The 72,089-nt window shown below is 40.6% G+C and overlaps 3 protein-coding genes across 3 annotated transcripts; 2 read left to right on the top strand and 1 right to left on the bottom strand.

Moving 5' to 3' along the window:
- Positions 1–35,304: 35,304 nt before the first annotated feature.
- On the top strand, positions 35,305–38,276 carry LOC145072496 (ERAD-associated E3 ubiquitin-protein ligase component HRD3A-like). Its single transcript, XM_079018932.1, has 6 exons — positions 35,305–35,933; positions 36,052–36,543; positions 36,627–36,842; positions 36,922–37,245; positions 37,328–37,570; positions 37,820–38,276. The coding sequence occupies exons 1-6, from the start codon at positions 35,370–35,372 to the stop codon at positions 38,057–38,059; spliced, it is 2,079 nt and encodes a 692-aa protein (XP_078875058.1). The 5' UTR covers positions 35,305–35,369; the 3' UTR covers positions 38,060–38,276.
- A 1,056-nt stretch (positions 38,277–39,332) lies between these two features.
- On the bottom strand, positions 39,333–45,942 carry LOC145076618 (putative serine/threonine protein kinase IREH1). Its single transcript, XM_079022431.1, has 13 exons — positions 45,035–45,942; positions 43,555–43,622; positions 42,050–43,468; positions 41,313–41,963; positions 41,143–41,235; positions 40,834–41,053; positions 40,661–40,746; positions 40,490–40,578; positions 40,301–40,409; positions 40,067–40,240; positions 39,921–39,998; positions 39,672–39,821; positions 39,333–39,588 (listed from the first exon to the last, which is right to left on the bottom strand). Exons 1-12 carry the CDS (start codon positions 45,765–45,767, stop codon positions 39,738–39,740), a joined length of 3,804 nt encoding a protein of 1,267 aa, XP_078878557.1. The 5' UTR covers positions 45,768–45,942; the 3' UTR covers positions 39,333–39,588; positions 39,672–39,737.
- Positions 45,943–47,008: 1,066 nt separating this feature from the next.
- LOC145075745 (uncharacterized) lies at positions 47,009–48,033 on the top strand. The gene is made up of 2 exons (XM_079021874.1): positions 47,009–47,017; positions 47,257–48,033. Exons 1-2 carry the CDS (start codon positions 47,009–47,011, stop codon positions 48,031–48,033), a joined length of 786 nt encoding a protein of 261 aa, XP_078878000.1.
- The last annotated feature ends 24,056 nt before the right edge of the window (positions 48,034–72,089 follow it).

Raw genomic sequence — 72,089 nt, 5'->3', positions numbered from 1 at the left:
ATAATCAACTAGTTTTTCATTAAAACGTATGTTTTTTTTTCATTTATATTTCAATTGGTTTTTTAAAATTTTTAATCGGTGGGGCGTGATCGGTTTTAATAGGCTGAAATGATCGATCCGGTTTTTTAAAGGTACACGATCCGACCCGACCCAACCCCACATAAGTGTTGTTGATTTTTTTAGTGGCTTTACTTAATTTGGGAACCATGTGATTTTTTCGTCTAGATTCACCACTGATCCCATTCAACCCTTCCATTAAACTCACAATTGTGGATGCTCTAAAGTTAATTGGTATTATTCCCATACCGTCCATTCTCATTAATTAAAACAATATATATGACAAATACATGGACCAGGCCACCTATAACATATACATGGGCCAGATAAATACAAGACAATACATACATAATATTCTAGACTAATAACTCCACACAATTGGAACGGGAGGCAATTACCGAACATTCAAACTGGATCTAAAATCTAAAAACAAAGATGATGGAAGGCCTTTGGTGAAGATATTTGTGTACTGCGAAGAGGAAGGAACATGCAAAACCCGAATCTCACCGAGAGCCACTTTGTCACAAATAAAATGAATATCAATTTCAATATTTTTCGTGAGTTGGTGTTGAACTGGATTAGTTGACAAATAGATGACATTGACATTGTCACAATAGACTATAGTGGCGCAAGTAGTAGGACTGTGTATTTCCAGCAATAAATTATGAATCCATGAAACTTCTGCAACATTAGCAACACCTTTATATTTAACCTCAACACTGAATGAGAAATAGTACCTTGAGAGATAGGTGGACCGGAGTCATCCGGTTTTGCTAATGTATCGAAAGGAGTTTTAGTTGGTTTGCAATTGATCATGTTTGCTTAATATAGAATCTTGATGGCATACTTGCGTTGAGATAAGAACATGCATTTATTATCTCTGACCACACACACTCTAAAAAAATAGTAGAGATCCCCAAGATCCGCCATAGCAAACTCTATCCCAAGAGCTGAAGCAAAAACTGAGAAAACCGATGAAACCAAGCACGCAGGGCTTGTTTAAGACCATATAGAGAGAGTTGCAAAAGACAAATGTGGCTAGGAAAACATGGGTCACGAAACCCCGAAGGCTAATGCATGTAATACGTCTTCTGTAAATGCTCGTGTAAAAAGCAAGGTTGTAAAAATCGTTCGACAGTCGACTGGTGTTAAGAGATTAATTGGTCTTGGCGGAGATTAATCGGGGACCATAGATTATTAATAAAATATTAAATTAATCAAATATTAATATATTTTTAGAAAAATAAGTACTTTAAAATTAGAAAATAAGATAACTTGTAGTTTGAAAGTTTGAAAATACGAAAATATGAACATTTTGGTATAATCTTTGAAATTATGAAAATTTGGAAAATTTTGGATTAAAAAAAAATTAATGTTTTGATTTATTTTTTTTTTACTTTTTTGATTTTATTTTTTTTTACTTTTGTTGACCGATTAATCCCGCCAAACCCGATTAATCTCTAAATTCCATCAAACACACTAATCCTAGTCGGTTGGAGAATGCCAAACGATTAATCCCAATTTCTACCACCATGGTAAAAAGGCATTTTTATATTAATTTGACGAATCGGCCAATGTTGATGTAACGTCCCAAATTCCAAAACACAATTTTTATTTTTAAAATAGAATAAACATCCATTTTTATAAGGTTGCATTTAAGTCAAATCAATTGTTCATAAACCATAATTCAAAATCATAGTTATAAGGAAGACAATATGGAATCTCGAACTATAAAACTATTGATGTGTTTGTACAGTCCCGCATTCACAATCCGATAAATACTATAACACCGTAAAAATTCAAACAATTTTTTTCATTTTAAAAATCATATATTTTCATTCACGTCCACATTTTAAAACATTGTATCATCATTATCTCAATACAAAACCCCAAGGTCAAAACATATGAACTCCAGTGTGCGTGTGTACGAGTCATGTTAGCGCCTTCCCGCGATAATCACTGGTACCTGAAACACCACACATAAGACTGTAAGCATAAATGCTTAATGAGTTCCCCAAAATACCACATAAACACATATCATCCACTCAAGGATGTAATTCTGTTGACCCTCTGGTCGAATATCTATGTGGGACCCTTATGGTCCCATAACTCTGTGGACCCACTGGTCTTAACTCTGTAAACTCTGAATCATGCATATCACATATCACAATAAATCACCACACATAATATCATGCAAATACATTGGCATATAACACTAGAATACTCTGTCACATAACTCTGTTACCACACTAGGTAAAGTATAGTGAGAAGACTCACCTCAGGTGTCTCGGTATATCTCTGACTCGGTAGAAATATGATCTAGCCTCCGCCTAATCACACAAAGTAAATATTCTCATAAATACAACTCTTGGGACTAGACTCAACCCTCTATAGGTGAAAGACCATTTTACCCCTCTATCAGCTCAAAGGACACATTGTTGACCAAACCCTAAAAGTCAACAAAAGTCAACGGTCAAACTTTAACCCGACTCGTCGAGTGCACTTGGGCGACTTGGCGAGTCTACACGTGTCTACTAACTCTTTTAGTCCCGCTTGGCACGTCGAGTTTCTCCCCTTACTCGACGAGTCACACCTGGCATGAATCGCGGGGCCATCCCGACTCAACTCGCCGAGTCTCAAGAACAACTCGGTGAGTTCCGCCTTGAACTCCAGTCCCCTGACTCTCTCTGACTCACTGAGTTATTTCCCAACTCGGCAAGTCCAATCACTGAGTGATTTACGGGAAACCCTCACCCTACTCGCCGAGTCTGATCTTTGGACTCGGCGAGTTCATGCCATGCACAAACTCTATAGACCTCTTGAGGTCAGATCTGTTTCATCAATCCATAGATCTGAACTTCCCAAGCATGATAATCACGTAAAGTTCAAATCTTGACACTCATATAACATCTAAATGGTCTAACTTGGTGATTTAGCCCCAAAAATAACATCCTAAGCTCATGGCTACCAAAATAACTCATAAAGCTCCAAGGGTTAAGGTCTCTGGACCTCTTTGGGTCCAGATCCAAAGCATAAACTCGAGAAGGGACCAATTACTCCACATATCCATCCTCTAAGGGGGTTAGAAAACCCTAACTCTAAGAATCAACACCAAATCTGAAGATGGTCCGAATAAATACCTCAATATGAAGTCTATGAACTTTGAAGTCACCAAAATCGCACCTCCTTCAGCCTCCTCTTACCTTGGTCACCTCTTTCTTGCAAATACACCAACAAAAGATCAAGAATGGCCTCTCCTTCCTCACAAACGCTCTATATATCTTAGGGTTTCTCTTTGGGGTTTGGTAGCCACAAATGACGGCCCTAAGGGCCTTTAAATAGGTCCCAAACCCAGGAAATTAGGGTTTCATTAAACAGCATGGACTCGCCGAGTCCAGCTGTGAACCCGGATAAGAATCTGCAACCATACTCGGCGAGTCTAATCACCAACTCGCCGAGCCCCCTCTCAACCTCCAAAAATAAAAGTAATAATTAATATACCTGAGAATCTGGGTGTTACAATTCTCCCCCAATAGAATTAGACTTCGCCCTCGAATTCTCACCCTACAAACAACTCTGGATGCTGCTCCCGCATCTCACGCTCCGGCTACCAACTCAAATCCGACCCTTTCTGATGCTGCCACTGGACCTGCACCAGAGGCACCTCTTTGTTCCTCAAAACGTTGATCTTCCGATCCCTAATCGCCACCGGTCTCTCAATATAGTTTAGGATCGCATCCACCTGAATATCTTCTAATGGCACCGCTGCCGACTCAACGACTATACACTTTCTCAGTCGCGACATGTGGAAAGTGTCATGGATCTGACCCAACTCTGCAGGTAACTCCAAACGGTAGGCTACCCTGCCTACCCTCGCGATCACCCTGAAAGGACCGATATATCGGGGTCCCAACTTTCCCCTCTTCCTAAATCGAATCACTCCTTTCCAAGGAGAGACCTTCAGGAGCACGAAGTCGCCAACCTAAAACTCGAGTTCGGACCGGTGCCTGTCCGCATAACTCTTCTGACGACTCTGAGCGGTCAACAACTGATGGGGTTTGGCTAAAAGAACATCCTATGTACTCATACAAACCCTAATGCTTGGATCTAGGTTTCTCTATTGTACATGCAATTTATCCAAGACTATAAACCCTAGATCTAGAATATGATAATCAATATAACATATAATTAGGGTTTAGATCATACCTTGATTGTTATGTAGCAATAACAATCTCAAATCCTTCTTGTATTGACTTTAGAAAGCTTAGAGTCACAAATATCACTCCTCTAATGGTTCACAAACACCAAGAGCAAGAGGATGAAGAAGAAAAGAGAAGGAGGTTCTCAAAAACGTGTGGAAACCCTAGAGAACTAGTTCACCACGTTTTTGGAGCATAAGGGTTCTATATATAGTGAGGCTATTAGGGTTATCTAACAAGGAAACCCTAATTTGGATGCTTAAGCCCTAAGCAACCCATGGACCCCTTTCCTTAAAGGCCTTGGACGATTTCTAATGGTTTCCCCATAGAATTCGTCCAGCCTTATAATATAAGGCAATCCATGGCCCAATTGCAATTATCTTATAATTATAATTCTAGTCCCTTAAGTTTAATTAATCTCTTTTAGTCACAAACTTAATTCTTATGAATTCTAGACTAATATTAATTTAAACAATATGATTTCTCCTTTAATATATTATTCTCATAATATATTAATAAATCATATTTAATCCTTTCTCTCCATAACTCATCCTATCAAGTTGCTTTGGTGAAGGCAACCTAAAAGGACCATGCACCATCGGGTCAAGTACATACCAAAATAGTTATGGACTTGGACACTAATCCAACAGTCTCCCACTTGGATAAGTCTAATAAATATTATGCATATGAATTCAGATCCTGATCTACAATCGTAGCTTTCCAAAGCCGCTGTCAACTCTGATCCTATCAGATACGCGTGTCCTTTAGATAAGGGATCATATATTCCTCCATTCTAGATATCGTATGAGACATGATTTCTAATCATTCTCTCTGTACTATTTCTCGACTTCCGATTTATGACAACTGACTAATTGAACAAATCAAATTATCCCTAGCCCGGTCGAGCATTTACGTTTGTCATCACTAAATCACCGAGGGGCCCAAAGATATCGCTTTTATCCTACTTTGGATAAAAGGAACGGATAAACTTTGATTCAATGCTCGCTTGCACTCATTCACCGAATCACACACAACAATATGTTTTATAACACCAAGTTACTAGTGCGTTTACATATTATCAATGTGCAACCGATTTGCAAGATACAACTCACACATCTCGGTTTCAAGAATATAAGATGTTATCGTCTCACCAATCACTCGTGATACAATTCATGGAGTGATCCAAGTGAGCGTGGGTTTAATCCAATGCTCAAATCATATTCATAAGCAACTCATGAACATTGAAGCAAACATTTGCTTATGTCTAATACTCTTTAGACAATCCACACACCAATTCATGACAGTCTTTATTCATACCTACTTCCAACATATGAACGACTGTGGCTCGTTCGAATAATTTGACTGTTCTAAACCAATTAAATTATTCAGGAAGTCAAAACATGCAAAGTGAAACACAAGAATAATACTAATCCCATATGGCCTCAAACCTTTGAGCATAAATAAAACACCTTTTATTTATCACCATATTGATTACTCATTATTTGTTGTTTCGGGTAATCAACTTCTTACTTGAATTATTACTACACTTATCCCATGCTCCTAGCATGCACACAATGTTTACCAATGGTTCTTTCTTTGTGAAATAGATCAAACGAACACATTTCCAATCATACTCATTTCACAACTCCTAATCCTTTTTTTCAAGTGAAAGAATATCAAATTCTTGCTACTTATGGAATATGTTGGATTCTAACATTTTATGCAATGATCCTTCTTAATGTCATGGCACAAAAGTCACAATGACTTTTGCCAATGATATTACAAAGTCCTCTATCGGAGATTGTTACAAGACAATTCCTTAGATGTGATGTCTCTTACTCAAGGTACATTCCTTTGAACATCCTTTTGCATAAAAGTTTCTAATCTAGACATGGATTTTCAATATTCAATTCCCAATATGGACACGTTTCCATATTTTTTCCATATGACAACTCATTCTTAATAGAATCTTTTCTATTCATAATAATGTCGATATGGTCCGTCCAATATCATGCTTTCAACTACTCACAAGCGACCAATCCTCGACGAACTTGTAGCACCTGGTTTCCGGTATGTGAATTTTATTTGAGCATTGCCCTAATTTAGCCTTAGACTCGGCGAGTCATAGGGTCCGACTCGCCGAGTAGGGACGAGACTCAGGACGCGTTTTAAGTAGGCGACTCGACGAGTCCATATCCTGGACTCGGCGAGTCACCGCTGCGGGATGAAACCCTAAGTTTCAAGGGTTTGCCCCCTATTTAAACTCTCATTCCGCCCCAACTCGTCCCCATTCACCCCCAGAACTCCCCCTACATCGTTTTCCCTTGTTTTCTTGAGAGTTTGAGGTGCTTGGTGTGTTCTTGAAGGTTTTGAAGAGTAAGAGGAGTAGATCAAGAAGAGGAGAAGGAGATCAGCCATCCTTGTGTCATTTCAACATTTCCTTTGAGGTATAACCCGTTTTCCCCTTGATTCTATGCTTAAAACTTCATTTGGGTCCTTCTTGGTCAATTCCCCAAGTTTGCATGGTCATTATATGTTGTAATAAGGCGTTTGGCCTTTGGATCTATGTAAGATTGAGCTCCAGGAGCTCAGATCTGTTAGCTTTTTGGCCTCATGAGGCTTGTTAGCCCTAGATCTACCATTTTGAGACATTTTGAGCCTTATAATCCATATTGGTGAATATCCACACGTAAAGTTGGAAACTTTACGTGTGATTCGTGTCCTAGAAGTCCAGATCTATGAATGGCATGGTCTGGAACCGAGCAAATCGGTATATTTAAGGAGTGCATGGCGACGACTCGGCGAGTCGCATAGGTGACTCGGCGAGTCTGGTCGCGAGTCACCGAATTGGTCCCTTCTTCATGTGTCGAGTTGAGCCTTGAGTCACAGGGGGTGACTCGGTGAGTTGGGAGCTGAACTCACCCATGTTAGGACTCGGCGAGTCAATGCCCTGACTCGGCGAGTCCAAGGCAATCTTCATAGCTCAAGAACAGACTCGGCGAGTTGTTCATACAACTCGGCGAGTCTTAGCATAAAGTGTTCATCGGATGAAGATGAACTCGACGAGTTGTTCATACAACTCGGCGAGTAGGATGAAGGTGTTGAATGGCAGTTAGAAGGCGAACTCGTCGAGTCATAGCCCGACTCGACGAGTAGAACCAGGGACCCAGGACATTGGTTTGCTAGGGACTCGGCGAGTGGTGATCCACTCGGCGAGTCGGGTCAACTGAAAGTTGACTCCAGCTTTGGCTTAGAGTTAATCCAGGGGTAAAATGGTCATTTTACCTAAAGGACAGTTAGCAGTGTTTGATTGAGTATGTCGTGGAAATTGCAGCCGGAGGACTCCCGGAGCAGCAGCAGTCAGTTAGTTCCCGATCAGTTCAGCAGCTACTTTGAGGTGAGTTACCTTCCAGTAGCGATGGGTCTAAGGCCACAATGCCGACCCACCAGTAGGAGTTGTATGATAGATGATTGTCTTTGTGATATCATCTAAGTTCGCTAGTACCTGACATGTTATATGCTAGCATGATATGCTGTATGTGATAGTAGTAGAGTTTGGTTGTTCGGACCGAAGGGTAGTCAGACACCCCAGATACGTCTGACAGTATGTGACGATATGTATGCATGCTGGCTTGTTATGTTATATGTGATCGTGGTAGTAGGGGTGAAATAGTCCCCGAGGATCGGTTGTTAGGACTGATGGGTAGTCAGCACCCCAGAATGGCTTGACACGGGTAAGACGGCACCCCAGAATGGCCGTATGGGTAGGTCGGCACCCCAGAATAGCCTGGCAGTATATATGTTATGTGTTTGTATGGTATGCGGTACGTTGGGGGAACTCACTAAGCTTTGTGCTTACGTTTACAGTTTTGTTTTCAGGTACCTCTGCATCGAAGGGGAAGGAGCCGGCGCGGTAGCGGCACGTCATACACACACTCTTCGGTTTCCGCATTTATGAGATTTACTGGGATTGTACTCTGATATTTGATGGGATGTACGGTTTGGCTTTTGAGAACATGGTTGCAATGTGTTATGGTGTGAACAAACAATGTTTCTTTTTATTTAGACAATGTTTTTATTTATTAATGTTTTCTAAAGTAATATCAAAAAAAAAAAAAAATTTTGGGTCGTTACAAGTTGGTATCAGAGCCCTGGTTTGAGGGATTCGGACACGCCTTCGGGAGTGTTTGGACTCAAACCGAGGGATTGAAAGATTTTTCCAAAAGAAATTATTCTTTAAAACCCGGAAAAGAGTCACGAGAAAGAGTAAAGTGTGTGACGTGCGCGACCGGCCGAGCTCAAGTAAGTATTCCCCATAGTACCCATACAAGTTTATGTTATGTTTATCAGCTTTATGAATATTGCATGCTAGAATAGGCTAAGGATCTAGGAGTGATGCCTTATGTGCCTGTTTATTTGTTACAGCTTATTGAATATTGCATGCTAGAATTGAGTAGACAGCAGTAGGGTAGCCTGTTTAGGTTATGCCTGATAGTATGAGCTTAGCATCCTATGTTAAGTGTCGTTTCTTGTTCTAAGAACAGTTTTGGCTTGAGTCTGTTTTTTTTTCCTTATCCGAATGCTGCTTGCTTCGTGCTCGGTGGGATTCTGAGTAATGGGAGTGAGCCACTAGGTAAACACGTCACACCACATGTAATCGGGGTTGAATAATCCCAAAGTGTTGGAACTTGCCCTATTGCGCAGCTCTTGTTTGAGTCCAACCGTTGTAGGGACGGGCCTTTTACTTGAAGGATGATCTAATCCTCATCACAGGTGGTGGTGTTTAGGTGGTGGCTACTGGCATTATGAGGAGACCTACAGCAGCTGAGGACCAGTTGTGATGAACTTGAGTTCTCCCTAGGGCAAGCCTAGGGTGAGAATATCGGAGAGTAGCAGTAGTAGAGGGGAGTTGGTGGAGTCGAGGAATTCCTCGGAGAAGGTACGGATAGATGTGGAAGGTAGTATGGGCCCGTACTACTGAAAGCAGAGGATCCGTACCCGAGCCGAGGAAGGCCAAGACGAGACCAAGGAACCTGTAAGTAGTTGAGATCCCTCAGAAAGTAGCAGTACCACTAATGATTATTATTGATGTTTTGCAGAATGGTGGTACTTCGACCGAGACCGACAGATGGCGGGTCAGGAGAGGGGTCAGGTTCGGGATCTGGCACCGAGCCGATTGAGGAGAGGCTACGTGAGTTCATCACGTTGGAGATCACTAGGGGCATCCTTGAGTCGACCCCCATCATCTTTGGGTCGATCAAGGAAGGGATCGTGGAGATGATGGAGGATCGCCTACGGACATTCAGGAGCGACTTGGCCTCTAGCCAGTCAGGATCTCGCACACTGTCCTTCAAGGACTTCAGGAGCAGTGGTGCGCCGGATTTCCATGGGGTGAAGGACCCCATTGTCGCCAGGCGGTGGATTGCGGATATCGAGTCCGCCCAGTTGATCAGCTTCTGCCCCGAGGGGTCGAAGGTGAGGTACGCAGCAGGGTGTTTACGGGACCGGGCCCGAGATTGGTGGGAGTCAGTGGGTGACTCGATGGGAGCCTCGGCTATCGAGGCAATGACCTGGTCGGACTTTGTGGCTAGGTTCAGGGCAGAGTTTGCGCCAGCGGTCGAGCTTCAGCAGCTGGCCAGGGAGCTCTTAGACATGAGGCAGACGACAGAGACCGTGGCGGAGATCACCGCCAAGTTTCAGGAGAGGGCTTTATTGGTGCCCCAATATGCAGGTGACGAGGATATGAGGAGGACTCGTTACCACGATATGCTACGAGCTGACATTCGGGAGCATGTTAGTTTTTCGGCTTGCCCTACCCTGGACTCCATGATTGCCAGGGCTAGGGAGAGAGAGATAGATTTGGAGCACATCCGGAAACGGAAACTTGAGGATGGTTAGTCATCGGGGGCTTCGGGGAAGAAGCCCAAGGGATCAGATGGGAGGCCGAAAGGCCAGTCGGGACCGAGCCACTGCAGGAGGTGCGGCAGGCCGCACGAGGGGGCGTGCAGGATGGGATCGTCAGGCTGCTACAAGTGCGGCAAGTTTGGGCATATCAGCAGGGATTGCACTGCTCCTGCGACCGTTATTCAGACATCGGAGTTGCTGTGTTTCCACTGCAACCAGAGGGGCCACAAGAAGGCCAATTGCCCCATGTTGACAGCTTCAGCGCCAGTGAAGGCGCCAGCTCCAGCGACCCTGCGGATCACGGATGGCCGTCAGGGCAAGGCAGAGGCTCCAGTGGTGAGGAGTCGGGCATTTCAGTTGACTGCCGAGGAGGCACGCGCCGCGCCCGATGTGGTGACGGGTATGATTCCTTCCTTCTATCTTTTATTTTACGTTGTTATGATATTGATATGTGCTCCGTGTGTATACATGTGTATTAGGATCGTTCCATGTGAACGGCATCCCGGTTCAGGTATTGTTCGACTCGGGTGCATCCCGATCGTTCGTTTCTCTTGCTCTTAGCAAGAGATTTCATGAGACTTCAGGCGAGTTAGATTGCCCGTTAGAGGTAGAGATTGCCGATGATCGATCGGTGCGAGCATCGATGGTGTTTCGAGATTGTGTCCTGCGACTGTTTGAGGAGTGTTACCTGGTAGACTTGGTTCCCATTCCATTGCGTGGGAACAAGGTGATTATTGGTATGGATTGGTTGAGCCCTAATGGGGCAGTGATAGATTGCGCACAGCAGCTAGTGCGAGTCAAGACCCCAAGCGGGGGAGAGTTAGTGATTCATGGAGAGCGGCCGCAGTGTGGACCCACTGTATGTTCAGCAGCGAGGGCTAGGCGCTACCTTCAGCAGGGATGCGCGGGTTATGTCGCGTACGTGATGGACACCCGGGAGGCGGGTAAGGCGACCGTGAGCGAGGTCCCGGTGGTTCGAGATTTTGCTGATGTTTTTCCGGAGGAACTACCTGGGATACCTCCGGAGCGACAGGTGGAGTTCAGGATTGACCTCGTTCCCGGTGCGGCTCCGATAGCCAAAGCACCGTATCGGTTGGCTCCTCCCGAGATGCAGGAGTTGTCTACGCAGCTGCAGGAGCTGCTGGACAAGGGATTTATTCGGCCGAGCAGTTCGCCCTGGGGAGCCCCGATTCTGTTTGTGAAGAAGAAGGATGGGTCGCATCGGATGTGTATAGATTATCGGGAGCTGAACAAGGTAACGGTGAAGAACCGTTACCCGCTTCCGAGGATTGATGACCTCTTTGACCAGCTTCAGGGCGCATCTTGGTTCTCCAAGATTGATTTGCGTTCGGGTTATCATCAGATGAGGGTCAGGGAGGAGGATATGCAGAAGACCGCGTTTCGGACGCGCTATGGCCATTACGAGTTTGTGGTGATGCCGTTTGGGCTCACCAATGCTCCTGCCGCGTTCATGGACCTCATGAACCGTGTATGCAGACCGATGCTGGACCGGTCTGTGATAGTCTTTATCGATGATATCTTGGTTTATTCCAAGACCCGGGAGGAACATGAGGAGCATTTGAGAGAGGTGTTAGAGACCCTGAGGAGGGAGAGCTTGTATGCCAAGTTCTCCAAGTGTGAGTTTTGGTTGCGCGAGGTGCAATTTCTGGGGCACCTCGTCAACCAGAACGGGATTCTGGTCGATCCGGCCAAGGTCGAGGCCGTGATGAGATGGGAAGTTCCGAAGTCCCCATCTGAGATTCGGAGCTTCCTAGGATTGGCAGGCTACTATCGGAGATTTATCCAGGATTTCTCCAAGATAGCCGTGCCCCTGACGCGGTTGACGAAGAAAGCCGTGGTCTTTCGGTGGGGACCCGAGCAGCAGGCTGCATTTGAGACGCTGAGACAGAGATTGTGTGAGGCGTCGATCTTAGCCCTGCCAGAGGGCGTAGAGGATTTCGTGGTTTATTGCGATGCGTCCATTTCTGGGTTGGGCGCGGTGCTGATGCAAAGGGGGCATGTCATTGCTTACGCCTCGAGGCAGCTCAAGCCTCACGAGGCGAACTACCCGACGCACGATTTGGAGTTGGGGGCGGTGGTATTTGCCCTCAAGATTTGGCGACATTACCTCTATGGGGTTCGGTGTACCATCTACACGGACCACAAGAGCTTGAGGTACCTCATGGACCAGCCGAATCTGAACATGAGGCAGCGTCGGTGGTTGGATGTGGTGAAGGATTATGATTGCGAGATCCTTTACCACCCGGGAAAGGCCAATGTGGTGGCCGATGCGCTTAGCCGCAAGACGGCGCCGATCAGGGACGCCTGTTTGAGGATGACTGTGGTGACTCCCCTGTTGGAGCAGATTCGGGAAGCTCAACAGGAGGCTATCAAGGAGGAGCATCGGAAGAACGAGCGCGTAGTAGGTCAGGTTTCCTCCTTCGATTATGATAGCCAAGGGTTATTGACACTACACCATAGGGTGTGGGTGCCGTATCACGGGGGCGTGCGCCAGATTTTGATGGAGGAGGCGCACAAGTCCCGATTCTCTATTCATCCCGGGGCGACGAAGATGTATAGGGATCTTCGTCTAGACTATTGGTGGCCCTGCATGAAGCGGGATGTGGCATGGTACGTCGAGCGGTGCTTGACCTGCAGGAAGGTCAAGGCCGAACATCAGAGGCCGCATGGCAAGATGCAGCCGTTGGACATTCCACTGTGGAAGTGGGAAGATATCACGATGGATTTTATCACGAAGCTTCCCAGGACCGCGCGTGGAGTGGATTCGATTTGGGTCATCGTGGATTGATTGACCAAGAGTGCTCACTTTATTCCGATTCCGGAGAGCATATCGGCCGAGAAATTGGCCGACATCTATATCAGGGAGATTGTGGCACGGCATGGGGTGCCAGTATCGGTGATCTCGGACAGGGATGTGCGTTTTACTACCAGGTTTTGGAAGAGATTCCATGACGAGTTGGGCACTCGTCTGCATTTCAGCACCGCCTTTCACCCGCAGACAGATGGACAGAGTGAGCGGACCATCCAGACTTTGGAGGACATGTTGCGGGCGTGTGTTCTGGATTTCGGTGGTAGCTGGGATACCTATCTTCCTTTGGCTGAGTTCTCCTACAACAACAGCTATCACGCGAGTATCGACCGCCCTCCCTTCGAGATGTTGTACGGACGGAGGTGTAGGACCCCGATATGCTGGGGTGAGGTTGGCCAGAGAGTTATGGGAAGCACCGAAGTGGTGCTCAAGACGACTGAGAGGATACAGCAGGTCCGGAGCAGGCTTCAGACTGCTCAGAGTCGACAGAAAAGTTATGCCGACAAGCGTCGATCCGATTTAGAGTTCCAGGTCGGGGATATGGTCCTCCTGAAGGTGTCACCGTGGAAAGGCGTCATCCGATTCAGGAAGCGGGGCAAGTTGGGCCCGCGATTCATCGGACCGTTCAGGGTCTTAGCCCGGGTGGGCAAGGTAGCATATAGGCTGGATCTGCCAGCCGAGCTTAGCCAGATCCACAGCACTTTCCATGTTTCGCAGTTGCGGAAGTGCCTAGTGGACGATTCTGCAGTAGTACCTTTGGAGGATATTCAGGTTGATGACAGCCTGAACTACATCGAGCGCCCAGTCGCAATCCTCGACAGGAAGTCGAAGGATTTAAGGAACAAGAGGGTGGAGCTAGTGAAGGTGCAATGGCAGCACCGCAAGGGTTCAGAGTGGACTTGGGAGCCGGTAGACGAGATGATGGAGCACTACCCCGAGCTGTTTCAGGATCAGGCAGCAGACTTCGAGGACGAAGTCTAAAATAAGTGGGGGAGATTTGTAGCACCTGGTTTCCGGTATGTGAATTTTATTTGAGCATTGCCCTAATTTAGCCTTAGACTCGGCGAGTCATAGGGTCCGACTCGCCGAGTAGGGACGAGACTCAGGACGCGTTTTAAGTAGGCGACTCGACGAGTCCATATCCTGGACTCGGCGAGTCACCGCTGCGGGATGAAACCCTAAGTTTCAAGGGTTGCCCCCTATTTAAACTCTCATTCCGCCCCAACTCGTCCCCATTCACCCCCAGAACTCCCCCTACATCGTTTTCCCTTGTTTTCTTGAGAGTTTGAGGTGTTCTTGGTGTGTTCTTGAAGGTTTTGAAGAGTAAGAGGAGTAGATCAAGAAGAGGAGAAGGAGATCAGCCATCCTTGTGTCATTTCAACATTTCCTTTGAGGTATAACCCGTTTTCCCCTTGATTCTATGCTTAAAACTTCATTTGGGTCCTTCTTGGTCAATTCCCCAAGTTTGCATGGTCATTATATGTTGTAATAAGGCGTTTGGCCTTTGGATCTATGTAAGATTGAGCTCCAGGAGCTCAGATCTGTTAGCTTTTTGGCCTCATGAGGCTTGTTAGCCCTAGATCTACCATTTTGAGACATTTTGAGCCTTATAATCCATATTGGTGAATATCCACACGTAAAGTTGGAAACTTTACGTGTGATTCGTGTCCTAGAAGTCCAGATCTATGAATGGCATGGTCTGGAACCGAGCAAATCGGTATATTTAAGGAGTGCATGGCGACGACTCGGCGAGTCGCATAGGTGACTCGGCGAGTCTGGTCGCGAGTCACCGAATTGGTCCCTTCTTCATGTGTCGAGTTGAGCCTTGAGTCACAGGGGGTGACTCGGTGAGTTGGGAGCTGAACTCACCCATGTTAGGACTCGGCGAGTCAATGCCCTGACTCGGCGAGTCCAAGGCAATCTTCATAGCTCAAGAACAGACTCGGCGAGTTGTTCATACAACTCGGCGAGTCTTAGCATAAAGTGTTCATCGGATGAAGATGAACTCGACGAGTTGTTCATACAACTCGGCGAGTAGGATGAAGGTGTTGAATGGCAGTTAGAAGGCGAACTCGTCGAGTCATAGCCCGACTCGACGAGTAGAACCAGGGACCCAGGACATTGGTTTGCTAGGGACTCGGCGAGTGGTGATCCACTCGGCGAGTCGGGTCAACTGAAAGTTGACTCCAGCTTTGGCTTAGAGTTAATCCAGGGGTAAAATGGTCATTTTACCTAAAGGACAGTTAGCAGTGTTTGATTGAGTATGTCGTGGAAATTGCAGCCGGAGGACTCCCGGAGCAGCAGCAGTCAGTTAGTTCCCGATCAGTTCAGCAGCTACTTTGAGGTGAGTTACCTTCCAGTAGCGGTGGGTCTAAGGCCACAATGCCGACCCACCAGTAGGAGTTGTATGATAGATGATTGTCTTTGTGATATCATCTAAGTTCGCTAGTACCTGACATGTTATATGCTAGCATGATATGCTGTATGTGATAGTAGTAGAGTTTGGTTGTTCGGACCGAAGGGTAGTCAGACACCCCAGATACGTCTGACAGTATGTGACGATATGTATGCATGCTGGCTTGTTATGTTATATGTGATCGTGGTAGTAGGGGTGAAATAGTCCCCGAGGATCGGTTGTTAGGACCGATGGGTAGTCAGCACCCCAGAATGGCTTGACACGGGTAAGACGGCACCCCAGAATGGCCGTATGGGTAGGTCGGCACCCCAGAATAGCCTGGCAGTATATATGTTATGTGTTTGTATGGTATGCGGTACGTTGGGGGAACTCACTAAGCTTTGTGCTTACGTTTACAGTTTTGTTTTCAGGTACCTCTGCATCGAAGGGGAAGGAGCCGGCGCGGTAGCGGCACGTCATACACACACTCTTCGGTTTCCGCATTTATGAGATTTACTGGGATTGTACTCTGATATTTGATGGGATGTACGGTTTGGCTTTTGAGAACATGGTTGCAATGTGTTATGGTGTGAACAAACAATGTTTCTTTTTATTTAGACAATGTTTTTATTTATTAATGTTTTCTAAAGTAATATCAAAAAAAAAAAAAAAAATTTTGGGTCGTTACAGAACTTTTGGATTGTCCTTTGATGGTTGTTTAATTATCTTAGTCAAAACCGATTCTTGTCCTTTTTCTCTCTAAATGCGCTAGACATTTGGAAAATTTTAGAATGGTCAAATATTATAGCATTTGCAATCGATCCTATACCCGAAGCGTATGGGACACGATGCATAATGTCTTACATAAAGATTTGATACTTTATCAATCTTCTGCCATAATATTTTATGTGCTACGTTCTCAAAATTCGAACTATGAAGAGGAATGTCGTAATCATAATCGAAGTTTGAGAACACACTATGTACCTTTGACTAAATGTATTAACATTCCACAATCTAAGCCTTTAAATTTGAAATGAAGCATAATATTCTCTCCCTTAATTATAGCAAAAAAACTATTCAACCCTTACAACTTTGCAAAGTATGACTCTTGTTTTCTATAATTAATATTGCTACCTTGTAATACTTGCCTTATTAATCATACAATCATAACATTTATGCTCCCACTATCATGATGATTATTATAAACATAACACTTATGCTCCCACTAGCTTTGACATGTATTCAGAAACAACTTAACTTTCAGAAAAACAATACCTATTGAATTTCTTAAGTTCATGTTTCTAATACCTAATGCTTTGATAATCCTTTATCTAAGCTTATACACCTTTCCCTTAGATAGCTCATATGTGTGTCTAAACAATTCAGACTAATTGCCATATCTCACAATTCGAATCATGGAAAGGGATACCGTAACCATAATCGAATTCGAGAATACAATTTCACAATCACTATCTTCTTGAAATATCTATTAGTGAAAGCATTTCCTCACAATCATTTTCACGAAGGAAGGAATCTTATGACACTTAGATTTTAATGGTGTATGTGTTCATATCCATGTGAATTTGTCAAAACCAAAGTTTACAACAAATTCAAACTCATATGGACCGAACTTTCTTAATCTTGATTTCTTGCCTTATGGTAGTACAACTGCTCACCATGTCTTCCAAGTAGTTAAGCGGCTCACCCTTTCCTATCAATGTACTTTCCATTAATCAAGGTGCCTGCCTTTTATGCGTTCAAATGAGAACTCATAGAACTCACATGCATAATTAACTCAATTGGAACGGCACAGAAACAAAATAATGTCAACACGATAGGTTGTAAACCTCTACTCGTGTGCTAGTGATGATCGATAAGGTTTATTTTGATTTGTTCTTAAACCTTTTAAGACCATTAAGACTCCCACTGACTCCTTGACATATAAGATTCTCTTGTCAATAAACATTTATTGACAAATATTCAATAGTTAGTGTAGTTTTTATCAAAAGCACTTCATAAATTGGTCCTAGTTGGTCTTTATCTTATCCAAGACATCACAACTTTCCACATTTGATGAATGTTATAAACCTTCTTAATACTTGTCACTCATTGTCACAATCTTAACTCTAAGACTTGTTTTGGAACGAAGTATGATTGACTTCTTGATTTAACCATTTCTTCAATTCTTGATTCCTCTTCTTAGACATACAATTGTACTAAGACTCACTTAGAGGATCAATTGAGATATGGTTCTTAATCATTAAGACCTATCATAAAGCATAAAAGGTACTCTCCCTTCTTCTTAGAATGGAGAAACTTTTATCTTTCTGCCTACTTGATTCTTCTTATTCGTTCTGCTATTGATTTAAACATTTTTCAATCAATTCAGAATTACACTTAATCTTATAAGTATAATCATATTTACTAAACCTTTAGTAAATTATGACGAATATCTTTGTTACTCTTGTGGTGGACTTGATCAACACACAACTTTGTGTACTCGATCTCCTAGTCCTTCACTTGACACTTTGTCAATGAATTAGTCTAATTTCCAAATATGAAATTTCTCATTCATCGTGCAACCAAGTTACATGATTCCAAGTTTCTGTCCAATTGAAACTTGGGCGATGAGAAACTTTCCCTATTCGGTAAATTCTTGACATTTCCATAATTAAGAATCAAATCCATTATTGCTAATAATAGAAACACTCAAACATCAATTTTTCATACACGCCATTGCAAGGATAAATAAATAATATAAAATCAAAATTTATTTTATTGCGGAAAAAATTTGTCCTTACAATGCAATTCATTGAAAAAATATACTAATACATCTTTCTTGGCAATCTTATTCTAACTCTAAGTATTAGCTCAAGAATCTAATCTTCAAGTAATGTGATTGAAATCCAGTCCTTCACAGTTAGATTCTGCTCACTTCTTCCCTTAAGCTTCCTTTCTTTTCTTCGATCCTACAAAACATCAATTGTAATCTTATCACATTATGTATTAAGAATCTAGAATAGAAGCTTAAAAGAGTTAGTCAATGGATTTTACCTAAAGTAGAGCCATACGTTTTAACTCTCCTATCTCTTAGATCTCTTAGGTAAATAGGGCAGCTTCGTCTCCAATGCCCCTTCTCTTGGCAATAAAAGCAAATTGACTCTTTTGGAACAGGACATGGAACTACTTCAGACATTGCCTTTCTCTCATGATCAACCTTTTCGATCATAGCATGTCTTTCGTTGCCATTGTCTATATCCATAAAGGTCTTGAAGGCAGATTCACCAATTAACTTTGTTTTTCTATTACGCCAAACCATTTCTGATTCAGCAACAATAAGCATATAAGTGAGATCTATAAGGGTCACGTCGTGGTTCATCATATAATACTCTCTTACGAACTCACTATACGAGTTAGGAAGTGACTGAAGAACCCAATCAACAGTCATCTCCTCACAGACAACGGATCTCAACATTCTTAACCTATCAATGTGTGACTTCATCCCTAGGACGTGTGCACACACCGACTTTCCTTCTTTATGTTTACTTGCCAAAAGGGCTTGAGTGAGCTTGAACTTTTCAAGTCTTCGAACTTGTGGGTTAGGGAGAATAATTGGAGGAGGTGGAGGAAGTGAAGCATGATCTCTTGTTCCTCGATCGAATCGTGGAATATCATCTTCATGTGGAATGCTTGTTCCACGGGATTTGGGAAGACCATAGTTGTCGTACTTTGACATCTACAAAACGGGAGAAAACAAATTCAAGTTAGCTGATTGATTGAGTCCTTAGTAAATCACCCAAATGAGATACTAAGGCTAGGACCCAACACAATATGCTACAACCTACAAAAGGGATGCCGTAATCTAGTTGCAGAATATTTGAAGGTAAGTGAATGACGATTCACTAATTTCCACCACAAAAAAAACGAAAAAGAAATTTAAGTTTTAAATCTCTGAAAACTCCTAGATCCTTTGAGATTCATTGAACATTTCAATGGCACGTTTAAATCTCGATATGTCCCTCTTGTTTGTGACTGGGATGCCGAGGATCACAAAGCGGGTGTGAACAACCATGAAAACTACATGGTACCCCCACATGTTACAATCACCTATTCGATGTGCCGGTAAACCACACACGCTCCACCGAACTATGACAAACATTGAGTCACCCTTTGCTACCTTTGCTTAGAACCATTTAGTGTGCCGGTAAACCACACACGCTCCACTAACGTCTTTGCAAGGGCACAACGTGTAATTTAATGGAATTGCATCAATTCACTTTTGCCTAAGTAACCAAGATTGGGAATTTTATGAAAACATTTAGTTACTTTAATAATTCATTATACTTATAATGGAAGGTTTCGTCCTATCCTACCCGTTCGGCTAACGACCCTCCACTAGTCAAGAGTGCGGTAGGTAAAAGTGGATACCCATTCAATCGCCATTTTATAGGCAATTTCCTTAAACACCCCTTATAGACCAGCTTCGTGAATGAGGCCTACTAACGGTAAGACTGACTTTTACTCATACATATAAATAATGTTAGACTTTTAATGTTATATATAGTATAGGGTGTATTTTACACTTTTAAAATACTAGGTGGTCAAATTTAAAGATTATACTTTTAATTCAATTAAATGTAAACCAAAACTTTTATGGATTTATTAAATCTCTTTTAATTATACACCTTAATTAATTAACAAAACCATAAGGGTGTGATTTGAACTTTTCAAAACAATGTTAGGGTTTTAGAATTTAACATTCCTAAATTAAACCTTTTAATCAACTTTTAAATTCCAAAACTTGAGGGCAAGTTTTGAAACATTTCAAAACATTAGGTTTAGAATTTAAATATACATCAAAATTAAACTTTTAATCAAAATTTAAATTCCAAAACTTGAGGGCAAGTTTTGAAACCTTTTCAAAACATTAGGTTTTCAACTATTTAAATTTCAAAACTAAACTTTTGAGTTCAAATTTAAACTACAAAACCTAAAGGGGAAAATTGAAACTTTTCATAACACAAGGATCAAATAACAAATAATATAAATTAAACAATTAATTTCATCATTATCTATATTTGACCTAATTTCAATTTCTTGCAAAATAAGTTACCCAATTAATACAAATAATCCAATCTTTATCATATAAGGAAGTTATTATCTAATTAATTGGTAATTATCTTGTGTTTTGGCAAGGATATTCATTAAGAAACAATAAAATTCGTATTTTATAGGTTTAAAACGAATATGGTAATAATCCTTAAGCAAAACAGCAACAAAATCCGAAGATTTCTCTGTCTGACGCTCCGACTCACCGAGTCACACTTTGGAACTCGCCGAGTAGGGCTGACTCGCCGAGTCCAGGTAGTGACTCGTCGAGTCAGGTCGAACAGAAGGCCAGAAAACGATTTTCAGCTACATAATGCATCAATACAATAGAAACCAATCAAGGTTCTGATACCACTGATGGGTTTTGGCTAAGAGAACATCCTATGTGCTCATACAAACCCTAATGCTTGGATCTAGGTTTCTCTATTGTACATGCAATTTATCCAAGACTATAAACCCTAGATCTAGAATATGATAATCAATATAACATATAATTAGGGTTTAGATCATACCTTGATTGTTATGTAGCAATAACAATCTCAAATCCTTCTTGTATTGACTTTAGAAAGCTTAGAGTCACAAATATCACTCCTCTAATGGTTCACAAACACCAAGAGCAAGAGGATGAAGAAGAGAAGAGAAGGAGGTTCTAAAAAACGTGTGGAAACCCTAGAGAACTAGTTCACCACGTTTTTGGAGCATAAGGGTTCTATATATAGTGAGGCTATTAGGGTTATCTAACAAGGAAACCCTAATTTGGATGCTTAAGCCCTGAGCAACCCATGGACCCCTTTCCTTAAAGGCCTTGGGACGATTTATAATGGATTTCCCCATAGAATTCGTACCCAATTCCTCATGAAACTTCTTCAAGAATTTGGAAGTGAAACGTACATCTCGATTTGAAACAATCAAGATCGGCACTCCATGCCGCGATACCACGTCTCTCACGTACATCTCTGCCAACCTCTCCGCGGAAGAGCTCTTACTGATAGCAAGGAAATAAACACTCTTCGTCAACCTGTCCACAATCACCCAAATTGCATTGACACCTCTCGCAGTCCTTGGCAATTTGGTGATGAAATCCATGGTAATCTGTTCCCATTTCCACTCGGGAATCTCTAACGGCTGCAGCTGACCATGTGGACGTTGGTGCTCGGCCTTAACCTTGTGACAGGTCAAGCATCACTCTACGAACCATGCGACATCCCTCTTCATACTGGGCCACCAATACTCCCTCTTCAGGTCCAAATACATCTTAGTGGCCCCGGGATGGATCGAGAATTTCGATCGATGAGCCTCTTCCATCAAAATGGTACGCGTCCTGCCCACAAACGGTACCCAGATCCGACCCTGAAATGTCATAAGCCTCCGGCTATTGGTAACGAATTTCGATACCAGCCCGACAACTCGCTCTCTCTTCTGGATTTCTGGCCTCACGGCCTCAGCCTGGGCCCCACGAATAACGTCCAACACCGGAGTCATCACTGTCAATCTCAAGCAAACTTCTCGCATCGGGGCGCCCTCTACCCTACGGCTTAGTGCATCGACGACAACATTAACCTTGCCCAGGTGGTATAGGATCTCACAATCGTAATCCTTCACCACATCCAACCATCTCCTTTGGCGCATATTCAGGTTGGGCTGATCCATTAGATACTTCAGGCTCTTGTGGTCCGTGTATATGGTACACCGAACCCCATACAGATAGTGACACCAGATCTTGAGGGCGAACACCACCGCCCCCAACTCCAGATCGTGGGTGGGATACCCCGCCTCATGAGGCTTCAGTTGCCTCGATGCGTATGCTATCACATGACCCCTCTGCATAAGCACCGCTCCCATACCAGATATCGACGCGTCACAATACACCACGAAATCCTCCATCCCCTCCGGAAGGGCTAACACCGGAGCTTCGCATAATCTCTGGCGAAGTGTCTCGAAGGAGGCCTGCTGCTCTGGACCCCATGAAAAAGCAACACCCTTCCGGGTCAACTTGGTGAGTGGCACGGCGATCTTGGAGAAATCCCTGATAAATCTCTGATAATAACCAGCCAACCCTAGAAAACTCCTTATCTCGGTAGGTGACCTCGGCACCTCCCAACTCATCACTGTCTCAATCTTGGCCGGGTCGACCTATATCCCTTTCTGGTTCACGAGGTGCCCTAGGAACTGGACCTCTCGCAACCAAAAATCACACTTGGAGAATTTGGCATAAAGCCTCTCCGATCTCAGGACCCTGAGGATCTCCCTCAAATGCTCCTCATGCTGCTTTCTGGATCTCGAATACACCAATATTTCGTCGATGAACACGATCACCGAGCGATCCAACATCGGTCTGCACACTCTGTTCATGAGATCCATGAACACCGCCGGTGCGTTGGTGAGTCCGAAAGGCATCACCACGAACTCATAATGCCCATAACGAGTCCTGAATGTTGTCTTCTGGGCGTCCTCATCTCGCACCCTCACCTGATGATACCCAGACCTCAAATCGATCTTGGAGAACTAAGATGCTCCCTACAACTGATCGAACAAATCGTCGATCCTTGGCAATAGGTAACGGTTCTTGACCGTTAGCTTGTTCAACTCCCGGTAATCAATGCACATCCGGTGTGAACCATCCTTCTTCTTGACAAAAAGGATAGGCGCTCCCCATGGCGAACTGCTCGGTCGAATAAACCCCTTCCCCAGCAGCTCCTGGAGTTGCGAGGATAACTCCTGCATCTCTGGAGGCGCAAGGCGATAAGGCACCTTGGCGATAGGCGCAGCCCCTGGAACCAAATCGATACTGAACTCTACCTGCCTCTCCGGAGGCACACCCGGCAACTCCTCTGGAAATACATCCGGAAACTCACGCACTATCGGGACCTTATCTACTGACCTCGGTCTCTCTGAAACAACCCTCGTATCCATCACATATGCTACAAATCCCCTACAGCCCTGCTATAGACTCTGCCTCGCTCTTGTGGCCGAACAAAATGCTGACCCAGAACGTGTACCCTCGCCATATACCGTAAGAACTCCCCCAATAGGGTCTCGCATGGTCACCAGTTGTCTCTCACAGTCGATAACCGCTCCCACTCTGCTCAACCAGTCCATGCCCACGATGACACAGACATCCCCCATCGCAATAGGGACCAAATCAATCGGAAACTCGACGCCGAAAATCTCGAGTACACATCCTCGGATTACCTCGGTGGCATACACCGTCCTCTCGTCAGCTATGGAAATCCTCAGAGGTCGACTCAACGCCTCTCGACTAATACTAATGTGCTGACTAAAAGCCAAAGATACAAAAGACGGACTCGCACCCGAGTCAAATAACACCAAGGCAGGTACAGAATTCACAAGAAAAGTACCTACGCATAACATAAAATAAACACTATACCCCAACATCAAAATAAATACAAGAAATGATACATACCAGCCACAACGTCGGGCGTAGCGCAGACCTCCTCCGCAGTCAGCTGAAAGGCTCTCCCTCGTGCCTTCGGTACCTCGGCCTTCACTGGCCGGCTCTCAGCAGCTCTAATAGCAGCAGGGGCAGATCCCTGAGGTGCTCCGTGAGCTGTCCCTCACAACTATGGACACTCTGCCTTGCGGTGTCCGGTCTGGTTGCAGTGGAAACACACTGCAAACCCCTTGGGGCAATCCTTTGATGGGTTTTGGCCATAAGACATCCTATGTGCTCATACAAACCCTAATGCTTGGATCTAGGTTTCTCTATTGTACATGCAAGTTATCCAAGACTATAAACCCTAACTCTAGCATACAAGTAATCATATTAACATGAGAATAGGTTTAAGATGTTACCTTGATTGTTATGTAGCAATAACAATCCCAAATCTCCTTGTATTGACTTTAGAAAGCTTAGAGTCACAAATGTCACTCCTCTAATGGTTCACAAACACCATAAGCAAGAGGATGAAGAGGAGAGAGGATGGAGGCTACCCAAAAATGTCTACAAACCCTAGAGGAGTCTTAGCCACGTTTTTGGTCCTTAAGGGATCTATATATAGTGAGGCTATTAGGGTTATCTAACAAGGAAACCCTAATTTGGATGCTTAAGCCCTAAGCAACCCATAGACTCCTTTAATTAAGGCCTTGGACGATTTCCTTATGGGCTTCCCCATAGAATTCGTCCACTCCTTAATATAAGGCAATCCATGGACCAAATTGTAATTATCTTATAATTACAATTCCAGTCCCTTAAGTTTAATTAATCTCTTTTAGTCACAAAACTAGTTACCGATTAATTATTGACTAATATTAATTAAACAATATGATTTCTCCTTTAATATATTATTCCCATAATATATTAATAAATCATATTTAATCCTTTCTCTCCATAATTCATATTATCAAGTTGCTTTGGTGAAGGCAACTTAAAAGGACCATGCACCATCGGGTCAAGTACATACCAAAATAGTTATGGACTTAGACACTAATCCAACATCCTTGGACATATGCCCCTCCTTGCCACATTTGTAGCAAGATCCCGCTCTTCACACCCCCATCGTGGCTCTTGCCGCACTTACCACAAGTGCGGCCTTTCTGACCCCCAGATCTCGAATCAGCGGGCTTGGCCCGCTTGGCTGCCGGCTGAGACTGCGCCGGTCACCGATCCCTCCCCTGAGACTCAGCCTCCTCCCTAGCTTGAGTCTCCAGCTCTATCTCCCTCTTCCGGGCATTTGCCTGAAGCTCAGAAAATGTCCGGTACGTCGAGTTCACCACGAACTCACGTATATCCCTCCTTAAAATGCTCAGATATCGGCTCATACGTGCCTGCTCGGAGGTCATGTGCTCTGGGCAGAACATCGCCCGCTCATGGAACATCCTCGTAATCACTGTGACAGACTCAATACCCTACTTGGGGGTCAAAAACTCTTGGGCCAAACGCTCCCTCTCCACCTGGGGAACGTACTCGTCTCAAAACATAGCAGTGAACCTTTCCCAGGTCACTGCAGCAAGCTCAGCAGGCGTAAAGTGCGCCGTCACAAACTTCCACCAGTCCTTCGCTCTCAAGCGAAGCTGGTTCAGTGCAAACCGGAATCTCAAATGATCAGGAGATGAGCAAGTAAAGAAACACCCCTCAATGTCTGAAATCCACCTCATCGCTGCAATCGGGTCCTGGGTCCCATCAAACTCCGGTGGTTTTGTGTTGCTGAACTCCCGGAGCAGCAACGCATCACCACCCTGTGGTCTAGCCGCAACTACAGCTGTAGTAGCCACAACAACAATAGCATCAGAAAGAGCAGCGTATCTCTCGTCAAATGTCTCTATCAGGGTGGTCTTGATAGACCCGAACATCTCTGGAATCTCAGCGCGGATGGCAGCAGCCACCTCATCATGAATCATCTGGCGGAGCTCCTCGTCGCTCACACCCCCTCCACTAGTCCCCGGTCTATGGCGTGTTCCCACCATGATACCTCTTTGAAATACAACACAAAATATCAAAGACTCGCTCAAGCGTGCACACACTCGATACCCCCAATCCTACTTGGTTCCTGGTACCCTAAGGATTCTTACTTGGGTTGCGCACTGGCCCGGTGCCTTCGGTAGTACGGGCCCAATACTACTGACCACACCGACTCAGCATTCATTCCAAGTCCTCCTCCCAGAGTCCCAAATTTCCAAGCACTCTACTTTCTTAATCATGTGCTACTCACAAGCAGATATCTCATAAGCACCTCGCTGCTATCTAAACACTCTCAAACGTTTTTAGCAGCAAAAGCCCCTAGACTAAGGCATCACATATCAGGCCACTCTATTCCTAAAATGAATACATAGTCTACTCTAGCATGCATATCATAATTCGTCATAGCATAACATAACATATCTGATAGCACTTATTGTAAGGGGTATTTTGGGAAATCATCGTTCGGGCACTGGATGATTGTACACACGGCTCTGCTCTGTTTGTCTCAAAACTCTTTTTACTCTTTTCAAAAATTTTACTTTATTATCAAAATTCTTCTCAAATCCTCAGTTTGAGTTCAGATACGCCCGAAGATGCATCCGAATCCCTCAAACCAAGGCTCTGATACCAACTTATAACACCGTAAAAATTCAAACAATTTTTTTCATTTTAAAAATCATATATTTTCATTCACGTCCACATTTTACAACATTGTATCATCATTATCTCAATACAAAACCCCAAGGTCAAAACATATGAACTCCAGTGTGCGTGTGTACGAGTCATGCCGGCGCCTTCCCACGATCATCACTAGTACCTGAAAGACCACACATAACACTGTAAGCATAAATGCTTAATGAGTTCCCCAAAATACCACATAAACACATATCATCCACTCAAGGCTGTAACTCTGTTGACCCTCTGGTCGAATATCTCTATGGGACCCTCATGGTCCCATAACTCTGTGGACCCATTGGTCCTAACTCTGTAAACTCTGAATCATGCATATCACATATCACAATAAATCACCACACATAATATCATGCAAATACACTGGCATATAACACTAGAATACTCTGTCACATAACTCTGTTACCACACTAGGTAAAGTATAGTGAGAAGACTCACCTCAGGTGTCTCGGTATATCTCTGACTCGGTAGAAATATGATCTAGCCTCCGCCTAATCACACAAAGTAAATATTCTCATAAATACAACTCTCGGGACTAGACTCAACCCTCTATAGGTGAAAGACCATTTTACCCCTCTATCAGCTCAAAGGACACATTGTTGACCAAACCCTAAAAGTCAACAAAAGTCAACAGTCAAACTTTAACCCGACTCGTCGAGTGCACTTGGGCGACTTGGCGAGTCTACACGTGTCTACTAACTCTTTTAGTCCCACTTGGCACGTCGAGTTTCTCCCCTTACTCGACGAGTCACACCTGGCATGAATTGCGGGGCCACCCCGACTCAACTCGCCGAGTCTCAAGAACAACTCGGCGAGTTCCGCCTTGAACTCCAGTCCCCTAACTCTCTCTGACTCACTGAGTTATTTCCCAACTCGGCAAGTCCAATCACTGAGTGATTTACGGGAAACCCTCACCCTACTTGCCGAGTCTGATCTTTGGACTCGGTGAGTTCATGCCATGCACAAACTCTATAGACCTCATGAGGTCAGATCTGTTTCATCAATCCATAGATCCGGCCTTCCCAAGCATGATAATCACGTAAAGTTCAAACCTTGACACTCATATAACATCTAAATGGTCTAACTTGGTGATTTAGCCCCAAAAATAACATCCTAAGCTCATGGCTCCCAAAATAACTCATAAAGCTCCAAGGGTTAAGGTCTCTGGACCTCTTTGGGTCCAGATCCAAAGCATAAACTCAAGAAGGGACCAATTGCTCCACATATCCATCCTCTAAAGGGGTTAGAAAACCCTAACTCTAAGAATCAACACCAAATCTAAAGATGGTCTGAATAAATACCTCAATATGAAGTCTATGAACTCTGAAGTCACCAAAATCTCACTTCCTTCAGCCTCCTCTTGCCTTGGTCACCTCTTTCTTGCAAATACACCAACAAAAGATCAAGAATGGCCTCTCCTTCCTCACAAACGCTCTAGATCTCTTAGGGTTTCTCTCTGGGGTTTGGTTGTGACATCCCCAAAATCTCGGCCAGAAAAGACCGGTTTCATTTATGCTTTTTAAACATTTTCAGAGTAAATCCTTTTGATTTTAAAAGAGATGCGGAATTTGTTCCCAAACACAAAGTATGATAAAATAATATTTACCAAAACATTTCATAAAGAAATGTATTTTCATTATATAATCAAACTCGGGATGTCATGTTCCGATATAGACCATAAAGCATAAACGATAACATTACAAGTCATTCAACAAATATATACATATACAGACTTGTAAACAAAACAACTTGATGATTATCCATCTTATGCCCTCGCGCGACTTCCTGTAATACAAAGAAACTGAGTGGGTCAGGCTTGGGAGCCTGGTGAGCATATAGGGTTTTCAACCCACAATAAATAATTATATTTAATTCCACCAACCAACAATAACCCAATTACCGATTCCCGTTATTCTCACTTTACGTCCCTAAAACAACTAACACAAGGGACCTAGTCTTAGAATATTTCATCGGGGCGACAACACATGCATTCGGGGGTTTCCCGGCAATATATGTCAAATAAGGCAACCATGGGGGGGATGGAGTACAACGAATGAACACCCAAGTTCATTAACACCTACAGGTGGCGAGCCTGCTAGTGTTCCACAAGACTGTCTAGAAAAGTCTGCGGTCGTCATCTAAACTCCGCTAGATGACTAAACCAAAACAACATCGAGGCCTCTCATCTGTTTATTACACACCAACTATCTACCCATGTTCTACCCAACATATTAGTAGATAAAAAAATATACATTTTTATACATAGTTTAAAACCTGTATAGCATGCTTTAATCAATATATATTCCACATAACAGATGAGGCACACACACATAACACGTATTTCATAGAGAATAAATCAGATCTATGAGATAGAAGAGAGTGAATATACATTCACACATATAACAACAAAATATATACACATAACACGTATTTTATATAAAATACTTCATAAATATGTGTTGGAAGAAAGTAACTACACACTCACTTGATCAGAAGATGATCAGACAGCACTACGACTTGCAGAAGTAGTGTTTCTCTGTAGATTTGGAAGATTTTCACAAAAACTGGGCTCCTCACGGACAGGGCTTCGGCTCGGGAATAATGCTCTTCGGGATCCTTGGGGCTTCGGATCTTGCTTCGGGGCTTGGGAACGATACCGGGGCTTCAGGATATGATTGGCACGCAAATCGAGGCAAAAACTAGAGAGAAGAAAGAGTTTGAACAAGAGAAAAAGGCTGATCTCGGTTTCTATTTATAAGCTGGGGGTCTGGGATTACGCTGGGCGTAATATCAATTGACGCTGGGCGTACTTTGACGTCACTGCATGCGTCAATTGGTGGCACTCGAGTATTGGTCAGGCAACTTGCATCCTCTTGAGTACGCTGGGTGTACTCAAATTACGCTCGGCGTAATTTGACTCGTCAAACTTCTAAATTGCGTAACTTTCGCATACGAGCTCCGTTTTCAACGTTCTTTATATCCACACGTAGGTGAGACTACGCTCTACAACTTTCATTTAGACTCCATCGGCTAATTTTGACTTTATTTTTATTATTTATTTTTAGTAGGCCCGGACAGGAAAACTTCGTTATAAAATCATAACTTCTTCGTCCGACGTCCGTTCTTGCCTAACTTTTCATCGTTTCGCTACTAACAACGAGATCTTCGATTCTCGTTTAGATTGTTTCGGCTAAAACCGCTCGATCTCAAATCGAGTATTCAGGCTGCATACTGCCAAGTCGAAACTTCAGAAAATCATAGCTTCCTCATACGAAGTCAGATTTGGGCGTTCTATATATATTCGGAAACCTCGTTTCGGCCACTACAACTTTATGCAAAGATATCGGGCTTATCTCATACTTTAATTTTGACGCTTATTTTATTCTTAATTCATTAAATTATAATAATTAAGAAAATAAACACATAATTCACATAATACTCAAATATTTCATCATTAATACTTCAAAAAGAGTTACAAGGGTTAACCTAGACTATTAAATCAACGAAAATGCCTAGCCTGGAAACACGAGCGTTACATTGGCAGCCGCAAATGACGGCCCTAAGGGCCTTTAAATAGGTCCCAAACCCAGGAAATTAGGGTTTCATTAAACAACGTGGACTCGCCGAGTCCACTCACGAACTCGTCGAGCCCAGCTGTGAACCCGGATAAGAATCCGCGACCATACTCGGCGAGTCTAAGCACCAACTCGCCAAGTCCCCTCTCAACCTCCAAAAATAAAATGAATAATTAATATACCTGGGAATCCGGGTGTTACAAATACTTGAAAAACATTTAATCCACAACTGTGAGCACAAAGCTTAATGAGTTTCCCAAAATAGCATATACATCAGTTATGGGTTATCAGCAACACTAGGACTATCAGTCGTCTTAAATATCACATACAACATAACAATATAAACATTTATGGGTTATCAGCAACCGTGGGGCCTTCAGCAACCTATGGGCTTACAACAGCCCTATGGTTTATCAAAAGTCAACCCAGGTCAAACTTGGTCAAAGTCAACCTCCAGTTAACTTGACTCGCCGAGTTGGTCTACCAACTCGTCGAGTCCATACTCCTCCAACCCAATACAACCCACGATTCTACTCGTCAAGTCTAGCAAGAACTCGGCGGATTCTACTTCAGTCATACAAACGGGACCATCTTCAACCGACTCGCCGAGTTCATCCTTGAACTCGTCGAGTTCATCTCCTTCACATGAATGTGTCCAGTCTATGACTCGCCGAGTTGTATGAACAACTCGTCAAGTCCATCTTTATAAACTAAGGAGATTGCCTTGGACTCACCGAGTTCCTCCTTGAACCCGTCGAGTACGATGATCTTCATGACTACTATGGACCCAGGCTGGCTGAGTCCCTAACCAACTCAACTCATACCCTTCACAAAAGGGTTCTGGGGCAAGAAACTGGCCTGACTCACTGAGTCCCACAAGTGGCTCGCCGAGTCCCTCAATATTCAAATCTATTTTGACGATTTCAGTCAAGCACAAGGCATCCAGGACCCAGGTCTAACCTCCTAGGGTCGGAATAACACGCAAAGCTACTACCTTTGCATCCATGCATGACCCTTTTTGCTAAAAAGGCCATAACAACCTCTTAAACTTTGCATGGGGAGTTCTAATGGCATAGAAGTCAAGATGAAGACTTGATTACCAATAAGTGCAGCAAATGGGGTGTATCTTCTGGATCTACTTCTTCCTTCTTGAACCTCCAACCTTCTTCTTATTCTTCCAAGCTTCAAGAATGCTCAAAGTCTCACAAAATGGCTCACAAACTCAAGGGAGGCTCTAGGGTTTCGTGGGTAAGGGTTTGGGCAATGGAGGCTACAAATGAGGCTGATAGAATGAGAATGGGATGCTTAAATAGGGCACCAAGTCCCGAAATTAGGGTTTCCCAACTCAGACCAGACTCGCCGAGTCAGTCCCCCAACTCGCCGAGTCGGCCACTTAATCTGCGACACGGGACTCGCTCCTACTCGTCGAGTTCCTCCATGGACTAGACGAGTAGACTTCTTGACTTAGGGTTTTTCTTTTCCTTTCTTGGTCTTCTGAATTCGGGGTGTTACAGTTACAGTATCGTGCTCAAACTAATTATGAGATCAATTTGATGATACTATAGACACTTGCATTAGTTGGATCATAAATTCGCAATTTAGTCTACAATGAGCAGTTGCGTTCATGAGACATCCAGTGGCGTTTGGCTTCCTTACCTATTCGTTTCGGTGGTTTGGGTTTGTACTCAACATACGATGTTTCCTCCTACGCATTTGTAGCATCGAGGGCCCAATCTTGGACATTACAAGACCACATCTTACGTGACAGTGGCATATGTGGTATGGACTTTGACTACCTGTGTGCTTTGACTCGTCTTCGCGATATGATTCCAGGATTCGACTGTAGCGGTTACACTAATAAGAACACCGCCCCCTAAATCCCAAAAAACATTGGCGTGTGCCCTTTTTAGCAAAATCGTTAAAGATATGGAAGTCGACTTCGACATGACTGTTAGACAGAAAGCTGTTTTTGAGTGTCTTCGAGCACCTCATGCACAAGATTTTCTGCTTGACTATCCCTATTGATGGCCTTGGCCAACATATGTCTCCTGTGGAATATCGAACCATCCTTCGTTACCGCCTCATGATTCCTTTATTCCCAATTGACGAGATATGCCCAGTTTGCCGCAAGGCATGTTTGGACACTTTTGGGGAACATGAGGTTCATTGTAGAGAGCTCCCTGGTTTCAAGTACCGACATGATGTGATTAGAGATGTTCTCTTTGATGCTTGTCGGTGCGCTGATATTTTCGTGAAGAGTGAAGCGCCGGTAAACTTTTTGACGGATCAATAGGATAGAAGATCCACACTCAGACCGACTGACATTTTGGTCTTTGGATGGGTAGGAGGGAAGCACGCTTGTGTGGATCTTACTGGGGTCTCTCCTCTCGTCGGTTTAAGGAGCGGATGTTTTACAGCAGGGCATGCCGCTTTGAAAACCGTTGTGTGCAAAGTGGCAAAGCACGAGAATGCATGTATAGAAAATCAATATGTGTTTGTACCGTTTGCATTAGATACATTTGGTTTTCTCGCACCAGAGGCAGTGGAGCTCCTCAACAGAGTTCAACGGACCATGCATATTAATGTTATATCTCCTAGATCCGTAGATTTTGTTTTAAAAAAAAATTGGTTTTGTCATCCAGAAAAAGATAACGGCGCAACTTATTGATCGGTTGCATTCTGTCGATATGTATTGACCTTCTTTATGCTATATATATTAATTTAACTTGAATAAAACAATATCTGTATCTAAGTAGAATCCAAAAAAGTTGCAAGTATAAGGCATCGAACATTTTTGGTTTTTATAATTCACGTAAACCGAATACCAAATCATCCCATATTTGTATTTGTATTATTATTATTTTGATGTAAGTTTAGGTTTTGGGTGAAATCGAATAAAACTCCAATTTATTGGTTTGGTTTGGGTTTCATGTAATTTGAATTTTTGTCATATGGGGCCATTTGAAATCCAAAAAAAGCATAAATTATATATTTTTATTTTTCCATATATAATTTTTGAATAATCTAATACAAAACCCAAACCGTAATATATTTTTCCAAAAAACTCTTGTTTATATGATACTAGGTTAATACCCATGAAACCTACGTGCGTTAATTTTAAATAGAGTTTAAAATTTAGTTATGTAATAAAATAATATTTCATTAATTTAGAAAACTTATGAATTGTAATATATTATTTTTAATAACTTTATGATTTGTAAGTGTTTAATTACACAAATGGTAAGTATTTAATTACAAATGGAGATTTTTAAAACCCTGATTTTTTGTGTTTAATTCTCATTGAACATACGGAGATGATGTCTTACCCATGTGTGTAATGAAATTAACATAAAAAAATACAATATGTAATTAAAATCAACAAGATAACAATAAGTAATTCAATTGTTACATATAAATATTATATAATGTTATTTGTTATATATTGCTATCTGTTAGACATCTTAACAGACAACAATAAGTAATTCAGCAGGTAGACCGATTAGAAATTTTTATACAAAAAATAATTGTATACAATTAATGGTCTCATTTAATATTTTGTTGATAATATAAGTTTACAAAAAGATCAAAATGTTATTTCCTATTAAAATAAATGTTTATAATATAACAGAAAGTTACAGAAACTGGTCCTTAAAATATAATTAAATAGTATAAATTTTCCCAAAATAAGATATAAAGAGGTTAAAAATTAAAAAACCAAAATAACCTTATAAAATGAAAATCGCAGCATTAATTATATGACAATGAAATTATTCTATCATCGCTGAAATTATTCAACAAAGGTTTTCTAATAGGATATGACTTATGATTCATTTTTAAAGTACATTGTTATAATCGACAGCAAGGAGAGGGGACATGCAAATTTACAAATTTGCCCTCCTTTTGATAAGTTTATTAAGAGGTGTCAAGCCTCAACAGTTAGATAACATGACAGTTAGTAATGACAAAACACTCAAATATATTTTTTTTCTCAAAGTATGATATGCCATTAATATGTCATATCATAAATTAGTAGTGGCAAAACAGTCAAATTTGCTTATAAAACTTTTATACATACGAAGAAATGTATTTAGTATCAGTATGTAGGAACGAAACAAACTATTAATAAACATACATTGATATTTTTTGTATCAGTTGAGCGATTTCTATAATCTCACAATCATACAAAGATTGTTTATGGAAATGTTAATATCGCAACATTAATTATATGTAGTAAACAAATACTGTCAAAATACTTTCCAGACTAAAGAAATTTCAATCGACAAATACGAACCAACTGACAACTTGATTTATTGAATCCCTTATGTTAAAACATAGTAAACAAATAAAATTGATGCTCTATCCTCTACAACTAAATCAATTAGCAACTTGATTTATTGAATCCCTTATGTTAAAACATAGCAATCAGATAGAAACTGAGAATGATTGAAGAAGAACACACCTTTTCGTTATGAAGACGTGAAAGAAGATTGAAGAAGAATTGAAAAAGAATAGCGTTTGCAAATAAAACTCAGAAGCAGAATCGTGGATACAAAATCGTATAGTCGTATATATTTTGGTATGTATTTATTTCGAGTAGATTTTTTAGGATTTAATAACTGGAAATTACTCAATTTCCAATTACAAAAAACAAACTTCCATATTTTATCGGATATCATCGATTTGAATTTTGAATATTATTTGTATATTTATATTTATTGTCTATATTTATTGTGTATAGGAATTAAAGATCATTTTGGTAAAATCAGTTTACTAAAAGAAGCAGGAAAATATGATTATGAGGGGCTTATAGATTGACATGTGGCGAATTAATACTTATTTATTAGATTAGTAGTTGTAAGACGCATGTATTACATGGGTTAATTTAAAGAAAAATTAATAAAGGTAAAAAAACCACATAATGACATTCGACAAATTAAATGAAAATATGACAAATGGTAAAAAAAACTTTTATTTATCAGAAAGGAGAGAGGATATGAATAATCCAAATCCGAAATCCATATTATGTAACCCGAAGAAGGTCCGGTTAACCCGAATCAGGCTTCTAGGATCAGAATTCAGAAGTTATGATTTTCTAATTTCTAGACTTTTTGTAATTCAAGCGGAATGTTTTATATGGCGAGGACTTGGACTTTTTTTTACCAACCCGAAAAGAAATCCAGCGACCGGAGAGATGCGAAGTCGTCGGAAGCCACCGTGCGCCGCTCACCTGATCATATTGATACTCTGCTCTCTCCTCCTCTCGACAAGAGTAACTGCCCGGCCGTTCGTTCTTGTCCTCTCTCAAGACGACCTGAAGGATGGACCCGTTGATGAGTCTCCTGATGATCCCTCTTCCGTCGCCGATTGGGACGAATTCGGTGAATCAGACGCTAGGTCCGATGACGACCTGGATCCTGGATCCTGGCGACCGATATTCGAGCCAGACGAATCCAACTCTAATTCCGCCGAAGAGTTCCCGATCAATCCCCAACTAGAGGAGTATTATTCGAGCGTCAGGAAAATGGTCGCCGCCGTGAGCGATGGGGGTAGGGCAATGGAGGATGTCGCTTCGGAGATTGAATCGGCCGCCGCCACCGGCAATCCTCACGCGCAGTCGCTGTTAGGGTTTTTGTATAATACAGGAATGGCTAGGGAGCGTAGTGGTGCCAAAGCTTTCATGTACCATCACTTTGCCGCTGATTCTGGCAATATGCAATCGAAATTGGCACTCGCTTATACGTATTCTCGCCAAGATGTAAGTTATTCTTTTATAACACACACATGTTGTGTGCATAAAGATAACTCTAATTTTGTCTGATTGTGAACTAGAATTAGGGACCTTTGATTGGTGAATTGTATGCTTCATGTTGCAGGTACATGATAAAGCAGTCATACTGTATGCTGAGCTAGCCGAAGCCGCTGTTAACAGTTTCTTGATCTCAAAAGACTCCCCAGTGATTGAACCGGTTAGAATCCATAGCGGAGCAGAAGAGAACAAAGAAGCTCTCAGAAAATCCAGAGGGGAAGAAGATGAAGACTTCCAGATCTTGGAATACCAGGCACAGAAAGGAAATGCTGTAGCCATGTATAAGATCGGCATATTTTACTACTTTGGATTAAGAGGAGTCAGGCGTGATCATGCCAAAGCATTATGGTGGTTCTCTAAGGCTGTGGACAAAGGTGAACCTAGGTCCATGGAGCTTCTTGGTGAGATCTATGCAAGAGGTGCTGGAGTTAAACGAAACTACACAAAAGCTCTTGAATGGCTCACGTTAGCATCAAAACAGAAACTTTATTCAGCTTACAATGGAATGGGATACTTATACGTCAAGGGTTATGGAGTAGAACAAAAGAACTACACTAAAGTAAGTTTTCTGAAGGTCCATATTTCTCTTACATTTAGCAGATTCATGCTTCTTACACATTTTTTTTAATTTTTTTATTTTAGGCAAAAGAATACTTTGAAAAGGCTGCTGAAAATGAGGAAGCTGGTGGGCATTACAACTTGGGTGTAATGTATCTCAAAGGAATTGGAGTCAAGAAAGACGTGAAGCTAGCTTGCAAGTATTTCATAGTAGCAGCAAATGCTGGTCAACCAAAAGCATTTTACCAATTGGCAAAGATGTTCCACACTGGTATAGGTCTAAAAAAGAATCTCCCAATGGTATGTGTTTTTAATCATAATTTGTATAAATCTTTCAAGTACTTATTCAAGACAAAAGCTTAACAAGATTTGGTTTTAGGCAACATCATTGTACAAACTAGTTGCAGAAAGGGGACCATGGAGTTCATTATCTAGATGGGCATTAGAAGCATACCTAAAGGGCGAAATCGGAAAAGCATTTTTACTATACTCAAGAATGGCAGAATTAGGGTATGAGGTGGCACAAAGTAACGCAGCCTGGATTCTTGATAAATTTGGTGAAGCAAGCATGTGCATGGGTGAATCAGGGTTTTGCACAGATGCTGAAAGGCATCAACGTGCACATTCTTTATGGTGGCAAGCTTCTGAACAGGGTAATGAACACGCAGCTTTGCTTATTGGAGATGCATATTATTATGGCAGGGTATGTGTAAACTTTTTTTTTTTACCTGTAATAGCGACGTACTTATAAAACATGGTTTTAAGTTTTGAGATATTGTTTATAGGGGACTGAAAGAGATTATGATCGTGCTGCGGATGCTTATATGCATGCCAAATCACAATCGAATGCTCAAGCTATGTTTAATTTGGGATATATGCATGAACATGGTCAAGGACTTCCTTTAGATCTTCATCTTGCTAAACGTTACTATGATCAAGCCCTAGAAATTGATCCTGCTGCAAAGTTGCCTGTCATGTTAGCCCTTGCTAGCTTGTGGGTACGCAGAAATTACGCCAATAGTTTTATGGTGAGTTTTTTTCTCTTAAATCTAGTTTGTTACACTCGATAGAACAGAACAGAACATAACAGGTTGTACTGTGTTTGTCATGCATTGTGTTGGGAACATGTTGTACTGTGTTTGACATCCATTGTACTGGGACCGAGACAAAAAGTTGTACTTTTTTTTTGTCTGATTCGAATAGGTCAAGATAGGACAGGGACTTGATCTTGTTGTATTGTATGTGAAAAGACGTGAATGCCCTTGTTATTGTTACAGGTTGATTTGATAGATTCTTTGCCTGGTGTTTACCCAAAAGCGGATGAATGGATCAAGAACGTTGTAATGGAGGAAGGGAATGCAACGATTCTGGCTCTTTTTGTTTGCTTGTTGACGGTGCTTTACCTTCGTGAGCGGCAACGGCGGCAGGCGGCGCCTGGTGGGGGTGGGGGTGGGGGTGGGGGAGTGGCTCCTCCTCCGCTTCGCCCTAATGACAACGGTGCACCGCTTGTCAATTGAGAATTGAATTGTAAGAATGAAAATGATTTTTGGAGATTGTTGAAGATGATCTTTATGAGAAGTGAATGCCACCCATAGGAATTTTACTTGAGTTGCTCCAGACAGTTTTCTTACATTTTTTTTTTAGATTGTAAATGTACTTTGGTTTAGATTATATTGAGACTGTACTTGAAATACAAAAAGACATCATAGCAATAAATTTATTTAGAGTTCATAATTTAGTGTAGAAGGTGTTTATATGCCATAATTAGAGTTTGAGCTTCAGGCAATTTGATTGAAGTTAAACTCGTTTGTAACCCTGTGCAAGACAGGTAGAAGTAAAACTAAATAAGTTGAAAGGGAAACGGATTTAAATGGGAAGTCATCCGGAAACTAAATAAGTTGAAAATTGGGATTACTTGTAATCATATTTAACAAAAATCATTTATAAAATCCGGGCTAAATCGATTTTTAACTCATTATTTTTTTACTAGATTTACGTGAGGAGGTCCAAGTTAAGGTTAAGGTCAGACTCCCTTTTTCAGGAGTTTTTAGGAAAGAGGCAGGGTGAAAGAAAAAATACAAAGCGGGTAAAAAGGGAGGTGATGAGAGTTAAGACCCGGAGTACAAAGGGATGTATAGGAAATTGGACATAAAAATTAAAAGGAGAGAGTTTTTGATCGGGTTCAAAAAATTCATTAATGGAAGGAAATGAAAGAATCTCCTTTCCAATTCAGAAGGATTTAGAGAGTAATTTTTCTTTCATTTCTTTTCAAATCAGGAACACAAGAGTGATCAGATGTTTGATGCTTGGTGTTGGAAAATCAATTTGACTTGATGACACGATGATGGTGCGGTGCCTAAAGGAGAAATATAAAGAAACAAGTATTGATCTACATATGGTGTTTGTCAACACGTGATAATCAGATAATGTGCATCTGGAGATGATTCAGAGCTATTCACAATATCTACTACAACAAGATTCAAAGGTTCCCTGGTGTATGCTTTTGCCGATGACATTGTTGTGGTTGTTGAGATTAAGTATGAGTTGAATGATATATCAGGAGGATGGATTTGGAAGAAAATGGTTATAAATCAATGCAATGAAGAAGAAAGTATCTTTTGTGCAATTTCAGTAGTAGGGTGTGTGGTGTGAGGAACAGTCCTACACCCAAAACAGAGTTTCAACTACTTGATCCCTATGATCCATAAGGAGGGAGGTGTTTAGGTAGACATTACACACCACATAAGATGTTTGTTTACCAATTGTACGACTACGAATCCAAGGCTCCCATTTGAAACTACTAGACAATCATATTTCATTTAAAAACACTTTAAAATGAGTAATATTTACAAACAAGACACCACAAAATTTAGAGGACATGGCTTTTTTTCTTTTCTTTTCTTTTCTTTTTCCCAACTCTCGTGTTTAATTTAATTAAATAGCTTCCAGTTTACCCAAAAAGACTCGCCCTTCTTGTCACACATCTGTAGAACCAAACCTCTTTTGACCATTCTACCCCCAATGCTGAAAAACTTCACTTCCATCTCTGAAAAACTTGTATTCTTTTAATCACCAAACTAATAACTCATATATGTAAAAAGGAGAATAACTATACTTAGTAAGACTTACATTTACATCCTTCACATGAAACCACCATACCCCTTTGACTTCTTTCTGGTGCGTTGACCAGGTTGACTATTCGTTCGGTTTTGTCGACTGATCATCTTTCAATCCTTTCGTAAGCAAATCATAATTGATCGAAGCGAGTTGAGACAGATTCTGTAGCAACACAACAACAAAAAAAATATAATGGTTAAGTGGCCAAATCAATAAAAAAAAACAACGAAAGTAAAGTACATTGTCCTTTTATGTATGTACCTTGAAGGAGAAATTACTGAAAGAGTAGTTGACACAAGATTGTGATCCAACTTCTGCAGGACCTCCATACTCATCAACCTGGCAGTGGCACCACATTAATAAAAAAATCACAAGCAAAAATGGTGAGAATTAACAGAGTTACTGACAATTTCATCATGGCGATTGCTTAGGCAGCTACTGCCACCACTGATGCTGCCATTGTCACTGGAATCTTCTGTTTCACTGGCGACATATCCATGCTCCTGTGAGGTGTTCCATCTGTATCGGCTTGTGAAATAACTGGTGTCTAGTGCACTCTCAAATGAAGGAATAAATGCAGCCTGAGTTATAACACCAATCTCAGTACAAAAACAGTTCACATGTATATACAAAACACACACCTTTTGTAGTGCGAGTGTATGCCAGTTGATATCCCTGAAAAACTGATGCTGTTTCACCTCGGTTGCTCCCCTAGCTCCAAGTCTCTGGTTTGGATCTTCTGTCAATAATCTGCATACAGGAATGAGAAGAAATAAGTGAGATGTTTCTTTCTTTTTGACTTAAAAAAGAAATTAGGAAGTTTCTCTTACTGATCAATTAGATCCTGGGCATCCGGGCTCATTTCATCAGGTACCATTGGCCAAGGTATATTACGGTTGAGAATGTTATCAAATATCGTCTGAACCAAAAAAAGAAAGTATAAATAAATAAACAATATCAGAGTATAATCGAGAAAGGTAAAAAAAAAAACTCAAATAAACCTGAGGATGTTCTGCATTGAAAGGAGGAATGCCAACAATTAGTTCAAAAAGTATCACACCAACTGACCACCAATCCGCAGATGTCCCTGAAAAAAATGGAGATAAAATTTTGTTACATGGGGTTGTTAAAACTTAAAAATATAATATAGTAATACTTTTGTTTTAGAACAAACCATGTCCAGTTCCCAAAAGAATCTCGGGTGCTAAATAGTCAGGGGTCCCCACAGCAGACCGTTTTTTACGTCTTTCTTGTTGACTTTCACTTTCAGATAAAAAAGAGGATTGAGATTCATGTTCTCCTTCTCCTAATAGTGATGTCCCACTAACTGCTGGACCAGATAAGTCGTCTGTACTATTGATTAAACCAACTTTCGAGAGACCAAAATCAGTCAACTGTAAAAGACAAATAACAATTAGAGTGTAAACTGTAAAAAAAAAAAAACAAATTAGAATATATTCAAACTCCAAGATTATATTTATACCTTTATATGCCCATCATGTGCAATCAACAAATTATCTGGTTTTAGGTCACGATGAACAACACGTAAAGAATGAAGATATTCCAATGCAAGCACCTGTTCAATTTATAAAACGTCATTCATATATATAAATTATATCAATAACCGTGGGTCCCACGAAATCAAAAACTTACCACTTCTGCAATATATACACGAGCAACATCTTCATCTAAGCATCCCAGATTTCTCAACAATGAATACAAATCACCACCATTTAAATACTCCATAACAAGGTAAAGATTCTCACGACATGTGAAAGAATAGAAAAAACGAACCACAAAAGGGTTGCGAACTGATATCAAAATATCACGTTCAGCCAATATACTTTCAACAGCATTTTTTCGAATCATATCTGCTTTTTTAAGAACTTTGATAGCAAAAAGATCCCCTGTTGTTCTCTTTTTTGCTAAAAAAACACGCCCAAATGCACCACGACTAATTGGTTTTATGATCTCAAAATCATCGATTGAGGTCCGATCTTTTGAATGTATAGGGCTTGTTCTAAGGCTGCGTATAACATCATCTTCTAATGGAGCATCTTCATCGATTACAGTGCTTGTGATGTCAACTTTTTCATCATCAACCAACTCAAACAACTGCAAATACTTTTCCCTAATAAGCTTCTCTATTCTTGCTCCAAATGTTTCCACAGTTAAAGCATCAAACTTTCTTCTGTCTGTAACAACTTTTAAATCTTCAAGACACGTCAGCAAATATGGCAGAGAGCGGGAATCATCTAAGGGTGTATTTCCAGCACATCTGGCAATATCAGCAAGCTCATTCATCTACATCATTCAAAAACCAAATTATCAGTAATCAGTGAGAAAGAAAAAGATTGAAGTTAATCCATTAGTCAATTATACATTTATACCTGTGGAAGATCAGCATTTTCTGAATAAGCACCTTTTCCTGCTAGCAACAAGTCTATCTGGCTAGTCCTAGGTGTCAACAATGGTGACCTAGGAGTAATACTTCCAGCAGATGATGTGGCCATTTGATCAGATATAGGCCCTAAACGTGTTCTATATGGTACTATAGAATGCATCCCTTTCATGTCATCCATTAAAACCGAATTATCACCTTCTGGAAAACAATCAATCATGTCTTCTGAACCTCTTCTAGACCAATCATTTGGAGACACAAGCTCAGATTCTTCAGAATTTGATACTTTTGCACCTTCAGAAAGCGACTCCATTAGCTTCTCAAGAGTTTCAGAGATTCTTACTAACCTTTCATCAACACGAAGACCTTTTTGATCACATCGATCCGCAATCGCACAGATTCTAGAATGATCTTCTAATTGTAAAGTAGGAACCTCTTCCTCACAAATCCTACAAATTATAGAACTTTCATCAAATATATTCGTTTGTTCACCCCATCCCCATGAAGCCTTATGTTGATGCTTATAAGTAGTGGTTGCAGTTTGTATCTGAAGATCTTTCACCGGAGCAAGAGCAACTTCTTTCACCGGAGCAACTTCAGTCACCGGAGCTTTTCCTCCGGGAGATGGCAGTTTCTTCCATGATGACATACGGTTTCTGCTAGTTGGAGAGTCTAAACCTTTGACTATTTCTACAGGAGGTGGAGCTTGTTCTTTTTTCCAATCCATGTTATGTAGCCCACGTTGTTCTTGACTGTAATATTGTCTTGTTGATGATGTTTTTGATGTTCTTGGAATTGAAATGTCATCTTTTTTTATAGTTGTTGGGATGTTTTTATCTGCAGAATGAAGAGATTTTTGAAGCTGAAGAACAAGTTCATCTTCAGCTAATCCACTTTCTTTATGAAACTGTAGCAATCTTGTACATCTTGTGAGTATGAAAAGCATACGGGTATGTAGCTTTTTCAAGATTCCCATTGGAAGTTCTTGACGCCTGTCATCTAATTCCTGAACAATGCCCTCACATTGTAGCAAAAACTCTCCAGGGGTAGTCATGGCACATCTTTGAGCTAAAACCAGTAAGTCCTCTAAAGTTTCCTGCCATTCTGGATGGGTTTCTGAGTTCTTTTCAAGAATGGGAAGAAGATCTGCTGCAAATATATGAAGATCTGAATCTACTTCTTCTTTTGCTTTATCGAATTTCGCACGAATTGTTACTAAAACTTCATCTAAGTTGTTTAAACCACGGGGTTTCCAATAAGGGTAAGGGCGTACGCCTTTGGAGTTTAGTTCATGGGAGAAACTTTTGATGTCAGATGGATATCGTTTTCTAGGTGCACTTGTAACCCTTAGTATGGCTTGAAAACGGGGTGACTCGGATTCTTTTGGGTTTTCAGAATCATAGGAAGTCTACAATGGCAGAATAAGTAGTTTTTCAATTACAAAAAAAGGAGAAAGAAAAAAAACAGTTTGCTAGAACTAGCAGTATAACTTACCTTCATTTCTGGAGTACAAAGCTCTGAACTCCTCAAGCCTCCAGAGAATCCCCTTAAATTTACATGGCCTATCATGGTAGTTGAGTAACCCAAATTGTTACAAGGATTCAATAGAATTATTAAACATTACATGCTATAAAAGAATAGGTAAGCAGAGTTTTGAAATGTCACATAATAACTAGTTTCAGATGTGTTCATTTAGCGTCTTCAACTTCTTTCTTTTAGATGTGTTCATTTGAATTTAGCAGATGTATCAAATACAATGATGTATGGAATTAGGTTTTGAGCATATATTGATGGCTATCGGATGTTTTGTGGTGGTATTGCAAGTACATTAGCAAATGAGAAATGAAAAGTATTTGAAGGATTAGTTGTATATAGGATGCATATAAGCTTATAGATTCTTAGGGATATTAATGATCGACATATATCATGTGGATTGAGGATTTTGATGGATTTTTAGAAGTTTAAAAGAAAATTGTCACCTAAAATGTATGAAAATTTAAGTTAGGATTTATATCAATTTGGGGTTGATATGTTTAATTTGAGATAAATTGAATTATTGCTTAAAAATCATGGAAATATGATGGAATAATGATGAATGCATGATTAATTTCATGAATACATGACTCAAGACTCGAGATTTATGGGTTCTCAAGTTAAGAACTAAAAGAGGATAAAGTGAATTGCTTGCATGTTAGTAAATGTTAAGATAAAGTACATATCTAACAAGTATGTGGAGATGATATCAAATTATTATAAAATAGTGTTTATGTTGATGAAAGAAGCATTAAAATGTATGACGAAATGAAATGTATTGGGTATTTAGCAACTAATGTGACGTAAGTGGTAGTGTATCATGATTGTCAACTGTCAAGAATAAACTACATAAATAACACCAATATGAAAGTCTATTGTTAAAACTGAAGGTTGGATGCCTAAAATATCAAAGTTGAAAACTATTTTGATGGGAATTGTCAAGATAGATGAAGAATGATGAAGCAAATAGTGTAGAAATAATTTCTGAATCCAGCAGACAGTATATAACAGTATATCCATATACTTATACTTATATCTAATATATTCTTATGATACATTTATTACTGGACATGGATTAAATGGTGTCACATGGGCAATAGGGCCCAATTTGGGCAGCATATATCTTCAAATCAATCTAGATGTGGTATCTTTCTAGAAATTTCATCTTAACGAGTATGGATGAAAGCAGTGTCACATGAGTGGTTGGGCCAAACTATGTGATGGCTTTGAGGGTTCAACATCTTTTAGTCCACGGCTACTGTTCTTATACCTAACATTATGCAACTCTAATCTCCATATTGCATACGATATTGGGAAATTTTGGTTAGAAGGAAGAACATTCAACTCTAAAATCAGCAATTTCATGAAAACATAGATATAACATTATAAGAAAGGCGATGCGTAATGAGAAACATCATGAAAATTCTTAAAGAAATCATACCAGCTTCAGAGGAAGATTCCCCATTTTGCAGTCGAGAACGACCTAGAACAATAGGAGTATGATCCCTTGAAGGTAGGCTTTCAATGGACATGCGGTCTGAATTGCTACCACCGTCGTTCTCCATAGAACTAGACATCTTTTTCTTATCAGTACCAAATCCATCCTCGAAATTACCGCCATCATTGTTCTTTGATTTTGAAAGATTACTAGAGCCAAGTGAAGACATTTTACTATTAACTTTGTTTTTGTTATCATTACTATTACCATCTCTACCAAACCCAAAAAAGCTCTCTTGTGGCAAAGGCCCAGATCTCGTCTTGATCCGATTTAGCCCAAGTGAAGAAGCCAGAATTGGGGAAACTGTAGCAGGACCTTCCGCCGCCCCTTTCTTCGTCAACTTCGATGACCCTGATCCCAAACTCGGTTTTTCTGTAATAGGAGTCGTATTCTGAACCTTCGATTCAACTCCTTGAAGACCATCTTTCTTACTCCGACTCTGATGCTTTGAATTCGAAGTGGAACTGGAATTGGAACCATCTTTGACTTGATTTTGACGCAATGAAGCGCTGATCGGCGTTTGAGGTTCGTCTTTGCTAGCGGACTTAGCTTTCTTTTTGTCGGATTTGATGGGTGAACTGGAATTAGACCCTATTGATCGAGGGCTGTTGGATCCCTCGGGGCTTGATATATCGGATGATTTCTTTGAATGGAAGAATCTACCCTTAAACACCATTGTAGCATATCATTAGGGTTTTGTTTAAAAATCTGCACGCATAGTAGTAGCGTTGATTCTGGGGCGTGTGGTAGGAGAGAAATGCACTCGACAAGAAGCAGAAAGAGAAGTGAGAAAGAGGGGTGGATAGCCTACCACCTCCTTTTACTTCCAGAAATTAGCGGTTTTGAGTTTTGACTTTCAACCATGGCAATGACGACTTTTATACTGTGATTCTAGAAGAAAAAAAAAACGTATTTATTTCTTGTTATCTTAAAAGAATGTACTTTGTATTCACATGTTATTATTCTTTCCTCCATATTTTAAGGTTTTCCTCATATTTTTATAAAAATATCTCGACTTGGAGATCGCGACTAGTATTCATTTGGTCATCACAATTCATATCCCAATTTTTTTATAAAGATATTTGTAAATGAGATGGTCATCATGACCTCATCTTTTTCATCCCTTTTTACTCGTAAAGATTTTCTAAAACGGGATATGCATTGGACATGGATCATGATGTGTGTCCTTCTTGTTTCTATTCGTGCATAATTTCTTTATACAAGATTCTTGTAAATGTAGTGGATATGAGATGGAGATCATGACATGTATCCATCTAGCCAAGCCAACATATTTGTACTTGATTTTCCATAGAGATTCTTGAGAATGTGATAGATACGACACAAGGATCATGAACTTGGTCCTTCATGGCATTATATGTTAGCAAAGAACCTGGGGAGAAAAGGATATGATTAGTGGCGGGTGTGTGTGGTGCTCAGGGGTCCCGGGCCACTGCTCCGCTTCGGCTCGTAAGGGTAAAAAAAAAAAATCTATTAGGTGCACCGGCTTCAAATTTGTTCGGGTGACACTATACTTTCGAGAATTCGAGGCCCAAAAAATATAAAGTGTAAAAAATGCTAGTCCAATAAAATAAAGAAAATTAGCTCAATAGCTCAAATGCATTGTGAGTGGCCCAAGTTGTTTATTAAGTGTTTAACCCAATTGACCCACATACCCATCCATTACCCAATATCCATCACAGTCAAAGAAAAGAAGAGGAAATCGATCGATCCACTGAAAAGAAAAAAAATCGGCACTTCTATCTTATGTGAAAGCTGCAAACAGCGAACAAGAAGTAAAAAAAAATCAGCCTCCCTTCCTGCCTCCATTCAATCGATTACAACCAAAAAGATAGCAAGGCATAAGTATTTCGATTTTGCTTGGCTTGGTTTGACACTCCTTTCAAACCTACAAATACAATGAAACATGTAAGTATTAATAATTTTAGGTTTATGAAATTAGTCAAATTAGTTGTTTTTTTGTTGAAATTTCTTATTGTTTATGTGAAATTAGTAGTTCTTAACCTTGAAATTACATGTTTACTTGTAACTTGTTGTTAGAATGTTAGATACTTAGATTGTTAACCTTGAAATTATTCAAATTAGTTTCTTTTCCATTGAGTTTTTGAACAATTGGATGGCTTATTTGTTTGATATTGAATTGTTAGGATAAAATTGGGTCCTTTTTTGGAAGAACGAGCATCAGTAAATCAAGTGCTGGAGAATCCTCCAAAAGACCATGCTCCAATGATTTAAGTTTTGAAGAATCCTCTAAAAGACCATGTCCTTCTAATCAATCATTCCCTTCGGTTTCTAATGTAAATCCACAACCTACAACTACTCCAATTACAAATGTTAAATTGAAAGATCTTCCAAAAGACCCAGGTGTTAGACCAAAGATTACAACTTACCATCCAATTCAAATTGATGAAATAAGGAGGGCATATTTGCTTCAAGGACCTTGTCAACCAAGGGGTCATACATTCCCTTCAAAGAAAATAGGTTCAAAAGATAAACGTTTTGTTGATAAGTGGTTTGATGACTTTGATTGGTTAGAATATAGCATAAAAGAGAACAAAGCATTTTGTTTATTTTGCTATGTATATGGAGACATGGTGGGAAAACAACATGGGAGAGATGCATTTGTTTCACAAGGTTTTGATAGTTGGAATAAAAGACAGTCATTAAGAGATCATATGGGTGGTATTGATAGTTTTCATCACAAAGCAAAAGAAAATTGTGAATTTTTATTAAAAGAAAAACAATCTATTAGTGCAGCCTTGAAGAAGCAAACCAATATTGAGGAGAGTAATTATAAACTTCGTTTAGGTGCTTCAATTTGGTGTTGTAAATTTTTATTGAAAAATGGTTTACCATTTCGGGGTCATGAAGAGTCGTGTAGCTCTCTTAATAGAGGGCTTTTCTTGGAGTTATTATCTTTCTAGAGAGACCATAATGAAGGCATTCACAATGTTACCTTAGAGAATGCTCCTCAAAATAATCAAGTGACGTGCCCGATGTCTCAAAAGCAAATTGTTGAATGCTTTTCAATAGAGATAGTTGTAGATATTTGCAAAGAAATTGGTAAAGATGTGTTTTCTTTATTGGTTGATGAATCTAGTGATGTATCAGAAAAAGAGCAAATGGCCATAGTTTTGAGGTATGTCGACAACCGTGGAGTGGTGAAGGAAAGATTCATTGGAGTGGTGCACATGAAGCATACATCCTCTTTGACTCTTAAAGCTGCCATAGATGACGTTTTTACTCGTAACAGTTTGAGTATGTCCCAGGTAAATATAACTATTTTTTATTCCTTATTATGAATTTTAATTGAATATTATTCGATTTAATGTTTAATATCTTTTTTTATCAGGTAAGAGGATAAGGTTACGATGGGGCAAGCAATATGCGAGGTGCATTTAATGGTCTAAAAGTTTTGATTTTACAAGAAAATGATTCAGCGCATTGTGTGCATTGCTTTGCACACCAACTTCAGTTAGTTATTATGGGTGTAGCAAAGAAGCATGATGGTGTGGACGATTTTTTTGAGCAACTTTCTTTGGTGGTTAATGTGGTAGGTGGTTCATGTAAAAGACAAGACATGCTACGGGAAAGTCAAAGAGAAATCGTGCAATTGTCAATTGGAAATGGTGAACTTGAAACTGGAAGAGGGTTAAATCAAGAGAGCTCGCTTATTCGAGCGGGAGATACAAGATGGGGTTCACATTTCAAAACCATCACAAGTTTAATTAACTTATTTCCGGAGGTTCGTAATGTTCTTGTTTATGTCGAAGAGGAAGGATCCACTTTAAGTAACCGAAATCAAGCATTTGGTATCTTAAAATATTTCAAGACATTAGATTTCGTGTTTTACTTACATTTGATGTATGAAATTTTACACCTCACGAACGTATTGTCAAAGCATCTTCAAAAAAAAAGGATCAAGATATTTTAGAAGCGGCTTCTTTGGTTAGAGGGACAATGGACGCATTGAAGTCTTTGAGAGACACGGGGTTTGCTAAACTTTTATCGAAGGTATTCTATTTTTGTCAAAAACATGATATTAATATTGTGGAGATGACGGGAAATTATATCACATCAAGAGGTCGTAAGACTAAAGTTACTAATCAATTTCATTTTGAAGTTGAAATTTTTAACACCATCATGGATATGCAAATTATAGAATTCGGGGACCGATTTAGTGAACTTAGCACCCGATTACTAGAATGCATGGGGGCTTTGAGTCATTGTGATTCATTTGCTAAATTTGACAAAACAAATTTGTTAAAATTGAGTGAGTTATACAAAAAAGATTTTGATGATGCGGAGAGGATGCAACTTGATGGTGAACTTGAAATATATTATCACGCTTTACATAAAGATGACCGATTCACTAGTTTGCAAGGAATTTCTGACCTTTCTCGTTTGATGGTGGAAACGGGGAAACATCGGTCTTATCCTATGGTTTATAGGTTGTTGAAGTTGGTTTTGGTTTTACCCGTTGAAACCGCAACAGTCGAAAGATGTTTTTCAGCGATGAAGTTGTTGAAGACGAATTTGCGTAACAAAATAGGTGATGATTTTTTGAACGATGTCATGATTTCTTATATTGAAAAAGAAGCACTTATGAAAATGAAGATCGAAGATGTAATGGATCGGTTTCAAAAAATGTGTACCCGTAGATGTCAAATTTAAATTTTAAGATGTAATGGATTGGTTAGATGTATTAGTACTTTTAATTTTTTTTATGTTATTATATTCGGACGAAAAAAAAATTGTGCCACTGCTATGACAACCTTCTGCGTCCGCCACTTGATATGATGATAATCAATGTTCACAAGAATAAGTGTAGATAATGTTAAGTTTACTTTCTTCTATCATTATATTGATTGTATGTCTGGTTTTTCAAACTCCAATTTAAGATAATCCACGAGATAACAATTTGAGTTCTTAGGATGTATCTTTTAGAAGTTCAAAAGACAAATTTTACCTTAGTCAAAATACTTCCCCCTTATATAGAGAAATCCACCATAAGGAGCATCATCGGTTAACCTCCTCTAATTGCATACAAGTGCGTACTCCACACTATTTAACGTGTATCATATCACACATTTTTAATCTCTCGCCACCAATATAAATTTCAACCGTCGAGTGAGCCCATGGTGAACCGCGGGTTACTTTTTTAATTAGTTTTTTTCATAGATTTGGAATTCTAATCTAAGTAGGACGGTTAATAAAATTGTTCATGTATGTCGCCCTTGTGGGGATTGTTTGGAGGAACTGGTTTCTTATTGTGTATCCTTCCACGACTTTCGCTTGAACTGCTTCCAATGTCCAAAATATTATCGAGGAGACAAAGGAGAGTTGTTGAGCATCTACAAATTTGGTAAATTGTTGTGTATTGTTCGTTTGTTAGACATTCATCAGATGTAACATTCAAAGGTACGTTGGAATTGATTAGCATTGTCAAGTCTGCATAAAAACACACAATTAGAAGCTTATGGTTCCAGTATACTCCGGTCAGTCAAAATGAAATTAAACCATACACCATAGGTAAGAAAAAACAAAATGACACATTTACTAACCACTATAAACACATTGCAACATATTCCCTTGAAACCCTTAAGTAAAAGTATAATGGTGAGCGCTATATCTAAAGGATGTAACTAAAATAGAAAACATATTAAAAATTTAACGGATAAAGGTATAAAAAAAGTAAAATCATTAAAAATAGAACTTATATTGTGTTTTACCCAAGTTGTAAACCTTGGAATATTCCAAAGTGAAAAGGGGGCTTCTTTATCCAACTTTTGAAAGAGAAAGAGACAAAAGTTAAAAACAAACATAAATAGAAAGTCAAAATTGAATAAAAAAATATGTTTTAACTTCTGAAATATGTTTTAACTTCTGAAATATAAATAAAACTCAACTGGTAAAACATCCATCATACCTACATAAACTGATATTCATACATATCAAGTGATTAGTTAAGTTCATCATCAAGTGACTCCGCAAGAGCTTCATCAATTCCAAATGAATCAAAATTAATACCAATAACCATCACATGTCACAAAATATAGAAGCTCGTTCCTATAATTTGATACAATTAAATGAAAAAAAAGGTATTTAACTTCTAATGAATGAAATATTTCACCTTTAAGATGCTAAAAGATTGCAAGTTTGATCTGTATCATATCACCAATTTATCCAACTATCAATCTCCAAACTACACCTCCACCTGGACCTTAAACTTGTAAAGTAAAACTCTAGAATACTGAGGGCGCCAATGTTGTGTAACATTCGATTCCATGTATGTTCTTGTTTGGTCCTTTAAGTTGACTATCTTTGCAAAAATGGTCCCTAGTACGTTGGGCGTACATTTGGTACGCATAGCGTACGTGCATTGTTGGAGACGGGGGACTTAACAACGTACATTAGGCGTATGTGGTGTACGTGGGACGTACGATAGCCAAGACCAAACCCTAATTTTAGGGCATGAACCATATTTAAACAACATTATGGCCTTTGGACACTCACTCCCATCAGCCTCCACTGTTCATTCATCCCATTGAAACCCTAGTTCACCCCCCCTTTTAGTGTTTTTGAACTTTGAAGTGATTTTTGTGGCATTTTAGTGTGTGGTCAAGAAGAGGAACTTGGTGACCAAGCATTTGTTGAGGTTGAGCTTCTAGATCCAGATTCTTCATCAATTTTGGAAGCTTTTGAAGGTAAAAAGTCCTTACCTTGATGATTCATTTTGATTATTAGAGTTTAGGGCTTGTTTAGGAGTTTATTTTGGTCTCATGGGTTCTTTTTGTGAGTTTGGGCAACTCCGGAGCTTAGTCCCTTTGATGTTTTAAATGCATAAAAATGTAATCTTTGTAGTTAATATGAGTCCATGAATGAATTTAAGTCCTTGATATGAGCTTTGTTGGACAAAAATGGATGTTGGGTTCCATTAAGGTGTTGTTTGTTTTTTTTCAAAATCTCTTCTTGACCACTTTTGTCTACATCTCGCAGACAACGTGCAGACTTTTATCCTTGCAAAAAGTTTGTTTTTTCGAAAGGTTGAGATCTAAAAACGTCTCTTCACCACAAAGACATTGACTGCCCACTTCTCACATCTGCGGACTTTTGACCAAAAAAAACGTCGCATACTTTTTCTATTCTCTTGAACGAACTCACCTACCATCTGATACATCTCCATCGGCGCCTCAACCATCAACGCCTTGCCTCAATCCACCACCGATCTCCGATCAGACGAGGCTACGCCGACCATACATGAAATCCTTCCACTTGTCGGAGTTCAGCGTTGCACCACCTCCCTCCCTCGCTGTCGGACTTCACTGAAAACGAAGGTATGCATTTGTTTCTTTTTTTTTTTTTTCAAATCCCACATGAAATTGATGTTTTGTTTTGCTACAAAAGTTTATAATCTAGTCAAATAGGTTGTTTCCTTTTGCTGAAAATGCTTGTTCTTGCTTAAATTTGGTGTTAGATGTTACAAATCCAAAAATAATGACGAAAAATTCCTTTCTTGCTTAACTTTCTTGTTGAATGTTGCTGAAAATCTATAATATTGGTGAAATCAAGCTTTTTTCTTGATTAAAATATGTGCTGGAAATATGAAATAGTGATGTGAGTGTTGTGATTCTTGTTGAAAATACTCTTTATTGCTTCAAACTGTTGTTGAATGTGCTGAAAATTGTTGCTGAATGTGCTGAAAATCGTTATTTGGTTTTGGAAATATGAAATAATGATGTTAGTTGTTAACTGTTTTTTTGTTGGAATGTGTATGATATGCAATACCTTATGAAATCATATTTGTGAATTTGTGAATGCTACAGTACCTTATGAAATTTTATTTGTCTATGATATACTGGTTATTAGAAATGGGAGAAAAACAACAATGGACCAATAAGCATTTAAAATGCTTATTGGATACTTGTATTGAAGAAGTAGAGAGTATTGGTAGAAAAGGATTGGGTTTGCAGAAAGATTCATGGATAAGGCTTAAAGTTCTTAAGGAAATATTGGCGTTGATTCGAGTAAAAAACAAATGAAAAACACATATGACAATCTGAAAGACAAATACACAGGATGTGTATATTTAAAAAACAAAATTGGCAATATATACAATTCTCAAACAAACACTTTTAACTTAACAGCCGAGGAGTGGGATGATTTTAAGAAGGTACATATACATTAATATATATATATATATATATATATATATATATATATATATATATATATATATATATATATATTAAACATTTACGTTTGAAGTTGCCAAATATTCTTATACTATTTTTTGTTACATTTGGGTTTAGGGGTATCCGAAGGCTGCTTCATTGAGAACAATTCCACTGCCTTTTCCAGATCTTTGTGCACATCTTTTTGATGGAAATAGTGCCACTGGTAATTTTAAGAGTTACTCAACCTAATCATCATCAGTAGCTGGAGCATCCTCTTGTCTTGTTCCACCACTTCAGATTACGGGCAACCTTTTTCTTGCAATAAATGATGATAGTGATGACAAGTAATGGGCCAACGCCCAACATATGTCCCAATTTTACAAATTGTGCCCAACCATTTATTCTAGTCCGAAAACATGGCATTCTGATGGTCCAATATCTCATAATCATCAAGGCTCAAATATGGCCTAATTTTCCAAATTGGACCCAAGCCTTTCCAATTGGCCTTATCCTAAAACTCAATCATTTCCTTAGTCCATAACATGTTCCCAAATGGGCCCACGAAGGACCACAACAGGTTAGTCCAAGAAATGGACCAATAAGAACCCAAAACCCAATTAGAGTTTTTCACATAAAATGAAGATTAGGGTTAAGTGTTCCTACTTAACCCATTAATGACTTAATCCATTAAGTCCATTACTCCACTAGACCAACTTAGTCGGGCATAATTCAAAATTCCAGACCAATGGCCCTATGCAGGTCTCGACAAATCCAAAATACATATTCCTAAAATTAGGGTTTTCTAAACCCTAATTAGGGGTTTCAACCAAATCAAAAACCAATTAATCCAATAGTTCAATTTTTACATTAATTAAAGTCTAATCTAGTCAGGTACCACCCACTACCACCTCAGGCAGTGGTGGTTGGCGGTGGTTCACGGCGGCAGCCACCACCTCACGGTGGTGGTGGTCATGTTCTTGGGCCAACACAACACCAAAAGCACTCCAAACATCAATCCAAACGCACCTGAAAGTCCACAGCCACCCGAGATGGTGGCTAGCAGTGACAGAATGGCGGCAACAGGTGGCGGAACGGTGACAGTAGGTGGCGATGACGAGTTCTATTCATTTTTTCCTGGCCAAGAAAAGATCTATACAACATTAACCCTAGAAATAAGTTCATAAACACCCAACCACCCTCCCCACGGTGGCAGAAAAGGGTGGTAGAAGACAGCACCGGGTGGCAGCCACCACCTCACGGTGGTGGTGGGGGGCCTTCCTTGGTTTCCAGTTGAGCAAACCCATGCACACCCTCACACATACAAGCTAAAACATGAACACCTCCAAATCAGCCGCCTTGGGTGACAGACGACGATCGGAAGCGACCTAAGGCCACCACGACTACAGTCGACGTTCACGATGTCGGGTTCACAGAAAAACGAAGAAAAAGGATAGAGGGGTGGAGATTGTCCTTACCAAGAGCCTTCCGTCGTGCACGATCTATATCTCGCCGTTCACAGCTTCCTCATTCATCTCGGTTGTCTCTCCAGTCGTTTACGATGACTCTGATGGTTCTTGATGGTTCATCTGGCTGCCACGACGTCTCCGGCAACATAACTAGGGTGGTGATGCTCCACAGCGAGGTGGCATGCGACGGTCTTGGAGCATCTCATGGTGGCGGCTGAAAATGCTACACACGGTGATGATGGTTGGTGGTATAGCGACGTAGGGTTAGGGTTCGTGCATGGAAACGAAGGGGAAGGGATACGAGAGTTAATCATGTGTCTCATTTCAAACGTGTGTGCCATTTGCCAACTTCGGTCCCTCCTCCCAAGATCTTTTTCAATTTAGGCCCGAAATTTACCCCTTTAGCCCCTGTCTCCAAAAGTCCTTTCATAATAGGTCCCGAAATTACTAATCAGCCCCTAAGCCTTCAAATCCTTTCAATTTACGTCCATTAATTACCAAACACACCCTGACTTCTGAAATCCTTTTCAAATTAAACCCAGAACTTACACTTTTAACCACCAAAATCCAAAATTATATCATTTGGTTCCTCGAAACCAACTCCCCGCTAAATATTATTGATTTTCGCTACCATTATATAAAATAATAAGAAAGATTACATCTCGGGGCTTTTGAGTTTACTATTTATTTAATTGATTTTAAACGGAATGTTACACACACATCACGTAATTTATATAAAATACTTCATATCTATGTGTAAGATGAAAGTAACTATGCACTCACTTGATAAGGTGGTGATTCCAATTTGGACAACGCTTCGCTTCGATGAAACCGGGATGTTTGCTTGAAAACCGAACTCTACGGGGGCAGAGTTTCCGAACCGAAAAACTCTTTTTCTCGGAGACTTTGGGAACTCCGGGGCTTTCTTCTAGTGCTAAGGAGGTTTCCTAGGTTTGGGGGTGTGTGGGAGGTTTAAAGAGAGAAAGAGAGAGAGAGAGAGAGAGAGAGAGAGAGAGAGTAGAGAGAGAAATATATGGTGAATGAGTGACAAGAAGTGGCAACCCTCGCATGCCTTTATAGGCGCCTGATGCTTCGCAGCACAGGGTGTTCCTCAGAGGAGCGCATGGCATGCAGGCTGCGCAGCACGCTCATACGATCGCAGTGCGGTCGAAGGTGCACATATTCGAAATTAGCTGGGTCGACATGGAGCTTCCGAGGCCTAGTATCCGAACGTGAGGCGTTCCCTTTCTTTACGCGGGGTGTTCCTCGAACAATCTCGCAAATCGCCATCCCGACTTCAAAAATTCATAACTCTCGCATACAAGCTCCATTTTTGATGTTCTTTATATCCACGTGTAGGTGGGACCGTAATCTACAACTTTTGTTTAGACTCCGTTGGCTAATTTTGACTTTATTTTTAAAGTTATATTTTAACAGACCGGGACAGGAAAAGTCCGATAAAAATTCATAATTTCATCATCCGACGTCCGTTTTCATCTATCTTTCTACCGCTGAGCTACTATTAATGAGATCTTCAATTCTCGTTTAGGTTGTGTCGGCTAAATATTGTTCGATCTAAAATTCGAACTCTGGGCTGCACACTGCTATGCCAAATCGTAGAAAATTCATAACCTCTTCAGACGAAGTTAGATTTAGACGTTCTTTTTATGCGCGCTCTCAGTTTAATATATACTACGACTATCGCTTAGATTGCTAAGGCTAAAAAGCACTTTATCATAAACTCACTTTTTACGTCACACAACGTCGTGCCAGTTTTGTCGCGGAACTTCGTTAGGTCATAACTTTTTCGTTATAACTCGGATTTCGACGTTCTTTATATGTACGAAATCCTTGTCATGACCACTACAACTTTCTTCATAGATATCGGGTTTATCTAACATTTTATTTTTTACACTTATTTTCATTCTTAATTTATTATATCTTTATAAACAAGTATATAAGCATATAATTCACATAATATTCAAGTAATTCCTCTTTATTACTTCAAAATAGGTTAAAATGGTTGACCTTGACTATTACATCATCATACTAATGCTTAGCCTCGAAACACTGACGTTACACATAACGAGTTCTGAACGCCGTCTTCAGTACATCCTCATCCCTAATCCTCATCTGATGATACCCCGACCGAAGATCAATCTTTGAAAACCAAGATGCACCCTGAAGCTGATCAAATAAGTCATCAATTGTCGGAAGTGGATAACGGTTCTTCATCGTTAGTTTATTCAGCTCTCGATAATCAATGCACATCTTGTGTGACCCATCATTCTTTCTCACGAACAGGATCGGTGCTCCCCACGGGGAGCTTCTTGGACGAATAAATCCCCTGTCTAGCAGCTCCTGGAGCCACACAAGGCATCAAATCAATACGGAACTCCACTTTCCTCTCGGGAGGCACCCCAGGTAACTCTTTTGGAAATACTGTTGGATTTAGTGTCTAAGCCCATAACTATAATTGGTATGTACTTGACCCTAGAGTAGCATGGTCCATTTGGGTTGCATGACACTGGAACAATTTGTAAGGATGGACTTATGAGAAGAGAATATTTATTATTTATTAATATATTATAAGTTCTAATATATTAATATGGAATCATATTATTTAATTAATATTGATCAAGAATTAATTTGGAATTAATTTTGTGATCAAAAGAGACTAATTAAATATAAGGGGTTGATTTGGTAAATCATTCGTTCTTATGGTGTGGGCCAATGATCCATGATTCTTCATGTTGGGCTACACCCATGTGACAACCCATGGATGATCCATGGAGGTTTAAACCCATGGAGCATAAGAAATATGGAAGGTCATGCACATTAGGGTTTACATAGTGTAACCCTAGTTTTGCCACACTATATAAGAGACCCTATGGCTCCTAAAATCGGCACCCTAGTGTTCTTGGAAGAGCCATAGCCGATTTTTGAGTGCAAGTATTCTCTCTCAAGTCCTCCATTGTTGGTGGTGTTGTGTGAAGCATTTGAGGCATCATATTTAGGGTGCTAGGCTCTTAAAGGTCCAAGGAATCAAGCTACAAGAAAAGGTATGTTTTCTAACTAGTTTTGTTATACAAGTACCCATGTTTGTATGCTAGATAGGGAAATGCTTTGGAAAATCATTTTGCATGTATAATTAGAGAAAACATAGATCCAAAGCATTTAGGGTTATATGTGCACCTTAAGGTTGTTAGGATGCTTTAAACCCTTCAAACCTTCAAATACATCAGGGAAATCTTGCACAATAGGTACCCTGCTCATCTCTAATGTGGCCTTCACCCTCGTATCTGATACATAAGTCAAGAACCCATAACAACTCTGATGTATGAGTCTCCTAGCCCTCACATGCGAACAGAGGGTTGGCCCATGCGAGGCTCTCTCTCCATGAATAAAAAGTTCTCCCTACTTTGGGTTCGAATGCTCACTAGCTGGCGCTCGCAATCTATCATGGCCCCATTAGGACCCAACCAGTCCATCCTGATGATTACTTTCAATCCCCTCAAAGGAATTGGGACCACATAAATAGGAAACCTCTCGTAGAACAAATTCAAAACATTCCTCCGAAATACCCTCGCAACGCTCAGGATACGATCATCTTCAATCTTCACCTTGAGTGTGGAATCCAAAGTCCTCGGAGCATCCCAAAACTTCTTGCTAAGCACAAGAGATACAAATGATCAAGTAGCCCCTGAATCGAAAAGAACATGAGCTGACAATCTATTGACCAAAAAGGTACCTATACAAGATCATAACAACATAAGCATAACAATAAAATAAAGAAGACAAAAATAGATCACATACTGGTCACGACATCTGGTGCTGCTCGGGCCTCCTCCATGGTCATTTGAAATGTCGGCTCTTAACCGTAGGAGCCTCTGCCTAGACAGGGCGGCCATCAATAATCCTCATTGTGGCGGGCGCAGGCGCCGCCACTGCTCCTCCCATCAACCTCGGACAATCGGCCTTTTTATGGCTGGTTTGGTTGTAGTTAAAATAAATCAGGCCTTTCTTGGGGCAATCCCTACTCATGTGTCCCGGCTGGCCACAAGCATAACATGTCGAGCCTGCCACCCGATAGGCTCCCTTGTGCGGCTTACCATACTTGGCACATCGGTCCCGGCCCTGCTGGCACCTACTGGGAGGATCAGAGGTATTAGGCTTCTTAGCCTGACCCACTGCTGTCTGAACCTGCTCCGACTTCCGCTTCGTCCAGAGCTCCAACTCAATTTCCCATTCCCGAGCCTTCTCCACCATGTCATTCAAGGTCTCGCACCCCGAAAAGCTCACAAACTCATGAATATCATCCATCATCATGGAATGATACCTCGTCTTCTTCATCTCCTCATCCACAACGTATCGCGGAACCAATAGTGCCCTCTCCCGAAACTTGGCGGTGATCTCCGCCATAGTCTCTATAGTCTGCTGCAAATCCTGGAACTCTCTCACCAAACATTTCACCTCAATGGCCGGTGCAAACTCCTGATCAAAACTCCTCACAAACTCCTCCCAAGTCATCTCAGCCACACACTCTGATCCCACCTCACGGGTAACTTCCTCCCACCAGTATCGTGCCCGGTCCCTTAGCATATAAGATGCGAACCCAACCTTCGCCGCCTCGGGGAAAAAGCTCGTGCGTTGGGCATTTTCCATATCTACCACCCAACTTCGACTAGTAATGGGGTCCCTGACCCCAATGAACGCAGGTGCACCACACGCCTTGAATTCCCCGAACAAGGGAGCTCGGGCCCCAATCTGGTCTGCAGCAATCTCGGCTCGAAAAGACCTGAGTCGCTCCTCCATGATCTCCATGATGCCCTCCTTGATGGTACCAAATATCACCAGGGTAGCGTCAAATATGCCACGAGTAAGCTCGGCCACAATGAGATCGCACAACCTCTCTTTAATAGGCTCTGCACCAGATCCTGAACTTGGTCCTGATCTTGAAACCGAACCTCGCATGATCATCACCATCCTTAACTGCAAAATACAAGATAATACAAATTGATAAGGAAGTTCAAAGGGCATTCCTCCTCACTGGAATCCTCAGTTTGAGTTCTGACACACTCGAGAGTGTGCTCAAATCCCTCAAACCAAGGCTCCGATACCAACTTGTAACAGCCCAAAAATTCAAATAAAAAATTTTCATTTAATAATTAGAATTCTCATTCATATTTGTTTCTCCAAGGTTCTATTACATAAATATATTATTCAAGATCAGAGTTTCTAAAACAACTAATGCATAAATACTAGAGAGTACACGCTGCGCCATTAAGCCGGGCCCTTGCCCTTAGAACCAGAAGAACCTAAAACAACCAACAAAACTATAAGCACACGCTTAGTGAGTTTCCAAAAATACACAAAACACATAACCATATAATTCCATGCAAATATACACATAAATCTGCCATGAACTCCCTCCATGGTCTTCAACCAGGATGTCATGGGCTACCCCCAAGGTCTTATAACCAAGGGACATGGGCTCCCCCTCATGGTCTTACCAAGTGTCATGTGCTCCCCCATGGTCTTCACATAAATCAACACATACCAAATGACAAACCATTGCATATTCAACTATAGAAATCATTTATCAAGTAATTGGCCGACATTGGTGTTGTTGAAACATAAAAGTGACCCTCTTAAACTTGACAGATCCAAAGCCATCTCCAGATTCGTAGTTAGTATCTCAACCGCAATCAAGTACCGCAGCCGCAGTCGACGTCATCAATCTTTAGTCTTAGTCTTTATATATTATCATATGTCTTTACATTACTTTACCCAGTGTGCCTTGCATGGCCACCTTAGGCAGATTAGACTTTGTAATCTTTTGAGACTCTATAAATAAAGTTCTCCCTTTCTGAATGAATACAACATCCATCTATTATCTCTAGCTTGAATATCATATCTTACTCTCTACTTACTCTCTCATCTTCAAAGATCCTCATAACTTAAACTGATATATTAAGATCATAATCTCTCTTCAGAGAAAGTCAGTCTCGACTTAATCACTAAGTCTGATCTCACTTACTAACTTGGTTTGTTTGCAATCCTCGTTAAGAATAAGCTTAAGTGTCTTCTTGATATAATACTTGTTGTCATTTATATTTCCTTACATTTCCTCACCTAACTATCTAAGTATCTAATTCTAACTTATTATTGTTGAGCTTTATGATCCTCTGAGTTAAACTTCATTCTGCTATATTACTTGTTCTAACATTTGTTCAAGTGTGTTACTCGAGTTTTTCTTTCAACAGGTGCGTTCGACCCATTGGTATAGTGAGAAGACTCACCTCAGTCTGCTGAAACAGTCACTGCTCAACTATCAACCAAAAATCTCACACTAAACAAATATACAAATACCCTAATTAGGATTATAATTCACCCTAATTAAAAATCCAAGAAATCTAAGTCCAAGTTCCTCCATAGTGGCCCAAAGGTCATTCCTTCACTAATGGGCCTAACATCCAAAGTCCGCAACCATTATGGGCCACAAGGCCCAAAAGTCGCAACTAAGCTACTAATGATCCAATAATGAATTCCAGGGCCCAACTTATCCCAAAACCTTAGGCCCAAGGTCAAAAACCCAAAACTCATATAAGGGCCAAAGATTTGAGCCTAACGCTTAACAAGGTTGCCTGAACAATACGCCCAACGTACACAATGGTAAATGCAGTGTACCTCAGCCGGAGGCAGTACGCACGGCGTACATGGGTGTACGTGCGACGTACGTGCCAGTTATGCAACAATCCATGAGAAGACTTAATGCATTAAGATTTTACGTCCAAAACTCAGATCTAGACCCATTAAAACCTCTAGGGCTATAAAATTGCCAACTTTAAGCCCTTGCATGGCTACAAGAAGTCCAAAAACAAAGATCAAGTCTCTTAAGCCCTTTCCTACGTCTTATATCAAGAATGGGGGACCAAAACCACCTCAAATATTGCACCTTTAAGCATTGAGACACTAGAACATAACTGGAAATGCAACTAAAAGGCTTGAGAGTAGATCATACTCACAAATATCTAACCTTTTTGGGTCAAAAGGGGAAATTTAGCCTCAACCAAGAACTTAAGGAAACACAAGCAAAGATTTGAGATTTATACCTCTATGTTGTGCCAAATGAGTATCAAATGTTGGATCTAAAGTCTTGGAGACAGAGCTTTCTTCTTGAACCACCTTCTTCACCACCAAAGAAGCTCAATATCTCACTACAAAGCTCAAGAGGTTCAAAAATGGATAGGGTTAGCTAAAAGGGCTGAAATAACAGTGGAGGCTGAGGTGAGGGAAGGTCTTGGAGGTCATAATGGGGTTTAAAGAGTGCACAAACCCTAATCACTAGGATTTTGGTCTAAGACACATACACCCAACGTACGAGATGTAAGTGCAATGTACGCACCCAACGTCCCCTACGCCCAACATAACTGTAACACCGTAAATTTTCAAAATAATTTTTCGCAAATATAAAAACATTTCTCATTTAATTTCATAAAACGTTAAGTTTAAAATTCCAATTCATGTCATACAAATCCCAAGGTCTCATAAATACATATCAAAAGTCCCCTGAGTGTGTACGGATCAAGCCGGCGCCTTCCCACGGTCATCGCTAGTACCTGAAACAACAACGCTAACACTGTAAGCACGAAGCTTAGTGAGTTCCCCAAAATACCACACATAAAACACATATTAGCCACTCGAGGCTACAACTCTATGGGTCCGTGCACCCAGACTCTGTGAACCCTCAGGTTCTAACTCTAGGAACCTTCCGGTCCCAACTCTGTAAACATGCACAACATAATCACATAGAAATAATGCAGTACAACACATAGCATAACATAACATACACACACCAACACATAGCTCTGATTACCTACTCAAGGTAAAGTATAGTGAGAAGACTCACCTCGCGTGTCTCGGTATCTCACGAATCCTGGAAATCCCTCGTGCTCGATCCTCCGAGCTCTAATCCTCCTATAACATCACATGACTCCAATTAACACTTTTTATCTCTAAGGTTGACTATCCCTAAGAAGTCAACATAGGTCAACTTTGGTCAACGGTCAACGGTCAACTTTGACCGGACTCGGCGAGTGCACAAGTGCAACTCGGCGAGTCTAGACGTTTCCACCAACACCCTAGGATTCCCTTTTTACTCGTCGAGTACTCCCCCTGACTCGACGAGTTCCACCTGGCAGAATCGCGGGGCCACCCCGACTCAACTCGCCGAGTTCCAAGAACAACTCGGCGAGTCCCAATTCGACTCAGTCCACCTGCCAACCCTCTCTAGCTCGCCCTGACTCACTGAGTCAACCCATGACTCGACTAGACCACTCACTGGCCGGTCCAAGGCAATCTTCAAGCTACTCGCCGAGTCTGTTCATCAGACTCGGCGAGTCCATGCCATGCAATCGCTCAAATTCGCTTCTAAGGTCAGATCTGTTCCAATAATTCATAGATCTGGCCTTTCTAGACTGATTCACCACGTAAAGCCCCAAACTTGATGCACACACAACCTCTATATGACTATAAACAAAGGAATACCAACAAATATCACTACCCAAGGTCATGACCTCCATTGCTCTCCATAAAGCTTGATGAATGAGGCTCTCTGGACCTCTATGGATCCAGATCCAAAGCCTCATCACTAGCAAGGGACTATTTGGCCATCAAATCAACTCAACAAGGCCACAAGAAACCCTAAATCCAACTATACTCCACAAAATAGAAGATGAACCGAAATCATACCTCTAGATCGATGATCTAAGCTTCAAATCCGCAGAATAGCAACCTCCTTTGCTTCCTCTTGGCTAGAACCTCCCTCCTCTTTGCTAGACAACACACAAAGGTCAAGAAATGCCTCATTTCTCTCCCAAATCGCCAAAGCACTCTAGGGTTTCTCTCTATGGACTGTTGGGTACAAATGACGGCCATAAGGCCCTTTAAATAGGTCCCAAACCCGAGAAATTAGGGTTTCATTAAACAGCACGGACTCGCCGAGTCCAGATCCTGGACTCACCGAGTCCAATCAAATCCCGTGTCCAGAATCGCGATCCTACTTGGCGAGTTTGAGCTCCAACTCGCCGAGTCCCGTCTCAAAACACCAAAAATCAAAGCAATAAAGGATACCTGGAAATCCGGACTGTTACAATAACAAGAGCTATGCCCCACGTATTCAAAAAGATCAAGATTCCAATATCGGGGACCAATAATGCCATAAACTAAATTCCAAAAGTTAAGAACCAACACGATCAATCTTGGATGTTACACTGTTGCAGAGGCTCGCAGATGTGGTCCGCATACTACAAATATTTTGGCTTCAGAAAAATAAACAACACCTAAGACATGCTAAGGCATAAAGTTTCCAAATTTTTGTCTTAGAACCCTATAATGGTCGAGAGCTGAAATTTGGATCGAGTGGTTGAAAGGATTAAGTACTTAATGGCTTAAGGTGGCAAGCCGCTCAGTACGTTGAGCGTACCAAGGGAGTATGCAATGCGTACTGGCAAGCGATCAAGTACGCCAAGCGTACAAAGCGTACACCGATCTTACACCTCTCATTGGACTTTTGGAATTCGGTTGGGCCTTGGACCTTTGGTATTTAGGCCTACGGTTATGGTTTATAACCTATTTATGATTATGGTAATTTATGTATGTTCAGTGTGGGATCTTCCAATTTGGTAGCCGAGCAGTTAGTTATTTATCGGCAGACTGAGGTGAGTTTTCTCACTGTATCAATAGGTCGCAGGCACCTAGGCCAACCCATTATTTGTGATGCATAATGCTAGTCATAATTGTGATATGTGTGTGAAAGATAAGGATTTGGCCACTGAAAATTATATGAAAGACCAGGATGTGTTGAGATTTGTATGAAAGACCAGGGTCTGGCCCTTGGCAACTGTAAGGAAGACCGTGATTTGGCCCTCGGCAGGGAATTACTTGTAAGACTATGGTTTGACCCATACACTAATTTATTTATGTTTGGTATGTTGTACTTGGGGAAACTCACTAAGCTTTTGCTTACAGTTTGTATCTATGTTTTAAGGTACTTCCGGTACTAAGGGGAATGGTCCAATGTGATGGTACAACATTCTCCCCTCACTATTTTCTGAACTTATTGATATTGTTACTTTGATGATTTGACATTGTTATTATGTAATGGTTTTTGGAACAATTTAATGACTACAACTCTTGTTTAAAAATGAAAAAATTATCCTAGTTTTGGGGTTGTTACATGTTGCTACGTGGCTTTCCTGGTGTGTTGGTAGGTATCCTTCTGGGACTTCTTCTAATGAGCATCCGGGAAATCATGCCGCATAGAATAAGCAATCACTGGGTTAGAAAGCTATACTCGGTGATGGACCCCGATATTGCTCTCTGATGCCTAAGTTAGATGTCAGATAGGTAAATTGCTAAGAATTGCTTATTGTTCCATTCATAACCTACCTTGGTGCCATGTCTCTAAAGGTATTTATAGGCTTCCTTATAATTTAGGGTATAAGGTTTTACCAACTCTTTCTATAATGCCCGCGTTTCTAGATAAGCATTATCATAATGATGTAATAGTTAGGGTCAACAATTGTAACCTATTTTGAAGTAATGAAGATGAATTATTTGAGTACTATGTGATTTATGTGCAACATATGTGCTTATAACGATATAATAAAATAATAATAAAAATATGTGTCAAAATAGAATGAACATTTGACCCAAGATCCTTGAAGAAAGTTGAATTGGTCGTGACAAGGATTCCGGATATATAAAGAGCACTGAATCCGACTTATAACGAAGAAGTTATGACATGTCGAAGTTTTGTGGCAAAACCGACACGAAACCGAGAATCATAAAAAGTTAATATATGATAAAATACCTTTTAGCCTTAGTAATCTAAACAGAATTCGTAGTATACATTAAACCGAGAGTATGCATAAAAAGAACTTCCAAATCGGACTTCGCATGAGGAAGTTATGATTTTTCTAAGATTTAGCATAACAATGCACAACCCGAAAATTGAATTTTAGCTCGGTCGATTTTTAGCCAAAATAATCTAAATGAGAAATGAAGATATCATTAATAGGAGTTCAAAGATAAAAAGACTGTAAAAAACGGAGCTCATATGCGAAAGATATGGACGAAACTTAGTCCCTACTCTTCGAGCACGGCGAATTCGATATAGTTTTGTAAATCTGAGACATAATGAGAATTAGCCGACGGGGTCTAAATGAAAGTTGTAATACTCGTAAATACCAACGTGTGTATATAAAGAACGTCAAGAATAGAGCTTGTATGTTAAAGATATGGATGAAACTTAGTCATTATTCTTCGAGCGCGATAAATTCGATACAATTTTGTAAATCTGAGATAGAATGAGAATTAGCCGACGAGGTCTAAATGAAAGTTGTAGTACTCTTAAATACCAACACGTGGATATAAAGAACGTAGAAAACAGAGCTCGTACGTGGAAGATACAGATGAAACTTACTACCTACTCTATGATCAAACCCCTATAAATAAAGGATGAATTCTTCATATTTTCTTACACCATTCCTCTAAACTCTCTCTAGAATCCTTCTCTCTTTCTTTTTCAATTTCTCTTAGTTTTAAGGTGCGATAGAGAAACTCCGAGTTGTCAAAAAGTCGACGAAATAAGTTTTTAGAGTCGGAGTTCTGTTTGCATAATTTCCCAGTTTTCGTTAAAAACCCGGTAAGTTAAGCTACACTATTATGTTTTCAGTGTAACTTATATTTATAGTCATAAGTCATTATTATGAACCTATTAAACAATATATGCGCTAACTATTATTAAATATAAAGTGTTATTATAATATCTTTTAATTACTCGCGGTACGGGGAATCTGGTTTGAAGGGCCGCATAGAGTTGTTGGATTTCATAAGTGTTATAATGCCAAAATGGTCCTGCCCTAAGGTGTTTCATGTCTGGCCCCTGCCTGTACATTGTGGTTGAAAATTATTGTTTAACACTTATAAATTAATAACGCTCGTAAATAGTCGTGATAAATATTAGACTAAAATCCAGTGGTAATAATATTAGGTTTTGTCGAAGAAAAAGAAATTATTAGAAGCGAAGCGCTGCCCGAGTTGGGAATCATCATTTTAACAAGTGAGTGCATAGTTACTTTCATCTTACACATAGATATGAAGTATTTAATATAAATTACGTGCTATGTGTGCATATTATTTGTGTTCCTGATATCTATACTGGATGAACGATTTATACATGTTTTAAATGATTTAAACTATATATGTATTTTATATCTACGAATATGTTGGGTAGAACATGGGTAGATGAAATAGTTGATGTGTGATGAAATAAAATGATGAGAGGCCTCGACGTTTACGATGATCCAGTCATCTAGCAGAGTATAGATGACGACCACGAACTATTCTAGACAGTCTAGTGGAACGCTAGCAGGCTCGCAACCTATAGGTGTTTGTGAACGATGTGCTCACCGGTGTACTCCATCCCCCTCATGGTTGCCTTACATACATATATCGCTGAGGAATCCCCTTAGCAGTAGTGTCATTCCCGATGAAAATCCTTAGGCTAGGTCCCTTGAATTAGATGCTTTAGGGACAGAAAGTGAGGATAACGGGAATGGGTAATCGGGTTGATTCATGTGATGAAACTAATAAACTTAATTATTGTGGGTTGAAAACCCTATGTGCTCACCAGGCTCCCAAGCCTGACCCACTTAGTTTCTTGTATTACAGGTAGTGGCACAAGAGCATAAATTTGATAATCGGATGAGAGTTTATGGATTATAGGCCAATAGATATAAATAAATGTTGTAAGGCTTATGTTGTTTTAGTTTATGCTTTTGATCTGTATTGACAATGACATCCCGAGGTTTTAATATAATGAAATACATTTCTTCAAAAATGCTTTGATAAAATCTTTATCATATTTTTGGGAACAAACTCTGCAACACTTTCTTTAAAAAGTTACTCTAATTTTCAAATAAAGCATAAACAAATCGGTCTTTTCTGGCCGTGAAATTGGGCATGTCACACTTTCCTTATTACATGGATAAAAGGAAGCTACCTCATATGTATCATTTTCTTATTTTATTGCTTCTGATATTGTCTTTGCGTGAAATTATGGATATGTTACCTTTTATTTGTTGTGCTTTGATATTATCCCGTGAGTCTGATTTTGATCGAATGTCTTTTGTTAATATATAGGTTAGTATATGGTTGGATGGGTTCGGATAAACTTATGATGGGTTATACTTGTGTCTGGTAAGTATTTTCAAACTGTCTTGGTGGATCTAGGTCAATAATGGGCTTAATTGATTCAACAACCTGGGTAGACCATTACATACCTTCACTCATTTTTCCTTTTAGACTTTGATGTAGTAATTCCTTTACATATTAGGTTCATATCATGCAAAATAACTTCAGCAACAACTGTTTTAGGCTTTTAGCCCGAATACATGACTCGATAAAAAGATTTTATCCTTTCTTCTCTCTTGGTCCTTTTAATTTGCAATCTATCAAACTGAATATAAAAAACATTAGATTTTGATCATCAAAAAAGAAAAAATTGCACTAGGTCAATCCCTTTCCAACTTATACATGTAATCTCTTATGGAAATGGGTACTATACAACTCCCCTTCTTCCCTTTGCTATGTTTTTTTATAGGTTTGACCTCGGTTGCAAGTGGAAAACTGTAAATAACATCTATTGTATAAAAGCAAAGCAATAAATCACAAGGGAGAAAAAGGGGAAAACTGAAACTATTGAAGAAAAATCATATAGATGATGAAAGTTACCTGTTACCCTGTATAGTTCCTTCCAACTGTAAAAATTATGAACCAACATCAACTCATTGTTCCCTTCCAATTCATCATATCATTTATGAAAACCATACACATAGACTCCAAGTTATAGTTTTTTATAATAATACTAAAACTCCAACAAATTGAAAACGATACAGATGATGAAAGCTACTGTAACATCCAAAATTCAAGCCCGAAAATTTCATTTTTGAATTAATATGTTTAATAAACACTTTAACAAAACATTGTCGATAAAACAACACCTTACAAAATCATAATGTTGTGTCTCAAACCATGACATCAAAAGTAATGAAAATTAGAGTATAATCCCAGACACTCGATGCAGAAACCATGTGTGTGTGATGCGCTGCTACACCGCTGACTCCTTCCCCTTTGACGAAGAGGTACCTGAAACAAAAACCAAAACTATAAGCACAAAGCTTAGTGAGTTCCCCCATCATACCACATACCATAAAATATCATCGGTATCTTTCAACCGGTAACCATCATCGGTATCTTTCAACCGGTAATCATCATCGGTATCTTTCAACCGGTAACTGTCATCGGTATCTTTCAACCGGTAACTGGGGACTATTTCACCCTCTACCACTAGCATGCAACAACAGATGTAAGCATATAGTCAGTCATATCCAGTTACTGACCTACCCCTAGGTCCTAAGGACCACTATTAGGGAAGCTAATCCCTACTACACATATAACATGTCTTACAGTTAAATCTCATGACCAAAACACATAACTAGACCAAAATAATTATCACAAAGACAATCATCTTCTAAATACCCCTTTTTGGTGGGCCAACATTGTGGCCTTAGACCCACCCCTACTGGAAGGTAACTCACCTCAATGTCGTGTAGTGTTTAAATTATCCCCGGCGCACAAGTCGACTCCCCTTCGACTCCTCGATTCCTACACGACAACCTTCTTGTCAACACACAGCACGTGCAACCCTAAACAGGGTTAGTCCAAGTCCAGCCAAAGTCAACTTCAAGTTGACCTTTACTCGTCCTTATCCACGTCTCGACTCGTCGAGTTTGGCATTGACTCGACGAGTTGCTCTCTTATATGAACATCGCATGAAACTCATCTGACTCGCTGAGTTGTATGAACACTCATCGAGTCCACCTTCATTTGATGAACAAGTCATGTCCTCGACTCGCCGAGTTGCATGAACAACTCGTCGAGTTCATCTTCAATCTTAAGAAGATTACCTTGGACTCGCCGATTCTGTTCTAGTACTCGTCGACTCCTTTGAAATCCAGGTCTAAAATCACGTCCAATGCGTTGGATCACTCTTTCTGTCTGGTTACAACCCTTCTAACACTCAACTGAGTTCCTTTGACCTTCAACAGATATGGGACTCAAAATCTTGGACTCGTCGAGTCCCAGGAACGGACTCGCTGAGTCGGTCACGTCCACACTCTAAATCCTCGATTTCTGATGTACAACCTTTGATCAAAAGATAGATCCAAGCTTCTACAATCGATCTAGCACGTAAAGTTACAAAGTTTAAGTGCTTGGATGGGACTTTGAGCTCAAAAAGACATAAAAAAAGCCCTTATGATGCATGGGACCTTTCATGGGTGCAAAAGCAGTCCCCAACTGCCTTGCGACTCCCTTAATGACGTGATTTAGAAGCTCTAACCCCTAACCATGTTTGCAATCATGGTTGGCCATCAAAAATGGCTTATAAAAGCCCTAAATCTGCCTAAAAAGGGATCTAACAAATGAAAGAGCAAGGTTACAACTTTTTACCTTCAATGAACTATAGAAGGTGCATAAACTCAGGTTCCCTTGGTCTTTACTTGCTTCCTCAAGCTTTTCTCCTTACTTCTTAAGACCACAAGCACCAAAATCCACCAACCAGGCTTAGATTGCTTCAATAACGATTGGGGTTTCAATGAGAGGTGTTATGGGAGCATAAGGGACGTTGTGGCCGACATAACATTGTTTAAATAGGGTGCAAACCCTTGGATTAGGGTTTTTGTCCTGACAGGGTCTACTCGTCGAGTCCAGGACCCGACTCGTTGAGTCTATCACTTGAATCCCGCGTCCCGTCCCGCTTCTACTCAGCGAGTTGGTCCTTCTATTCGCCGAGTCCAAGGCCAAAAATGCAAAATAGTTAGAAAGAAATACGTACCAAGACCCAGATGCTACAAATCTCCCCCACTTATTTTAGACTTCGTCCTCGAAGTCTGCTGCTCGTTCCTGAAACAGCTCTGGGTAATGCTCCATCATCTCATCCACCGGCTCCCAAGTCCATTCCGAGCCCTTCCGGTGTTGCCATTGCACCTTCATGAGCTCCACCCTCTTGTTCCTCAACTCCATCGACTTCCGGTCGAGGATTGCCACAGGCTGCTCGATGTAATTCAGGATGTCATCAACCTAAATGTCCTCCAAGGGCACTACTGCTGAGTCATCCACCAGGCACTTCTGTAGCTGAGAAACATGGAAAGTGGTGTGTATCTGACAGAGTCCGGCTGGCAGATCCAGCCTATATGCCACCTTGCCCACCCGGGCTATAACCCTGAATGGTCCAATATACCTGGGGCCCAATTTGCCCCGTTTCCTGAATCGGATAACACCCTTCCATGGCGACACCTTTAGGAGAACCGTATCCCCGACCTGGAACTCCAGGTCTGATCGGCGCTTATTGGCATAGCTTTTTTGCCGACTCTGAGCAGTCTGAAGCCCGCTCCCGACCTGCTGAATTGTTTCTGTCGTATTGAGCACTACATCGGTGCTCCCCATGACCCTCTGGCCAACCTCGCCCCAGCATATTGGGGTCCTACACTTCCTCTCATATAGCATCTCTAAGGGAGGACGATCGATAGTCGCGTGGTAGCTGTTGTTGTAGGAGAACTCAGCCAACGGAAGGTAAGTATCCCAACTACATCCAAAATCTAACACACACGCCCGCAACATATCCTCCAGAGTCTGGATGGTCCGCTCGCTCTGGCCATCCGTCTGCGGGTGAAAGGCGGTGCTGAAATGTAGACGAGTACCCAACTCGTCGTGGAATTTCTTCCGAAACCTGGAAGTGAACCGAACATCTCTGTCCGAAATCACCGACACCGACACCCCGTGCTGCACCACCGCCTCCCTGATATAGATGTCGGCCAACTTTTCGGCTGAAATACTCTCCTGAATCGAAATAAAGTGGGCGCTCTTGGTCAACCGCTCGACGATGACCCAAATCGAATCCATTCCCCGCGCGGTCCTAAGAAGTTTTGTGATAAAATCCATTGTAATGTCTTCCCATTTCCAAAGTGGGATATCCAACGGCTGCATCTTTCTGTGAGGTCTCTGATGCTCGGCCTTGACCTTCCTGCAGGTCAAACACCGCTCCACGTACCATGCCACATCCCGCTTCATACAGGGCCACCAATAGTCTAGACGAAGATCCCTATACATCTTCGTCGCCCCAGGATGAATGGAGAATTGGGATTTGTGCACCTCCTCCATCAGAACCTGGCGCACACCCCCGTGGTACGGCACCCACACCCTATAGTG

Source organism: Lactuca serriola, chromosome 9 (assembly GCF_051521515.1).
Source record: "Lactuca serriola cultivar US96UC23 chromosome 9, Lser_US96UC23_V15, whole genome shotgun sequence".
Taxonomy (NCBI): domain Eukaryota; kingdom Viridiplantae; phylum Streptophyta; class Magnoliopsida; order Asterales; family Asteraceae; genus Lactuca; species Lactuca serriola.
This window is presented reverse-complemented; position numbering and strand designations above follow the sequence as displayed.

Coding starts and splice junctions, on each gene's coding strand:
- LOC145076618 (XM_079022431.1), bottom strand. CDS start 45,767: ATGGTGTTTAAGGGTAGATTCTTCCATTCAAAGAAATCATCCGATATA. Junction 41,964..42,049: donor AAAATGCTGATCTTCCACAG/GTATAAATGTAT, acceptor TGAATGATGTAG/ATGAATGAGCTTGCTGATAT. Junction 40,579..40,660: donor TCAATGCAGAACATCCTCAG/GTTTATTTGAGT, acceptor TTTTTGGTTCAG/ACGATATTTGATAACATTCT.
- LOC145072496 (XM_079018932.1), top strand. CDS start 35,370: ATGCGAAGTCGTCGGAAGCCACCGTGCGCCGCTCACCTGATCATATTG. Junction 36,843..36,921: donor TAAAAAAGAATCTCCCAATG/GTATGTGTTTTT, acceptor ATTTGGTTTTAG/GCAACATCATTGTACAAACT. Junction 37,246..37,327: donor ATGCATATTATTATGGCAGG/GTATGTGTAAAC, acceptor TATTGTTTATAG/GGGACTGAAAGAGATTATGA.